General features: G+C 47.6%; 2 protein-coding genes across 2 annotated transcripts; one reads left to right on the plus strand and one right to left on the minus strand.

Moving 5' to 3' along the window:
- Positions 1 to 14,218: 14,218 nt before the first annotated feature.
- Positions 14,219 to 23,918, plus strand: LOC121835690. Its single transcript, XM_042290139.1, is given in 3 exon segments — positions 14,219 to 15,736; positions 15,825 to 19,283; positions 23,862 to 23,918. Coding segments are annotated over 3 exon segments (5,034 nt in total).
- A 513-nt stretch (positions 23,919 to 24,431) lies between these two features.
- LOC121836046 lies at positions 24,432 to 25,651 on the minus strand (the record flags this gene model as incomplete). Its single annotated transcript, XM_042290683.1, has 1 exon — positions 24,432 to 25,651. A coding segment is annotated over one exon (1,023 nt), but the record flags the coding sequence as incomplete, so codon positions are not given.
- Positions 25,652 to 53,120: the final 27,469 nt, after the last annotated feature.

Genomic DNA, 53,120 nt, shown 5'->3' on the forward strand with positions numbered 1-53,120 from the left:
CGTCAATAAACAAAAACAAAGGTTTTGGCAGCAAATCAAAGTTGAGGCTGCTAAATTCCTGTCAAACTAATTTATGGCTTTATTATTCAAATAAACATATAAACAAAAATACTGTATTTCATGAGAAACCACAAGGCAATTATTTCGGGAGAATAATTTTGGCATGCATGTAAATTCCGTAGGAATTATACCCTTTTATAAAATATCAAGAATGCAAACAACACGTAATTTTGAGAGTTTCTTGGTCACTGGCAAAATCCACATGGCATTATGAAGGGCAGTCGCGATGGGAAGGCATTAAGTTCATAACAAAACTGAACTCTCGCCTGCTGGTCTCACTAACATTTCTTCGTGTAACTACATACTGGCCGGCTCCTCGATGCGAAAACCAAACTTGCAAAACTGTTCTTAAAAAAAACGTCTGTATTGGTTCAAAAAACGCCTAAATACATTGTCGTTATAATCTGAATTCTGAAGTCCTCGCCGTGTGTATCAAACCTCAATTTAGCTATTGTGATGCATGGTGCCAAAAAACAACAAAATCCTCTTCGCTACGAAGGCGTACACGGCACACTGTTTTTCCAATGCTTTGATGACTTGTATTCGCATAATAGTTCATAATTATTCATACTTTTCCCTTGGACTATTCTCGCAACAATTTGTTGATGCACTCTTAAATGTGAGCTCATAGGGAATCGAGCTACATGAATTAATCCCTTTATTTTATTTTCTACTGCCTTTTGCAGCGGTCATAAAATATAACCAGTCTCGGTCTAAAGATGTGGACGGGTTTCAAGTCCAAGAAACTTTGATGACAGTAAACTCCGGCTCCGAGAAAAAATCCCAAGAAGTAACTGAAGGTGGGGTATACCGCTGCGCTCAGATGTCCTTACAGGGGCATTGAAAGGTTAAAATAATATTTTTTCTGCAATTCGAAAAGATTAAAAACGATGCATCCACGAACTTCGAAACTTGGAAACTCAGCATTTGCGAAGTAAAAAAAACACGATTTCCCAAAGCCGAATTTGAAGTTCGCGCCCGAACCGCGCTAGTGCCGTGACGTCGAAGATACAGTCGTCCAGCAACTCAAGTTTTTCTTACGCTTCCGAGCCATCCCGACCCGAAGTGTCGCGTTCGCCCACGTCCAGCGATCAAACGCTCTTCTCCGTGCCCGCCGCCTGTTACTGTAAGCAGATGACGCTTCACTTGCGAGTTTGAAGTTATTTTAGGGCCCATTTAGTGATCTCAAATTCTTTCGAGAAGTGTGAGCTCGACGAGGACGCGCAGTTGACTTTCGTCAGCGACGTGAGGGGCCACGTCGCGCCGGTTCTGCGTGAAAGGCTGCCCCGGCGGAGTTACCACCGAAACTACGGTAAAACAGATACCGAACGCAGTTGTTGTGGCCGCTTGACGATTTCCTTTTCGAAGTCTCAGAGGCCACCGGGTACATGAAAAAGAGAACTTGGTCCGGTTCCCCGACTGACCGATCATCCTCAGTGCTATATGTGCCGTGCGCCGTCAGCGCGCGATGTTCTCCGAGGGAGGATAAAAAACCAGGACGCGACGTCACTCCGTACTCAGATTTTTGGTATCTCAAAAAGAAGGGCGTTAACAAACATGTCTTACCAATGTCGTTATTAAATTTTCCAGTAATGTCGCTTACAAAGCTTCTAAATTTTATATTTTTTGGCGTCACAAATAAAAAGATACAGGAAGGTGAGAAAAGGAAGGCAAGGGCGCCAAAATGAAAAGGCGTGCCCGCTTGTGGGGAACTCTTTTTTTTTGCGTTGTGGTATTTCTTTTTTTTTTTTTTGTCTATGTTACCACTTGCATCGTTTTAACCAACAAACAAAAATGCGACGTTTGGGGTGTCAGTGCCCCTCTAAAGGATAACCGCAAAAAAAAATTTTTTTTTTTTTTAACAGGTTTTAATTGGGACAAACATATTTCAAAACAAATCTTCCGCAATATTTACGCCACAGGACGTAATTTAGTCGGAGTCACAACCTCTCCACTTTTGAAACTCCCGCTTTTTCGGCCGGCGCGGAGGAGAAGTATGCCCCGCCCGTCGTTCTTAGATTTGCTTTTGATTGACTTGGCTGCGAAGTTGAACGACGTACGCAGCGTCTCGGCTTCCGGTGCGTCTTGTCGAAGATACGCCGCGGACACGGTGGAAGAAATACATTTAGGTGATGACTCTCTGTCTCGCGCGGCGGCCACATTATGTTCGGCGCACCGAGCGCGCTTCGCTGGCACGGGGATAGATGGCGCCCCCGTATAGAGGGGCTTGTGAAGGCTTGTTTATAGGGCTTGTGAAGGAAACTATGCATTCTTTACTCGGTCCCTGTGTACTGTGTAGTGAAATGATGGATTTATGTTGGCGCACTAGCACTGATTGCATTTTTCCCCGTGCGGTTCCTGCTTTATTTTTTAAACAAGAACATTCCGATGATGACTCAACGTGACAAAAATACTCGTATAAATATAAAACTTCTCAGCATAATCTACTGGGCCTTCAATATTTTGAGCAGTGGTACTCAACCGCTGATGTTTCGCGGACTCCTTGTAGATCGGCGGAGATGATGGAAGACCCCGTTCGTGGTGAGAGGAGAAAAACGTTATAGGTTAAATATAAGAATGATTTAATAAATGGATATAACTAAGGGCTAGTGTGAAGTAGACATCTCTTATTGACATATACACGAGGAAACTCACCCCAAAATTAAAACGTCTATTCTCAATCGTTAAAAAAGACAACTTTTATTGCCGGGAGACACGACTTCGAGGACCCTTAGGATGCCTTCGCGGATACCAAAAGGTCCGCGGACCTCAATTTGAGAACCACTGATTTAGAGTAAACAGCTGGGTCGTGCTCGCGTGTTTTGTCAAACATCATGTTTGGTAACAGTTCCGTAAATTGTTTACACACATCGCGTGGCTTTATATGAGGTAGGGTAATTTTTCCACCCTGCTCCTGCCTTATTGAAAAAAAAAATTCTAATAATGTTACATAGTGGGGCCTAAATAATTCTTTACATGCGCATAACGATGTTAGCATTACAAATGGTTTATACATACAATGTCAGCTTGTACTGTGGAATATACAAACCTTGTGAGCAGAAAAAATTCCTATTTATAATGACATAGTGACTGAAACGATCACAGTGTATGATGACATACTGACTGAAATGATGACAGTGTGACTAAAAGTCAAAAAATAGTAGAGGTTATAAGACATAAATCACTTTTCATCTATGCTCGCACAATATGGTGTCACCCCGTCTTACATGTGAAAAGAGTACCTGACAAATATTTTTGCTTTAAAATGTACATAAAAGCTGAATTCACTGCGTACTACCAAAAAACGCCATCTCCTACATCCTGTGTTTCTCGCTCAAGCCCTTAAACTAAGACGAGCGCTACTTTGCTGATTTCTTTATCTCTTGAGCTTGTTTGTTCCTACTCATCGTAATATGCTTACAGTGTTGTCGCATTCGCATGCTGAAGTAGTAGTGGAGCAACTGGGCGATTGGTTCTTCTTTGTGTTCAGCGCATGGAAACGTTATTGTGCATCTGTCAAGAACACTGTCGATTGTGTCCCAGTAGAGTCTTGTGGCTATTATTTTGCACGAAGAACTGCTCCGCTTTATTCAGTAGCTGGAAAAGGTTCTTCTTGAGGTGTACAGAGCCTCCTCTGTTCTTCACGTTTGTCAGTGCTGCTTCAGAAGAAGTATTCTTGTCGATGCTGAAAGCGGATCGGCATGCAGGGCAGCGTGTAGTTTTTTTTTGTTTTTTTTTCACGCTCAAAAACCCAGTTACATAATATAGCATGCAGCCTTTTCTGTCCAAACATCTTCGCATTATCAGTCTTCGACAGAAATTACACTGTCAAGCTCGGTCTTCACTTGGTCATCGAGATTAGGAAACTAGGTAGTGTTAGGGTCTAGGGGTTTATTCTTCACAAATTCACTGCACCGAGCTATTTTCCAACCGTTTTAGTCCTAACTTCCTTCTTCTCGCTCGTGTCCGGCCTGGCGCACGCTCTGCTGTCCCATCGCATTGTCCCCCGTGAGCAACAATGCCTTGATGTGCCACCCGTTGGGCAGGGCATGAACTCCGTGCCCAGCACGGTGTGTGGCGCGCGAGCGCCTATGTTCTGTGCATAGCTGTCGCACGCATTGCCCGCACCCCTCACAACACCCCCCTCCTTATTTTTTGAATGGGACCCAAGGCTTGTGGAAGAGGGCAAGTTGGTCTGCATTAGCCAAACCGCATGCTCTTCCTGTGGATGTGTTCTTCAGCTTATAGACATTCTGGCCGACTCGAGCTGTAACAGTGAAGGGTCCAGATCGCTTAGGAGCAAGCTTTGCGGCAATTCCCTTGCTAGCATTGCTCAGAGTATGCAACTCTTTTAGGACCAAATCACCCACATCAAAGGGGCCTGGTTGTCGGGTCGAGTTGTATTGTCGTCGCTGAACTTCCTGGGCTTTGTTTTGGTGCGCTCTCGCAAAGGCCAGGGCATCCTGTAGGCGCTGGTCCAGTTCCGCTGCAAAGGCGTGGGGTGCAGAGGACGAGGCCTCTGTGTCCTGGGCAGATGTTGAGTCCCACGGAGTGCGGAGCTCTCGACCATTGCATAAGAAGGCTGGCGTGTAACCTGTCACTACGCTTTCGCTGGTTCTCATGGCAAAAGCTATTTCGGGAAGTCGTTTATCCCAGTCACGATGTGCCGCACAGTAGGCCATTATGGCTTGCTTGACGGTGGCATTGTGGCGTTCTACCAATTGTCCAGATGGTCGCTATGGCGTTGTGTGCCGGTCAACGATACCCCAGTGACGTAAAACACCTTTCCACAGGGCGCTCACGAAGTTTGCCGTTGTCACTCGAGATGCTCTGTGGAACTCCGTGCCGACAAAAAACTTCCACCATTTTGTCTACTTTAGTGCTCGACGTTGGGGCACGGATGGGGAATAACTCTATGTACTTCGTAAATTTGTCGATCACAACTAGAATATGCCTGTTTAGCTTGGCTGTTGCTGGTAGGGGTCCGATCAGGTCAACACTGAGTTGCTGCATGGGCTCTGTAGCCCAAAGTACTGTCCATTAGTCCTTTCGATTTTTGTCGCCGTGGCTTCAGAGTTTGGCATTGGCGGCAGGAGCGAACGTACCGAGAGATATCTGCTCTCATAGCCAACCAAAAACATTGGTCTCTGGTACGTCGCATTGTTTTAAAGAAGCCGGCATGGGCGCTTAGAGGATGGTCGTGAGATAACCTTAAAACCAGATTACGCAAATGCGTAGGAAGCCATGAAACTCTCTTTTCTCCTTTGATGTACATGAGTACCCCGGTGTTGTCGATCTCACTGTCACCAGCAAGGTCTTGCACCTGACGTGCTTCAAAGGCATCAGCCGGTAAACAGTTGTTTTTCAGGTACAAGAGTATGTCACTCAATAACGGGTCTTGCATTTGCTCTGCAACCAAACTGGTGCCGTCACTTAGTTGGGAGATGTCATCCTCCTGTGTCACTGCAGTCTCTTCGAAATGGATCGAATGCTCCGGTTCTTCTGCGTCGATAGGAAAGCAGTCTTTGGCGACACACTGGGAGGACGAACTGGCGGTCACCACTGGAAATCGGCTCAGTGCATCGGCAGGAATATTGGCCTTTCCTCGGCGGTGCTTGATGGTGCATTTAAAACCCTGGAGCCGAAGAACCCATCTTCTCACCCGACTAGATGTCTGCTCAGTGCTGAACATCCATGAAAGTGATGCGTGATCGCAGTAAATCTCGAAGTTGGTGAACTCTATATATGGACGAAACCTATCGAGTGCCCAGACGACTGCTAAGCACTCCCACTCTTGGACTGTGTAGATTTGCTCTGCAGGGGTCAAAGTCCGGCTAATGAATGAGACGGGTCTGAGCTGTCCTTCGGTTTCTTGAAGTAACACAGCGCCAATTCCCACACCACTGGCATCTGTCTCAATTACAAAAGGCTTGTTCAGGTCTGGAAGGGCAACCACTGCATTGGCTGTCAGCTGGGCTCTTAGGCACTCAAAGGCGGCCTGTTGAGGGAGTTTCCAACTCCACCGGACATCCTTTCTCAGCAGCAACGTAAGGGGCTTGGCCGCATCCGAGAATCGAGGAATAAATGTCCGGTAATATCCCACCAGTCCGAGAAAGGCCTGAAGCTGCTTCACTGAAGTTGGTTCTGGGAATGCTGTCACAACTTTTACCTTTTCGGGATCTGGGCGACACTCCCCGGGAGCAATGATGTGGCCTAGAAACTTCAGGGAACGCTTACACAGCTGTACTTTGGTGGGGTTGATTGTGAGGCCTGCATTAGAGATTCGGTTCAGAACCTCTCTCATGTGCTCGATATGTTCATCAAAGGACTCGGAGTAGATGAGGACGTCGTCTAGAAAGGCCAAGCAGTATGTGTGCTTTATCCCTTCCAGCACCTTGTCCATTAAGGCCTGGAATGTGGCCCGACCTCCTGCCACGCCAAAGGGCATACGCTTGAACTGGAACATACCTTTATGGCATATAAATGCCGTTTTGTGGATGTCTTCTTTCGCCACTGGGATTCGAAAGAACGCTTGCGATAAATCCAAGCTAGTGAAGCACCTAGCCTTGCCCAGCTGAGCCAGTACCCAGTCCGTCTGAGGCATGGGATATACTGGGATGTCTGTCCGAGAGTTCAAAGGTCGATAATCAATGGCTAAGCGATACCCTCCGGTTTTTTTGGCCACCAGTACAGGTGCACTGGCCCACGAGCTTTGACATGGTTCTAACAGGCCTTGGCTTAGAAGATCGTCTACACATTGATCGATTATCGCTCTCTTCTGAGCATTCGTCGGCCCCAGTTTACAGCGAACTGGAGAGTTGGTGCCAGTGATTATTTTGTGCTCCGTCAAGGAAGTGCAACCAGGCTCTGCACAAAAAATGTGCTTATAACTATAGAGCAAGCTTGCTATGCGTGGGTCACTTTCAGACATATTCCCAGGTGTGTCTATGACGGAGACTGTAGTCATGTATAAAGTGTTGCTGTCAGGTGGTTCGGCAAACAGGGCCTCCAACGAATAGACGGGTCCGTCGTTTGTCTTGTTCAATAGGTTCTTTCGTGGCACCCTGTCGAATCGAACAACCTCTTGTCGTTCCACTCCTACTGTCCAGCCACCCAAGCCCACATGAACAGAGATGCCCGTAGCCGTCAGAAAGTCCCGGCCCAGTACAACGTCTCGGCACAAACCCGACATGTGCAGGAAGCGCTGTTTGCGGGACCCATCAGACCAGCGTACTCTGCATCTCACAGACGCGGTTGTTTGTGACTATCCTGTGGCCAGCCGAAGGGAATGAGTCGCTTCACGTGTTGAAACCCCTGTTGATTTGGCAGCTTTCATTGCTGTATCTCCCAGCAGACTAATGCTAGACCCAGTATCCAGGAGGGCGTAAAACACCTTGTCACCGATGGTGACTTTGAGCAGTGGCTCCTTCCCTCCGGCGGTTGCTGCCACTTGCAGCGTGGTTTCGCAGAGATTGGCCGGGGCAACCTCTACGATTGTCCGTTTCCCGGATAGTTGGCTTGTATGTGGCCCATCTGGTTACATCTGCAGCACCGGCGCTGGTTACGAGGTCTTCCTGTGGCGCAGTGACGTGCGGCATGCCCGACACCGCCGCAGCACTGGCATCCTTGCCCGGCGGAATGCGGCCACGTGGGTACTGGCTCCACAGGCGGGGGCCACGGAGTTGACCACGGGTTTAATGTCGGGGCTGTCAGTACTGCCTGATCTCGGTATGATCCGAGTGCTGCTGTGGGGTGGAGGGGCCATTCTTGTTGGGCACCCGGTGTTGCGGTTACAGCAGTCTGTGTACAGTGTACTGCTGAAACTTTGGTGGAAGGGTCATGGTGTTCTACGAAAGCCAGGTCCTTGGCAGCCTGATCTCCATTGGTTGGTGGCGGAACGTACCGGAGGCGATGCCAAGCGCGCTCCATGATAGATCCTGCCGCTTTTGCCATTACTTGGAGATTTGCGAAGACCATGTGTTCCGAGAGATCTTGAAACTTCGGATGCATTTGTCTGCGTACTCTTTGCACCTTTTCATAATCGGGCACTGGCTCTCCAATGCGATCATAAAATTCTGCAATCACGTGAATGAAGTGCTTCAGATTTTCTTGCAGGTGTTGGGTTCGCCTCTCAAGCTCTTCTTTCAGTCTGTGTTTGTAGTCCACTGAAGCGAACTCCGACTGGAACTCTTGAACAAAAGACTCCCAGTTGTCGAATCCCCCCATGAATTTCCACCATAACTTGGCAGTTCCTTCGAGTGCAGCGGGCAGCACTTGGCGCAGGCGCTTGTCCTGAGGTACCCCAGTTAACGAACAAAACATCTCCAGCTTCTCCAGGAATTCTTTAGGCGTTTGCGGATCTTCGTAGCCGATGAATTTCGGGAGTGATAAATTTAGGCACTTCCACGGCATGGATTCTTGCTGGGAAGCACGATCTTCTGGAGATGCTACCGGCGTGTTCATGAGCAAGTCCCGTACTTGTACAGCCATCCGTTCGCGGTCCATTGTGGACCCGCTTGTCAGGGCTAGGAGTTCCTGAACAACATTGCCTGGCGTCGTTTGTCCGGAAGGCGCGCTTGCATTTCCGTTGGCTTCCATGTCGACTCGTAATTCCTTAGGACGGGCCCCCACTTGTTAGGGTCTAGGGGTTTATTTTACACAAAATCACTGCACCTAGCTATTTTCCAACCGTTTTAGTCCTAACTTCCTTCTTCTCGCTCGTGTCCCGCCTGGCGCACGCTCTGCTGTCCCATCGTATTGCCCCCGTGAGCAACAATGCCTTGATGTGCCACCCGTTGGGCAGGGCATGAACTCCGTGCCCAGCACGGTCTGTGGCGCGCGAGCGCCCATGTTCTGTGCATAGCCGTCACACGCAGAGCCCGCACCCCTCACAGTAGTAACTTGCGATCGGCCCTCGGGGTTGCACGACGCCACTGCTCCAGGCGAGCGTCATTCGACGGAGCTTTAAACAAGGACGCTCGCTCTGCGCAGTTCCGGTACCCCGAATTGCAGTTGGGAACGAAGCACGTCTTTCCCATCCTTATAGCATAACCTCTTCTTCGTGTTAATGCTCATCTTCGTGCACAATGGTGGCACCGGTGATTGACACAACACCAAAGCAAAACATGAGGCCAGCCACTGACCGCACACCACCACCACACCGCGAAAAAGGCGACCAAGCTACGCCCCTGACTCCGTGGCCGCCGAGGACAGACCTCATACCCACGGTGCTCACACCTCAGCGCCCTCAGCGGCGGCACAGAACGACTGCACTTCGTTTCACCCTATGTTGTACCGCAGCGAAAACTAGAAGCGCGGGCTCATAGCGTTGGCAGCTGCTCTTAAGTCACGAGAGCTTGTGCCGCCGGGATGTGCCCCAGAGCAAGGAGCTCGCGCTTGTAGCCTTTCCTGCGGTACATCATCAGGTGAAACAGAGTATACTTTTTGTTCAAGGCTAGCTAGGGGGACCGGTGGCCGAGTGGTCTAGCGCACACCAGCTCGGAGCACGTGGAGCGAAAGCTCGCGCTGCAGAACCCAGGGATCCTGGGTTCGAGCCCCACCCCTGCCCGTTTCGATCTGGATGAGCATCGTACCGGCGTGCGGTCGTGTATCACTACTGCGTGATGCACGTTAAAGACCCCAGGCTAGCGGCTGTACCGCACTGGCTAAACTTCTCATCTACAGCTGGGAGACTCGTCGCCCCTGTGAGGCAGACCAAGTTCTAGGCTGTATAAACACACTCACAACCCAATTTTTTTCAAGGCTAGCTCCGAACACGATCTGGTCGCTCGCTCCACGCGGGATGAGCGGCCAGAGTCACCACCTAAATGTATTTCTTCCACCCTGGCCGCGGAGGACGGCTGCCAGCAATGAAGACTAAACGAAGACGGCGCACCACCTGACCATCCAGAGCCTTCGGAGCGGTTGGACGACACCCGCTGGTAATTGAACTTCAGCTGTTCTTTGTTAGGCGGGACAAAGGACTGCGTCACTTCTACCTTCTCTCGCGAGACGCCGCATGCTTCGACGAATAGACCGATGCCACCAAGCGAACTGCGCAGGCGCGCGCATTCCGGAAGTGGTGCCGCCGCCATGCTACTTGTAGTCATCCGTCCCCGGCTTCCCGGCTACATACGTCTGCGCGTACGTACATCATCATAGATTATCATTTGCCACGCCCCGGTATCACCTTGATTCTCCTGCATGTTTTTACTTCATAAGATTGTGTTGTTTGTGATGCCTTACTTTCCTCAGAAAGTGCAGAAAAGCAGTTTCAGTCGTCTTATCACTTTAGAATCGCCTTGTCGTCTGCTTCGTCGTCGTCTGCTTCTTCCTCTTCGTGAACGCGTGAGCCCACTGCCGTTCACGCAATAATCCCACTGCGGCCGCGAAAAAAAAAACAACGGCGCTACTACTCGAGCATTCCGACTCCTCGGACGTCTCAATTACCTTGCAAACAAGTGAACATCTAGTGCAATAGCAAAGAACAACAAATTTGAGGGACCATTGGCTAAGTGTAGCACCACGGAACAGCATCAAATGTGATAAAAAACTGAGCTTGGTGGTGCTCAGTCTTGTGCATAACGTTTAATCAGCCATCAACAAGAGGAGTTAAATAGACTTTCTCGGTGAGCGAGAGTTTTCTAAAAGTTGTTTCATTCTGGTAGACAGCCTGTGCGACAGAGCACAGATGAACAGCGAGAGAAGCCTGCACACAAAGAACTGATCTACAGAAAGGCCAGGCCTGACGCGCCGTAATAATTAGCATCTATCAAAAAGAAGCAACCATGCCAGATACCTGAAAGCTTGGGGTGGAGATGATTTTTCGTGCACAGTTTCTATTCAGTTTTATTTTGTTTGCGCAAGATCCGAACGCTAACAGTCGCCCGACGGGGGAAGCTTTTTTCTGCGGTCTCGACTGGTGCTGATGCAGAATCGATCAGTAATACCAGCCTAATAGACCACCACAAAATGAATGAGGTTCGTTTGTTACATTTTTGGCGGCAAGTACGTGTTGCACTTCTAAATTGCATTATGTAATCTTTTCACGTTTGTATGAAAAAAAATGAAGGCTGCTTCCGAAAAGGTTGTTTTATTTCGAGTGGTGCATATCGGGAACCGCTGCTCTTTTTTAGTGATTGTCCTGATCTTTTGAAGCACAGTTGTGCTTGAAACATGTCGCGGCCAATAACAGTTATACCACCAAATACGTAAATAAGAAGTGTATTAAAAACGGCCTCCACAAAGCAGTGCGGAGGTCCTATTTGAGATAGACCAACGAATAGACCGCTACGGAGCAAATGGTCAGAGAGATTTCAGCTTACGGAACACTTCGGCACGCTCTATGTCTCGTGCCCTGTAATCTTACACATTTTAGCTGACGTGCCACAGGTTGGATATAATTTATGAAGCAAATCGCGAAACAAATCGTAAAACGCTCTTTCTCCTGCCGCTCTGTCCGGCTCTGTTGACCTTTCTTTGCCATGCTTCTTTCTTGCGGGAAGACATAATATCCGAGGCCTTTTTGCCTGGTGCTGTTATTATAGCTCCGCGGCATACAACATGTGAAGCCACCGATTGAAAACCATGAGTAAACACACCTGGCTAAAAGTCTCGCGCTAATCCGAAAACTTCCATACGCCGGGCATACAATGCGCATCGACGCGGCCGGAAAACGGGAGAACTACAGGTACCAGGATGCACCGCGGCAGCGGTGGCGTCGCGCAACTCCTGGTGAGATCGGTCTATTGGCCACTTAATGGGTCGGGTCTTACCGAACTGCCTCGATTTGCCAAGACTTAAATAAAGAAGTCAGCGTACTGTTGCTCTTGGCTCTTGCGATATCACACGCAACCAGGTGCCGCTGCGGCCGCTGCCATGTAATGTCGACGGCCCGCAAGTGCGTCTGCTGCCTGGAGGTTCCGGAAATTGCCTCCAAGGCTGTAGCCGCTGCATCACGAATCACGCCGACTTTTTCGATGGCGTCCAAAGCCCAGTCGTGCTCCAGATCGCCTACCGGATGAGGGCGATGGAGCTAAACGACATGGAGCTGGTGTAAAACTTGTTTTATTGACAAAAAAGAAAAAATCGGCGGCTTCATTTAATGAGAGCAATCAGCTGATTCTTGTTTCTTGCTTATCCTTTGGAAACTCGAACTTCTTGGACGATTATATTGATTAGGCCAGTGGGAACTTTGCTCGATGAAAAAGTGTGGCAAGTTTAATTCAGACAAGTAGTTTAAATATTTAGTTATCAACTAAAATAGAATAGCATGCTTCACTCAAGGAATTTCGCTCTCGGGGGTCAGCTGTTTTGTGATACTCTGATTGTGCAGTGTGCTCATTTTGGGCACCTCGCATATTTTGGCCGCCACCGTAACTTGACAGGAAACTTGTTATACCAAACAAAGGTGGCATAGGTATGAAAGGCGGAAATTTCTTTTGGCACCGCAAATCAAAGGGGAAAAATTTGGACGTCGCAGGCTCTAGAGAGAATAGCACTCGTCTTGGGAGGTTGGCACTTTACAGGTAAAAAGAGACTATTACGTTACATATTCAATTCAAAGACCTTACGTAAGATGGTTCGGAAGCCGACAAAAAAAAGTGTCCAGTAACGCAGACTTTGGACGTCTGAACGCTTCTGCGGACAGCTGTTTTGTAATAACCTGGCTGTGCCAGGGTTTTTTACGTAACAGCTGTGTCTAAGTCGCAGACGTTCGGTGCACCCGCTGCGAATCTCGAAGGCCTCCGGAGCGAAAGGACGCGAACGTACGTGGACACGTTTGTCGCAACGCGAATGTTCGATTGCCTCCAGCAAATTGCATTCAGCTTGTGATCCTTCGGGGCGACATGGCTGCTGGTAGACTCGCTATCGCGATGGCGCCGCTTCACAGAATTTCACAGCGCCAAGAAATCGACAATTTCGCGCGCAAGCAAAAACAAAAAAAAAAAAGCACGCTAAGAATGCAAAGAGGAAAACAAAAGTAACAAACCGCGCAATGAAAGCCAAAATTCCGCGTCGCTTCCTGTCACGAAGCTGCTAAACACACACTACTTCATTTAAACAAGTCTCACTCAAGCACCTGGGTCAACACGAAAGAGTGATCACTTAGGCGCAACGACTAGTTGAGGTAGGCGAAACCCCGCGAGACAGGCGGGCGCAGAGACTTCGGCGACCATGAAAAGAATGGCGAAGCATTTGGTTTGTATGGTGTGAGTCCAAATGGAAGTGCCTGTCTAATAACTCTATCCAAATGAATCCAAATGGAATCCAAATTGAAGTGCCCGTCTAATTCTAAAGAATAATAACTCTCATTAGATGGGTTATTTTTAAACGTAAGAATATGCAGCTGAAAACAAAATTACAGCATATCACTAAGGTTTAACAACCAAGATCTAAGATGTCAATCAATCTTCTCTCAATCAATCTTTAGCCAATAAGAAGAGTTGCTATCCCACGTCCCTCTTTGACGTATAGCACCCACTCCGTGACGTATAATGCCAACTTTGTGGCGCGCGATCCAAAGCGGACGAAATATCCGCAAACTAAAATCTGTCTCGCGCAAAAAAATATTGCTGTATTTTTTTATTTGCGCGGGAAAATTGTTTTGTGACATGCTTGTCCCAATTCGGCTGTTTAAAAAAAAAACTTTTATTTTTCTTTGCACTTACTTTTTTTTTTTAATGCTATTACGGTGCTGTCTCGCTGTAAAAGCGCCTAACAGGTTAGGTTCTAGTATCCATTTGGTCCAATGCATCTGGGGCATAAACGTTTTCAATGTATAATACAAAAATAATTTTACCTTCACTAGCAACTCCTCTCACAATATACTAACATTTTAGTGCCATTGCTGAAAAATAACTCTTGATATAAGGAGGGGAGACGACGACGAAGTGATCTGGGCCGGACGCATCTCGCATCAGCTCCGTGAACTTTTCAAGCTTTCAGCGAACCTCTGCAGTATAGTTCCAAACCTTCACCACCAACATGCGGTGGAACGCGAGAGAAACCCCCGGACACCAAATTCTTGGGTGAGCGGGCTGTTTTTTTCTCAAGATTTCACCGTTTTTCTCGACGAAACAAGGCGCCGCCTTGCTCAGCCTCGCGCGCCATCAAAAGACAAATGGAGGGCGGCCGTAGCTGCCGCACCGACGACAAGATGGACACTCGAAGCTTCGAAATACCTCTTTTGACTCCCGGAAACGGAATCGTCGAGGTAGAAGGAGAAGAAATCACTCCGGAGGAGTTTCACTCTGCCGGGGGAGGTTGGATGCCGGTCTTACTCAAGGCCCGAGCAGAAAAGAAAGCGCTAAGCCTAACGGCCGGTTCCCAGCCAAACCGCACTCTTGGTAGGAACAACGGGCGGGACGGCCGAGCTCGAATCAAGAAGGCGCCAAGGCCTCCGAAGCTTCCGGAAGACGATGCGAAAATCGTTTTTCGACTTCGGGGAGGACTAAACGTGCGGAAAGAAGACAGAGTCTTGGTCCAACGCAGCATTCAACGCGCGGCGCAGCTCTCATCGGAGAACGCAGGACACGACGCTTTTCGCTTCAACGAGGAACAAAATACGCTCATCGTGAGCACCCCGGCACTCGAAAACGCCGTCAAATACGGAGGAGTGCACTCTATAAGCTTCAAGGGACAAACCTACGAGGTTGTAGCGTACGCAATACCGCCAGACGACACCATAAAGGGCGTAATTCACGGGATACCGGACGAAGACTCCGAGCAAGACGTTCTAAACAACCTAGTCACGGCGAGGAACCCAAACGTGCTCCACGCCAGACGGATGGGCCGTTCCAAGTCGGCGGTGGTACTTTTCAAGGGCCAGAAAGTGCCGTTCTGGATCATGTACGGCAACGTGGAGTACAAGTGCAACCTGTACAAGAAAAAGATCGAAGTATGCGGTACGTGCGGCGGAGTCGGACATCGGTCCGACGTGTGTCCGCGACCGAAAGAGCAACGGTGCAAGATTTGCAACACTCTAAACCCGACAGACGGCCACGCGTGTTCGCCGTCGTGCGGCATCTGCGGCAAGGCTCACCCCACGGGTGACACACGATGCAAGCAGCGTTTCAAGACGCCGTACATCCTGCAACAGCGGCAGTGGGAGAAGAAGAAGAAACAAGAGGAGAGCAGGTTCAAGGAAGAGGACTTCCCGCCGTTACCCAAAGGACGGTCGCGGAGCCGAGCATCCGTGCGGTCAACCTCGCGGCAGCGGTCCGGCTCGCGGCGGAGATCGAAGTCCAGGAGGAGGTCCAGCTCCCGACAGCGAGTCAGCTGGGCCGGGGTGACCGACCACAAGGCCTCGGAAAAGAAGAGCAAGGAGGCCAAGACGCAGAACGACAAGTTAGACGAGATCCTTGTCATGATGCGACAACTCCAGAAAGAAAACAAGGCTCTACGCGTGATGGTAGAGAAGACCGAGAAGGAGAACGCATGGCTGAGGACACAGCTTCAGCAGAAAAGCAACGAGACGGAGAAGGAACCGGAGAAGGCTTCGCCACCCGCGAAGAGGAAGATGGTCGTAAGACCGGGCCAAGAGACGGTCGCATTGGATAAGGCCGAGGCGCCGCTGCAACAGGAAGTTAACAAGCAGGTGGTCGAGCTGATGTGCAACCCCGAGTGGCTGACGCAGCTGGCTAGGCACATGGAACAACTACGTACGGCACAAGTCGTTAGAAACCAAGATGGTGAACAGTAAAAAGTACATAATTTGGCAGTGGAATTGCCGCGGGTTTGGCAAAAAGAGGGGCAACCTACAGCAATACGTGAATAACAAAGACGAAAAGGAACGACCGGATTTGATTGCCTTACAAGAGTCGAAACAACTGGCCAAACTGTCGGGTTACAAGTCCTACGGCATGGATACCAAGGAAAAGACGCAAGTGGTCACGTTGGTCAAAAGGAACATACCGGTCGTCGTTCATTACACAGGCGTTTCAACAGTAGAACACGTGCTAATCGAGATAATCTCGGGGAAGAAGAAAGACCAGCGCAGCCTCTTCGTGCTGAACATCTACAGCAGCCCGGCGAAACGGCACAGATTCGCTTCCCTCTTCCAAGCGACCCTGAACATCGCCAGACGCCAGACACTGGTCGTGTTTGGGGACTTCAACGCCCAACATCCGGACTGGGGATACAAGATCGAACGACCCAAGGGCCGAAAACTGTGGATCGACTCTCACGAATGCGGACTATCCCTGATCACCGATCCGGATCATCCGACGAGGAGAGGAGCCGCCCGACAACAAGACACTACGCCAGACCTTACGTTTGTGCGCTATGCAAAGGATGCAGAGTGGACAAACACGTGGGAAGACCTGGGTAGCGACCACTATGTGCTAAAGATAACGATCCGCGCGGGCCCTGGAAAGCCGCGGGGCAGAAAGTGCAAGATCACGGAATGGGATAAGTTCCGAGAGCTGATGGGCGAATACGAGACGGAAGACGTCACAAACATTGGCGAGTGGATGGAATGCCTGCTGGCGGCTGCCGAACGGACGACCAAGGTGATTCCGGAAGAAGCGGACGTGGCCGCTGCGGATAGCCGACTCTTACACTTATGGGAGGCTAAGGCTAGTCTGCAGAAGCGGCAGCGTACGCAACGTAACAATCGGAACCTTCGAAGAAAGATCGCTGAACTCAGCAGAACGATCGAGACGTACGCTGACCAGGTTACGCGTCAACAGTGGCAGGATACCTGCGAAGGGTTCGACGGTCAGCCCAATGTACCCAAAACTTGGAACATACTGCGGCACCTACTGGATCCGGACGGTTGTAAGACGGCTCAGCGTAGCAAGATGTGCGAGATCATTCGAAGTCACAAGGGTGACGAGGACGACCTAGTAGAGGAGATCCGTAAGCGATATATTGGTGACAACCCGCCGAGAACACCCACGACATACGGCGGTGCAGACAACGAGGTGCTAGACGCGGACATTTCTGAGTTTGAAGTTGCCGAGACACTGCGCAACTTGAAGACCAAGTCTGCTCCGGGACCGGACGGTGTCACCAACAAGATGCTGCGGAACCTGAGCAACGAAGCCATAACCGGCATCACAAAATACATCAACGAGTGCTGGAGACAAGGCCAGCTACCACGGCAGTGGAAAACGGCCAAAGTGGTCCTGATCCCGAAACCAGGCAAGAAGCCTCAGCTCGACGCTCTGCGCCCAATCTCGCTCACGTCCTGCATGGGCAAGATAATGGAGCACGTCGTTCTACGGAGAATCAACGACTTCATGGAGAGGAACCAATTGTTCCCTCACACCATGGTTGGATTCCGGCCACACCTGTCTACCCAAGACGTGATGCTGAGGCTCAAGCACCAAATCATAGATGGCGAAAAAAGCTCTCATCTCGACACTAGGGTGATCCTGGGCCTCGACCTTACGAAGGCCTTTGACACTATCAGGCATGATGCGGTCCTTGAGAACCTGGAGAAGCTGGGCGTAGGGCGACGCACGTTCAACTACATTCAAGACTTCCTCAGCGATCGGACGGCGCAAATCTCCATCGGTGGCGTCACGTCCGACGACATCAATCTAGGCGGGCGAGGCACACCTCAGGGCTCGGTCCTGTCGCCATATCTATTTAACGTGGCGATGATTGAGTTGCCTGCGAAGCTCAGCAAGATCGAGGGGCTGCACCACAGTATATACGCAGATGACATCACGCTCTGGATGACCGGCGGCTGTGACGGGTTCATCCAAGACACGCTACAAGAAGCGATACGGACGATTGAGGAGTACGTCACTCCGAGGGGCCTAACTTGCTCTCCACAAAAGTCGGAGCTCCTCCTCCTCAAACCTGTTCGGTCCCGCCAGCTGCCGTCGGACATCGCGCTCTACTCGCAAGGACTGCGTGTCCCGTCGGTGAAGAGCATTCGCATCCTGGGTCTGCGGGTCCAGGCGGATGGCAACAACTACGAGATGATCGAATCGCTCAAGGCGTCAACTTACCAGATCACCCGGCTTATTTCACGCATCTCAGGCCGTCACTTCGGAATGAGGGAAGGAAATCTTGTACGCCTCGTCCGCGCTTTCGTCGTGAGCCGGCTGGCATACGTCCTTCCCTTCCTACGGCTCGGGGTGGCGGAGAAAGCCAAACTTGACTGCTTGATTAGGAAGGCCTACAAGCGAGCACTTGGCATCCCGGATTCCACGTCAAACGAAAAGCTGGCGGCGCTGGGCCTACATAACACCGTGGAAGAGATCGTCGAGGCGCAACGGACGTCTCAGCTCGAACGGCTAACAAAGAGCGCTACCGGGCGTCACATTCTCGAAAACCTGGGCATCCGCTACGAAAGACAAACGGGCGAGAAAATAGACGTGCCGAGACGGGTCCGGGAGAAGCTTACCATCCCAAACCTGCCACGTCACATGCACCCCGTGCACCATGTGGAGCGACGAACGGCGAGAGCCAAGGCCCTTCGAAGACTACTAGAGAAGGAAGAGGGCGTCTACTACACGGACGCTGCGAGGTACGACAGGGATGCCATGGCCGCAGCCGTGGTTGACAAGCAAGGGAAGATCGTTGCGAGCTGCAGTGTCCGGACGACAGAACCGGAGGTAGCCGAGGAAGTGGCCATCGCTCTGGCACTCAAGCTGCAAGACGCTAAAATCATTGTCAGCGACTCACAGATGGCGATTCGCCAATACGCCAAGGGACGGATCTCGCCGGTTACGCTTCGAGTACTAGGTGATCCTGAAAAGACTGCGAAGGTGAAGCTGATCTGGACTCCAGCACACTCGTCGCTCCCCGGCAACGAGGAGGCTCACGACGCGGCCCGAGGTCTCACTCTCCGGGCCGGAGCAACGTCGGACCCCTCCATCGAATCGTCGACGGGGGGCGACAGACTGGTTACGTTCCGAGACATCCTCGATCATTACGCCGGCGAAAGGATGCGCTACCCTCCGGCGCATCCCTCGCTGGACAAAAGACAAGCGGTAGCTTGGCGGCGACTACAGACAGGCACCTACCATAGTCCTGCCCAGCTCAGCGGATGGTATCCGGATCGCTACAAGGGAGACTGCCAGCTATGTGGTGCAAGAGCGACTCTTCGCCACATTATTTGGGAATGCAGCCGGCTCGACCGTAAAGCCCAGCCACTACTAAACAAGATCACCAACCAAGAGAGCTGGGAAGCTCTTCTTCTCTGCACCGACCTTGAGGTGCAGGAACAAGTCGTCCGACTGGCCGAGGACGCCGCTGGAGTTTAAGGGATTCTGGCCGTCGCCTAAGGGGTGATTGGGAGGGGACTCCTAGATGGGCCTCTGACCAATCGCTTAGTCTTTCTGGGCGCAATTAAAGGTTGCCTGCTGCTGCTGCTGATATAAGGATACACTACCTGTAGTGATACAATACTTAAAATAAAGCCCCACTAATACAAACTTAATTTCAAACTTCCAAATCACGGTTTTAAGCTCTAGCCTTGAACGCGTTGAGAATGGTGTTCCAGCACTGCAACTCTCGTAGTCTGGTCATTTAATTTCCAGGGGTTAAAATCCAGGCCCCCAATCTTCAACGCCGTCCAAAACGTATATTCTTAACCATAACTAACAAGATTCGTTTTGATGATAATGTAATTAATGCAAAGGTTCAAGCGAGCTGGACAAGAATATTGATAATAATTCCTGGGAAGGGGAACAAAGGAAAGACACAAATCTCCAAACACAGCTAGGTGACTAGTGCGCTACTGCAAAAATCCTCCTGGTACTGGTATCGAACCTGGGGCGTCTTAATTTCCAGTGGAGCGCTCTACCACCCGTACCAGGCGAATTTTTCAGTCGCGTACAAATAACTGAGCTGTGTTTGGACATTTGCCTTCGTCCTTTGTCTCACTTGCGTCCCTTCTCCAGGGATTTAATATCGTTAAGATTCCTTCATACCACAAACATTAAATACTTTTAGCTGGCGAGAAAATACAGATATACTAAAGTGAATTTCGCATTAAAAACGTTCTTGGACTCTCTAATTTTTCTCGAAATCCTACTCAAATAATAAAGATCAATCCAGCAAGATCGAGCTTATTTAGAACAGTTTTGACGGTTTCCAAACTCAGTTCGAATGACAAAACTGTTTCATGGACAGCTTACGTCGTTCGGCCTTCATCTGGTTTTTTATTACAGACACAAGCGAGTATCCTGACGACTACTATGATCCTGCAGTGGCACCAGGGTCCGCGGTCAAAAATACAAATCCTGATATGCTCCAACAAGCCCGAGTTCAGTTAATCCCAAATGAGAAATGCGCAGAGCTGTATTACCGGCGGTCAGTTCATGAAAACCTCGTTTGCGCTATGCACGACTTTGGATCATCTATATGCACGGTGAGGACAAACATTTTTAGTAACATCTTCACCGTTATATTATAATAAGGCAATCTGAAAAAACTAAAAATACAGATTTTCATTCCAAAGGCATTTGAAACATTCTGATTCAAAAACTCTGCAGCCAATCTCAATATCTTACGTGCAATCAGCACGGAATGAAACCCGAACGCCGGAACGCGTGGCCGCTGATACAGGCTGCTCCACTTGGAGGGCCCCTGAGAACTAATGGAAATGCAGCGGGGTGCGAGGGTGCGGGTCCTACTAAGATGAGCTTGACCATCGCGTGGCGCGTCTGGGAGTTCCGCGCTTCGCCGGTGGCGCGCCGTAAGCGCCGTCACATTCGATACAAAAAGCAATGTCACTCGCTTTGTGCATCGGATTCCCAGCGATATCTCTTCAGCGCTGTCATTCATTATCGCTTTGCGTAACGCAAGGGCGAGATTAAAGTTAAAACATTTCGTGCACAGAAGACCCGTAGTGCTCGATGACGTGTCACCGGAAACAACGTGCCACGCGCGGTTTCTGAGAAATAGTGAAACGTCATAAATGCGAAATAAATTTCGTTTATTCGCACACCTATATTCTTTATGAAAAAAAAAATTGCTGCAACAGACCGACCCGCATGCCTCGGTTTTATGAGCAATGTGCATTTTTTCGTGCGAGGTTATCAGTCGATTCTTAAAAGAATCTAGAAGTTCCTCGCTGAGGTTCTCTTCGGTAACCACCGATATGCCAGGCGTATCAATTCCGGAGTGGAATAAATTCATTACCCTGTCTGAGCAGGGCCTATGGCAAACAGCTATAGCCAGGTTAAGCGGCCGCCCGGTGTCAACCGGGCGACAGTGCGGCGACAGTGCGGCGACAGAAGAGCACCCCGTGTGACGGCGGTTACAGCGCGCCACCGGCGAAACGCGAAAGTCACAGACGCCCAGCGCGAGGGTGGACGATATCTTATGGTGAATTCGGGTGGTCGCCTCTCTCCTCTGACCTCGATTCAGCAGAGCGCCCCCTCCTCGCCGCCAGAGCTACTCGGGATCCTTTTCAGCCGATCACAACTGCTGGCTTCAGAGCGCTCCGAGATTCTCAGACCAGTCACGGAATTAACATTTCTTGACATTGGTAGTGCATTAAAAACAACACGATCTTACAGCGTACGGTGGACGATTGAGCAAAATTTACGCTCGCAAAATGATGAAATAACTGTTCATTCATTCATTCATTCATTCATTTATTGATACTGTCAGCCCTTGCACAGGGCTATTACAGGGGTGGAGAAAAAAAAAAGGACAATAACAAACAAACATGTACGCTTACACGCAAGCATACACAAAGGTTACAGACATATTGAGAGGCTTCGTCATTTCGGCAGTTTACGAAACGAATATCACTTCGTAGTTGTGAAACATTTCTTTACACAAGCTGTAGTGGTTTTAGTTTGTAGCACATACAATAATATCACTGACACGGTCCAGAAATTCATTTAGCGACATAGATGACACAGCAGAATCAGGTAATATATTCCAATCTTTAATAGCCCTCGGAAAAAAACTGTACTTAAAGCAATCGTTTTTAACAGATGGATTAGGAATGTACATGCTATGACGATGTCTTGAGGATTCGGTGGAGGAAATTTCAAAGTACTCGGATTTCCTTATTTTTACGCAATTATGAATAATCTGAAAAAGAAACTTTAACCTTTCATACTTCGTTCTTGATTCAAATGTAGGAAGATTGGCAAGTTCACATAGTTTTGTGGGGGAATGAACGTGGCTGTATTTATTAAAAATAAACCTGGATGCGAGTCGCTGGATTTTCTCCAGCTTATTGCAATTTGTGACGGTATATGGGTCCCATACAATTTTAGAATACTCGATGACGGGTCTTACCAGTGTCTTATAAGCTAGACTTTTTATTTCAGGAGTTGCAATAGCGAGGTTTCGTCGAAGGCACCACAGTGCTTTATTAGCTTTGATGCATACGTTATCAATGTGAGTGTTCCATTTTAGATCAGGAGTAAATATTAAGCCTAAGTATTTATGTTCTTTAACTCTCTCCAACTCAGCACCCGCAATGCAATAATTATAAGCCAAAACATTTATTTTTCTCGTAATAGACATGAAGACAGATTTTTCAGGATTTAGCACCATTTGCCAATTTTGACACCACTTTTTAATTTTTTCTAAGTTACAGTTTAATTCGACTTGATCAGCCGATGTTTCAATTTTATTGTAAATCACACAGTCGTCGGCGAATAGTCTGATTGGAACCGAGATGTCATTGCGCAGATCGTTAATGTAAATCAAAAATAAAAGAGGACCCAAGACACTGCCCTGGGGTACGCCTGAAACAACTGGGGACATAGTGGATTTGCTACCCCCAACTTTAACGTACTGTTTCCGTGATGAAAGATAAGAGGAAACCACTTCGTGATGGCTGGATTCTTAGAAACAGCACTGATTTTCAATAGCAATTTGGGGTGAGATACTTTGTCGAACGCCTTTGCGAAATCTAGGAATATTACATCAGTTTGACCACGACAGTTTATCCTTTGAGAGAGATCATGAACAGTTTCTATGAGCTGGGTAGTCGTGGAAAGACCTCTGCGGAAACCATGCTGCGATTTAAATAATATGTCATATTTTTCAAGGTAAGCCAGTAGATGTTTAGATATGATATGTTCAAGGAGCTTTGAGCATGTACTAGTAAGGGAAATGGGGCGAAAGTTACAGACGTCATTAACACTACCGCTCTTGTGGATGGGAATAATTTTTGCTATTTTCCAAGCGCTGGGAAAAGAACCGCTACTCATAGACAATCTAAAGATGATAGTAAGGTATTTAGAAACCCACTCAGCATACCTTTTTAAAAATTCATTCGGAATTTCGTCTGGACCTGGGCTCTTTTTTGAGTCAATGTTAAGTAGAAGGTTAAAAACTCCTTGCTCACTTATATCTAAGTTATTGATGGGAGGATTGTTGGACGAATCACTAAAGCTTGGCAAATTTCCATCATCGTTGGTGAAAACGGATGAAAAAAAAGTGCTAAAATTTTCAACGCTCTGCTTTTCATTTTTTGGGTCAGAGGCACGCTGCTGGAACTTTGCCGAAGGGTTGACGTACCGCCAGAACTTCTCAGGTGCCTCGCTAAGGAATTTTTTAAGTGTTATACTATAAAACCTTTCTTTAGACTCTCTAACTAGACGCCTCAGCTCCCGACTCAATCGCTGAATGCAAGTTTTTTTTTCTACACCTGTACCATGTGAACTCGCTCGTCTCCGCTTCAGTTGTCGTTTTGTGTGGATTATTTCCCTTGTAATCCAAGGATTTTTGTTCGCGATTTTTTTAGGGCGCTTTGGTATAAATCGCTCAATACACCGTAACGTCATGCTTGAAAAATAGTCCCATAACGTGTCTGGGCTAGCATCTGATTGGTAAAGAAACATAAAATCATCAAACGATTGTTCAAGGCAATCAAGTACGCTTACATCATCAGCACTTCTAAAATCCAAAAACATCTTTCTTGAATGACTGTGCGATTTTTCTGGGGTAACATTCAATGAGACGAGTACCAACTTATGATCGGATAGGCCTTCTTCGGTTTCACATTTCGAAAAATATGGTTTTAAACTCTCGGAAACAAAAACTAGATCTAAAATTGTTGACGTTGTTGAACATACTCTAGTGTAATCTGTTACCACCTGGGATAAGTTATAGCAAAATACAAGTTCTAATAATTGATCGCAACTAGCTACTTCCGCCGTTCCAAGAGAATATGATGACCAGTCAATCCCAGGTAAATTAAGATCTCCCAGTAACAAAATGTTGTCTCCGTAACGTAAATTGGAATCCATGTAGCCCCTTAGTTTTAACAGCATTTCAACTGGCGAATTCGGGGCTCTGTACACGCCACCAATATAAACTGTACGGTTATTCAATTTTGTCTTGATCCATAATGCTTCTACATCCCGTACTTCCTCAAGGACTTCAAATTTGATTTTATTTTTAATCATAATAGCAACTCCGCCTCCCTTCCCTCTCTATCTTTTCTTATTATTGAATAATTCGGTGGAGTAACTTCGGAGTTTAAGATATTTTCATGAAGCCATGTCTCGGTAATTACGGCCACTTCAGGATCGTGCTCTAGCATTATGCTTTCGAACGCGTCAACCTTGTTTGCAATACTTCTGGCGTTTATGTTTAATATTTTAAAACATGCTGAATCATTTTGTTTTAGTCACTCGTTATTTGCTTCCGGTGGAACGCGACACTTGTATCTCTCATTGCTGACTTCATTCCAGGCGTACAGAACATTGTTAAGCCACAGCTTATCAAAGACTAGATTGACTTTGGCACCGTTTTTCCTCTCCTCTGCGGTTGAATTCCACAGGTTCTTTCGAAGCTCAACAACCCTCTTGGAATAGTCTTCATTGATGCTAATTTGGGTACCTTTAAGTTTGACACAGTTTTTCATGATAGCCATTTTCTCTTTAAAATCCCCAACTGTAAGTATTACAGGGCGATCTCTACCAGTCATCTTTTTTCCAAGTCGATGTATACGTTGGATAGAGTTCAGTTTTTGACCTAGTATAGCGTCAAACACCTCATTGTTGATTTTCCTCATTAGTACATCCTCGTTTTCAGAAGACTCTTCCTTAATTCCCCTTACGATAACGTTATTTCGTCGTGAACGATTTTCTAAGTCATCAATTTGTTTTACAAGAGTATTTATTTCGACATCGTAGCCACTAACAGAGTTTTCAAGTTTAGCAAGCCTGTTCTCAGTTTCACCTACGCTCTCAAGTTTTTTTTCTATCGCAAGTAGCCTGTTTTGCATTTGTAGCATACTTTCTTCCGAAGAAGTCTGTTTTACCTGTACCTCAGTAATTTTAGCAAGGATCTCCTTTTGTGTCCGAATCATATCATTAAACATTTCTTGCGTAATAGGCCCAGGGTTTTCCTCCACATCTCCAGCTAGTATGAGCAACAGGCCTGCTACAGAGAAACAATCGCGTACACAAGCTGCAATTGTGTGTGGACACGGCAACACAATCAAACAGAGGTAATCGCTGTGAAAAACATGTTTTCTATCACCAACCTGCATGAGTAGTGGTACATTAGGCGACATCATCACGGCTGGGTTGCCGTGTCCACTGACGCCCGCAGCCGCTTGCGTTTCCTTTATAGGCAGTGGTGGCGCTGCTTCTTGAAGTTCTTCTGACGTCATCGTGCCCGTGAAGGGTGCGCTGTAGATGTTGGCCACGTGACGTAAATTGTTTTACGCATCGGCATGTAAAAAAAAAAAGAAAACAGCAGTATGCGACTTGATTTTTGCAGAACGAAACGAAAGCCAACGTTTGGAAAGAGTTGTCAACTCATCGCGTTTTCGTCAGTGAACGCGCTGCGATAGCGGTCATGCGTACAACAGAACAGTCAAATATAAAATGGTTAACAAACCGCATTTTTCTCACGGCGTCACCATGTGACACAAATCACAGTGCATTATATTCGGCTCTCCTTTTATTTTACAACACAAACCTTTGAACGCGCTTTTACCAAACCTGAAAATTTCTTGAAGCGGCCACAAAACCCGGTAAAACAGCGGCGAGCCCTGCGAGCTGTTTCTTCGTCGGTTAGGCTTAGCGAATTCACCGCCGTGAGATGGACGATCTCGTGAAAGCACTGAGAATACTTCACACGTCGACTTTTCCTGTTAAGGTCGCAAAGGAATGTCGTCCCGTCCGTCGTAATCCTCGCACCGTCGAATTCACGGCCACTTTGTAGAACCACACATCAATCGCCGTCATGCCGTACCCCGCACACCACCACTGACTACTGCCGGCCATCGTCAACAAAACCACGTGATCCCCGTCCAAGTACCACGTGACGCCTGCGCCACTCCGCACTCCGACGGCTACAGACGGAGTGCCAGAGCGCGCTCTGAGAGGAAGAGGCGCCCTCGGAATGAACCACCCGATCAGGCCACAGCACTCTCTTTCAACCACCCGATCTCGCGCGCTAAGGAAAGAGCGCTCGAGAGCGCGCGGAAAGAACCACGCGAATTCCCCATTAGTAGGACCCGCACCCTCGCACCCATGCGCATTCTCATTAGTTCTCAGGGGCCCTCCAGGTGGAGCAGCCTGTATCGATGGCCACGCGTTCCGGCGTTCGGGTTTCATTCCGTGCTGATTGTAGGTGTTCGCATGCGCTCAACGGCCCTCAAAACAGCTGGCAGCCCAAGGAAGACGGAGTGCAGCCAGTCCCAGTAATATTACTACTGGATAAACGCAGAATCCAACATTTTCTAGCGGCAGCAATCAAGAACGGTCTCAATTGTCCTCACTGACAGAATCAAAATGAAAGGGCGATTCTTCGGAACGCCCATCTGCCGGCAAACTCCCAATGCCTTCCACCGTGCTTTGGTAGCGCACGCGCCCTGGTGGTGAATGAAACGTCAAAGCGTCGTCAAATGCTGGAAGCTCGCTCTGGAGGCGGGACAACTGAAGCTCTTCCCGCCGTCATTCTGTAGCTTCATCCCTACAACCACTACTTTCCTCGATATATTTATTTTTGAATCATAAATCACATGACTTGTTTCTTTTTTAGTTATGAATTTTTTCGTAGTAATAGTCTTTCTCCGAGGCTATTAGGTATGCCAACAAACTCCAAATGTTATCTTCAGCATTTTGTCCATACTTAGTTCACTCAAGCTGACAGCGCGATAGGAGCTTCGTGCTCACCGGGTCAATCAACCGCCTCCCTTTGTCAACTGACTCCACTCTCTGCGTGCTAGTATGGGCGAGAGAGCGATCGTGTGGAGAAAAATAGGCGCATAACTGGTCCAAAAAGCACGTTGATTCCACCGCAATGTTTGTTTAAGAATGAAGTCGGTGTAGAACAAGCCCCAACAAATAGGAGCCAAGGTGTACTCAAACTTCCTTTATGACCCCCAACAGTAGCACTTCGATGCAGTGTTTTCTGTAGTGAGCTCGGAAGTTGGATGGATAATTTTAGAACTGATTGTTACAACTGCTAGAGATTCAGAGTATCTGACAGGAACGTTTTAGTCAAACGGGACAGACAGCAATAAGCATTTACGTCGGCCTTTTGGTGTTTATAATGGTTCGCCTATACTGTTTTTAGTAATATTGAGAATAGTTACTAAACCAATGCCACCCCTCAAATATTCGTTAATGTCAAACAGATCCTGTTTTGAATTACAACACGAATTAAACGTGCGTCGCCGCGCAGACACGGTGAATTTCAAGTATTTTTCACTGAGAATACATGCATTAGTAAATACAAGCCACAGGTTTCTATGACACAAAAATGGAAGGCGTCAAGCAAAAAACGATGACTGACCCACACTGCGTTATCTCTTAAGCGTGAACGAATGTAAATTAGCTTTCTCGTGGGTTCCCTCTATTTAACCCGTTTAATTTCATCTGACTCGCCTTCTATTTCTTAAACAGGGCGACAGTGGGGGCCCGTTGGTGTACAAGAGAAATGATGGCCGCTGGACCTTGATGGGACTAATAACTGCTACCGCGATGCCATGCAACGTCACCGAACTCCCGATGTACTTCGTTAGAACTAACCCCTTCATGGACGAGTTCATTCTTCCGTGTGTTCAAAATTATAGTAATTGTACATGCAAGGCAGCAAACAATACGGAATCCGGCATTTATAACTAGTATCATTTAGAAAAATCTAAAGGCCGTTCAGATCTGTATATCATTAAAAATAAAAAATACTGCTATCATCCGTGTAACTTCAAACCAAATCACTTGTGTCGCATAGATGTTTAAAGGTCTGCAGCAAAAAAACGAATCTGCTTATTTACATCTACTTACCCTGTATGTCCGCGCTAAAATTCTATTTTAAGCACAGACTCAATTACCATATTAATTAAAATAGCAACAGCAGAAATATGCTTCTTCTGCATGAGGCTTAAAGCCGCAAAGCTAGCCAATGCCGGACATGCCGCAAAGCTAACCGTGATCACGGTCGACCACGACGATGACGGGATTGTGTTGAGTGCTGATGTCGCAGGCATGTAATAAAGCGTGCTGCTTTCATGTTCTTCTTGACTTCCCACGACATGGTGAGAAAAACAGTATGATTTTGAACCCGGCATACCCAAATTCGAACTGGGAAAAATGGAAATCAAACTGGCTAAACTGGTGATAGAGGAAAGCAAGCTGGCCCAATTTGAACATTAACGTGCCAAAACTGGCACCTTAACATTACGAACAGACAGCTGAACTTGCCAAACAGGCTAAACTGAGTGCTAGACAGGTAAAAGTGGTAGCAGAACTGGTCCTGGTATTCGAGCTGTTCAAACTCGTGACTGAACTGGGTACACTGATAATCAAACTGTTCTTCATACTTGTAGCATAGCTTCAAATTGTGGTGAAACTGTTCAAACTGGTAGCTAACTGCTCAAACTAGTCACCGAACTGTTCAAATTGATAATTGAACAACTCTAACAGGCAGTTCAGTTGTTCAAAATGATGAATATATACCGAAAAAAGCTTAGGAATTATGTAATCTTCCTAGCAGCATAGTTTAGTCAATTACTTTGTAAATGTAATTTAATCGTAGTAACAACGTTTGTCGCCTTGTGCCCTAGCATCCCAGACACGTGGTCTAAATAAAGAAAGAACAAACTACCTTTGCCCGGAATAAGGTATTTACCATTAGAACTACTGCTGGAAAAAAGTAATTCATTGCAATTTAGATTCCTTTTAGAAAGTAATGCAATTATTTCACAATTAGTTTCCTTTGAGCTACCCGACATCAATATGTTTTTTTATATAACTGCATTCCACTTTGTTTGCTCTGAAATTCAATTGTGTCCAGTGTTTTCCTTTGGGCAATTGTTTTGCTGATTTTAATTCACATGATATAATGCCAAATTGCAAGTAGAATACAAGCAATTGATCTTGAAACGAAACTGTTTAGGATTGTTAGTGTTTATATCACTAACAAAAACTGGGCCAGTTGAAACAGGATTATTGCCACTGGTTATCCTGGTTGAACTGGACAAACTGAAACTGTGCATACCGATATTACTGAAAAAATATGTATACTGGTAATACTGTACAACTGTGTATACTGGTTCACTCCATGCAGTCAACCAGGTTAACTGGCCATATTGACAACAAAGTTCGTAAGCAGGTGAAATTCACTTTACATCCGCAAAAAATACACAAACTTCAGACCTCCTTACAATAAAAAAAAAAAAAATTTAAAAAACGTTCATGATATTATTTATGTCTCCCAGCCGGTTGGCGAGAACTCCACCTGAGTTCAGTGTTGTTCGAAACACAACACTTCCCTCATTCCGGATGCTCAGCCTTATGGCTGGAAGCCATATCGCTACAGTACCCAGGACTGCCGATTTCTCGAACAAGAGATAGCTGAAGGACTAAAGAAAAAGGCAATTGTCCCTCCTCCTGGCCCTTGGGGACTTCCTGTGGTCATTGTAAAAAGAGAAACCAAGCAGCGATTTCGCATCCTTTCTACTTCGCTTGCTTTCTTGCTTGGTTTCTCCTCGTCCTGCACTTACAGTCCGAAGCCGCCCTTAGTAAGACTTTGTGATAGTCAAAGATGCGAACTGCAAGCAAGTTTCGTCTACCTGCCATGCCATAGTTGTTCCGGCTCTCTTGCGCCAAGGAGTGCTCGAACTGACTCGCAATAATAATAGTCACATGGACTTCACCCAAATGCTCAGAAAGTTACAAGATTGCTATGTGGGCTTCTAATGAGTACCGCGGTATCTATACCCGTTTTGACCTGAAGGAAAAATCAAGTTTTGCGCACTGTTCATACGCGGCGCGAAGTAGTTCTTGGGAGATTTGGTTGTCGGAGCAGAAAGCGATGCTCTTGGCGCTAGGAACGTGTACGTCTTGATAAGGTAACATACATCTATTCTAAAATTCACACATATACATCCTAATTATGCGCATGAAGGGGGAAATTAGTAAGGCTCCGCGAGGAGACGGACTTGTTTTACTACTGTTCTTGAGGTGAAAACGAGTATAGATACGTCAAAACATGTTCGGTAAACAAAAAAAAAAAAAAAAAACGGTAGAACCACATCAAAATCAGTTGGAAAAATGGGCCTGGTATCAACAACGGATACACCGTTCAGTGTCATTGCCCTGGACCACACCATGATGTCAGAGGTCCGCAGTGCTCGGTACATTTTGAATGTTATCAATTTTGCAACTCGGTTCATCACCCCGCAAGCGGTATTGTCAATGTCGACATAATAAGTGGTCGTGCACTTGTACAAAGTCTTCCATCGATACGGAACACCCGACTATTGCCCGACAGATCACGGCAAATAGAGTCACTCGACTTCCGTCGTTTGTAGGCCCTACATGGAGTGAAACTTCATTATTCTGTAGCCTACCGTTCCGCAAACAACACACTTGCGAACACAGCGACGGCACGTTAGTAGCACATTGGTACCTGTCAAGAAGACTATTTCTCTCCAAATAAAACACCAGCCTTCTGTTAATCATTCTTTCTAATGTCTTTGAAAGACAGGTAGTCAGTGCTATAGGCCTGAAGCTGGAGGCGCAGGCAGGATATTTTCCTGGCTTTAAAAGGGGGATAATGACGGCAGCCTTCCAGGACAATGGGAAAAGACCCTCGACCCAAACTCGGTTGAAAAGATACAAGATGAGCTCTAGAGTAGATGGATGAAGGTGCTGAAGCATTTGGTAGTGAATACCGTCCGGTTCAGGGGCAGTCAGTCTGGACGAATCAAGAGCCATCTGCAGTTCGTGCAGCATGAAAAGAGTTATAGGGCTCTTGCAAACCACCGGTCGTAGGCACAATCTTTTTTTCTGCATGTAGCTTATGCCGCCTAAATGATTGCGTATAGTGTTCAGAACTGGAAACAAATTCGAAGTGCTCACCAAGAACGTCAGCTTGTTCATCAAGGCTTGCAGGACATATTCCATTTCGACACAGGAGTGGGACAGAGAAAGCGCCGTAGGAAACCTCAATTTCATGCACGCGGTCCCAAACTTCCTTTATAGACGTACTGCTATTAATTGAAGGGCATATCCTCTAAAGCTTTGCCGCTTGGCTTGCCTTCGAATAAACCTTGCCTGTGCCATTTTTCTTTTAAAACCAATCAGATTACTTGGAGTAGGGTAACGCCTAAAGATACCCCATGCACGATTTTGTTCCTTTTTTTTGCCCGGCGGCAGTCTTTATTCCACCACGCCTTTGGCCTTTTTGGCAGATGCGAGGACGTCATGGGAATGGCGAGCATTGCGGCCTGTAATATGTGTCGAGTGATATGCAGAGTGACATCATCGATGGAAAGATCATCAAGTAATGAACAAGCTAAAACTGAAGAGTCTGTAAATGTTGCCCACTCAGCCCTCTCAAATTTACAACGAGGTGTACGCGTTTGAAGACCAGCAGGAGGACTGTTAAACTCTAAAATAATTGGAAAGTGGTCACTTCCATATGGGTTTGGGATGACCCTACATAAAAAAGTGAGTATAGTGAAGTATGGCAGATAGAAAGGTCGATGGAAGTAAAGGTCCTGGTCGCTGAACTAAAGTGTGTGGCTTCTTTAGTGTTAAGTAAGCACAATCCCTTTGAAAGAAGAAAACGTTCAAGTGCTCCTCTAGCATCCCTCTGCCACTCCCCCACAATGGGTTGTGTGCATTAAAATGCCTAAAATTAAGTATGGAGCCGGGAGCTGACTAACAAGATCCTCTAGCTCTTCGTACTGCAGCTGGTATCCCGGTGATATGTACACTGAACAAACAGTAATCAGCCGGTCTAGCAGTATCCGGGCAGCCACAGCCTCGAGAGTGGTGTATAGGGCCACTTCGGCAGATGGGGTTGTGCGCTGGGCAGCTACAGCAGCACCACCAGACGCCACAGAGGAGTGCAACCTATCTTTTCTAAACACTTGGTAATGGCGCAGTACATTTGACCTAGTTTCTTTAAGATGCGTCTCCTGCAAACAGAAGGCAACAGGGCGGTGTTCGTCTAAAAAAAGTGACATCATCATAATTACAAAAAAGCCCGCGGCAATTTCACTGCATAAATGCAAATTTAGCCATCATTCTAAAACAAAGTTAAAGCTTAGTAAATCAGTACAAGTAGTAAGGTACAAGTAAAAGTAAAATTAAAAATGTCAACTCTGCCGCGCAGGGCAAAACTAATGTACAACATCGCTTTGGAGGGATTACAGGTTTTTTTGCTTTTGTGTTTATTTTTAGAAGTCTGCCACTCCATGTCGTCTTGCTCAGACGCATGAGTGGAGACTTATGTTCCCTCATCCATAGCGTCTGCTTCCTGGAGCGAGGCCTTTGCGGCAGGTTTGGGCAGGCTCAGAGAATGGGGCGCCATGCCCCATGCCCCATCCACGACCAGACCCCGCCAAAGGGGCAGAGGAGGTGCTGGGCGGGGTGTCGCCCGAGTTCACCCGTTCCTGCCCCTTTGGCGCTGCAGGAGCGGCACAAGGGCCATGCCGCTCCTTCGAAGACGCTCTCGCCAGGGAGTGTGGGTGAGAGTGTCGACCCTTCTCCCTGGAAGAAGATCGCGGAGGAGGGACGGTTGCGGCAGCCACCGGCCCATCCTGGGTTTGGGAAACAGCCTGAGAAGATAGAAGCTGTTGCCCTGTTGGAGCACGAGGGGTCGGACTCTGGCTGGGAGGGTCCGTAGACCGCCCAGCCGAGATTGCATGCCCCGGAAGCTGAATTTTCAGCTGGAGCGTGGGGGACTGCCGTGGCTTCCCATAGTCCAGAAAGGACGTCTGGGTTGCCACTGCCACTTTCATTGGTGCAGGTCCCCGCTGCACACCTGCGCATAGCCACCCTTGCGGAAAAACGCAAAGCGACGGCGCGCTTCCGAGTAAGAGAGATTTTCTTTGACCTTCAAGCTTAGCACTTCTTTCTCTTCTTTCCATGTCTTGCATGATCGAGAGTACGCTGGGTGTGGATCACTACAGTTCACTCAATGGGCTTCATTGGAGCAAGAATCTGCAGAATGGTCATTTTTCCCACACTTGGCACAAGTGGCCTTACCATGGCAGTTCTGAGAGCCGTGGCCAAACCGCTGGCATTCAAAACACCTTCGAGGATTAGGCACATAGGGCCTAACCCTGCACTGGAGATAGCCAGCCCCAACAGTCTCGGGAAGTGTGGTGGATTCAAAGGTTAAGACTATGTGTTTAGTTTTCCGCTCTTGACCGTCCCGACGCATGGAGATGCGCCTCACGGCTACAACTCCTTGGTCAGAGAGCCCTTCAAGTAGTATTTCAGTGTCGGAAGTCTCGATCAGGTCATCCTCAGAGATGACGCCCTGAATCGTATTGAGTGTACGATGGGGGGAAACGGTCACTTTGTGGTCAGACACAGAGTTCAACGCAAGGAGTGCTGTACTCTGCTGTCTGGATTCAATTTCCACGAGAAGGTCACCTGAGGGCGTCTTTTTAGCTTTAAAGTTCTTACGGACCACACTTTCTAGCACTTTCGCAACTACACTCTAAGAAAAAGTGAGCACTCCCCCTCGTCATCGTGCGTTTTGACGGCTGTAACTACCCCACAGGCTTACTTAACTACCCACTGGGCTCGAGCCATTGAGAGTTAGCACCCTGTTGGCAGGTGACAAGCATGGGGTAGTCACGTTTTATAAACTCTTGAATTGAACATTCAAGTGCATGCAGTCGTTCAATAGTAAAAGCCACTTCAAAAATCTCAAAACGTACTTGAAACTTGTTTTCTTTGTGCGTTGGTTATCATTTATTCAAATTTGAACCGGTCGAAAGAAGCGTGTGGCTCAGTTCGCCTAAACTGGCAGAAAACAAACAAGTACAGTCAACCTTGGTAGGCACCTGCTAAAACCCGAGGCAGATAAAAAGTATCACGGTTGTCCTTTTTGGTTCCGTCGCGGGTTTTACCATGTACAGCAGTAAACAGCTGGCAGCTGGCGTCGTACTCGAGGAATTTAAACAAATCTCTAGAAAAGCACAGGAAGCTACGCACAGGCGTGAGTTGACTTGAATGTTCGCCGGACGAGATACTCTCGTCGTCTTTTATTGTGTGGTTCAGTAAAGAGCGTGCTCTCAATAAAGGTGTGATCGGTCAGTTCTGCGTGCAGATCAGTTGCAACTGGCCTCCTCGGTTCCGCCGAACTTGCGCGCCTGTCGTACCCAATTTTTTTTGCTTTCAAGTGCGGTGAAGTATGAAGCATTGAACACCACGACTGAGGCCGGACAGGACGAACGTACACAGATATCTGGGATCATGTCCGTGTATTTCACTATTTCTCTGTCTCGAGGTACATGATTCGCCTTCTCTGGTTCATTTGGCACATTTCATCGAGCATACTCGATAAAAAAATGCTTCAAACAAGGCCGGTTCAGACACTAGCGTTTGACAGCGTTGCGTCGAGAACCGAAAGCCACTCACCGGCACGTCTGTGATTCGTATCAAGCGTGGAATCCAATTCAAGGAATCATCTTGGCACGCGATATAAGCAGCAGGGATGTCCTGATTTCTTGCTGCCGCAACGCAGTCAGACGCACGCAGTCAAACACTACTGTCTCAACCAGGATTTAGATAATTTAGCATACGTATTTCACGTTCGTTGCAGGTGAAGGCACGGGTCCGAAAGCAGCAATTCTGCACTGTCCTCTTGGCGCGAGCGCGAGCGCAAGAACGCATATTTAGCGAAAAGAAGAAAACTGAAATAACGCTTCGGGGAGGACCGGCAGACGGGCCTCGCCAAAATCACCTGCGCGTGCTCAGTGTACTCAACTCAACGTCAACTAGTGCTTTTGTGAGAATAGGATTAGATTACGGAAGGTTAATGTTTCAGGTAACGATTTACTGTAAGATCCAGCTCCCATGGCCCTCCTTAACATACTGACACGGGTTTCAGTCATTCTGAATGAGTAAGAGGGAAGCAGCACCTTTTAACTAATAACGTTCCCTGTTGAATGAACCCGGAAACCGGCCAGTCGACTCTTTTTAGTCACATCTAAAGAAGAAGCTGTTCATATTGTTTAACGCTCTTGTCGCGTCCGGCAGCAGAACAACCGTTCAGTATCGTTCGGTTCGTGGTGCATCGGGCTTTTGCGGTGTAAACAGGAAGATCTGAGTTTTGGCACATATGCTGCAAATAAAATGACCACAAATGACTGAGTTGATGCATTGAAAATAAATGTCAAAATAATTTTATTACTTTTTTGAAGTAATTGTTATGTAAATACATTTAGTCTGCGGTAATTTGTGATGAAATTTATTTACATTTTGCAGTTTCAGAAACGTATTTACTAATGTAATTTAATTACTTTTTAAAGTAATTTGGCCATCTCTTATCCCTTTTTTTTTGCTTTTTCGAAGGAAGTCAAGCCTATGAAAACTCAGTTACGCCAGCACATTGCCGCAGGTTCGTAATGCTGAAGATAACAATCGGGGCTAGCCATTTTGAGTCAAATGGTTGCTTGATGATGCCGCAGCGTTGCCCCTTGAGCTGGCACACGGAACTGCACGATCTGTTTTAAACCGCCATATTTGTCCGATGCTATAATCCCCCATAGGTCGCTGTAGACACAAGTATACATAGAGGCGGAAACATGGGCTGTGAACCTCAGAGGAGCAGGTGGTAATATCGACTAGAGCAAATATTCACAGCATGAATGGTATGTTTACTAAGAGAGTAATCCCTTATGGCATTATATTCAATGTCGAGACACGATATTTGCGACAAAAAGGCAGGTTGTTTGTAAATCACTTATTCGTAAGGTTGTCACCGAGAAATGGCGTGCTTTGAGAAAGGCGGGTATAAAAGTAGGAAGAGCAAACGACGCAGCAAGTGATCAGTGTAGCGTGGGTTCGTGTACGTGTTTTCGGGTGCTACGTTTGTTTACGTGATCCCTGTATGTGGTGCGTTCAGCCGATCTATGGCGTGCGTTATGTTCGCGCAATATAAAGTGTAGACGGTGCAATTATATCCGCGCGAGTAATGCAAATAATTTTTGTGGCCTTTGGATTGGGCTATAGCTTGCACCTCCTAGCTTCTTCTGCTAAGGGGGAACTAGATATTTTACACCAGTTAGCATTCCCCTCTAAGCCAATGTAGTGGTTTCTGCATGGTCTTGCTGGTGAGACTAGTTACCTTCATTAAATTTTTAAGTATTAACTGTTAAGAACACACCAGTTACACGCTGTAGTTGGAAGGAAGTTAGTAACATATCCGACAAGAGTAACTAACCAAAGGTTAGTAAATAGTACGACCTTTTTTCTAAGAGTACCCTCTACTTAATCTGACCAAATCTATACTAAAAAGCATCAGTATTTTGAGGACGTTGGGTAGTACGCAACACTCGTCAAGGCGGTACCGGGAATGAACAGATTCCCCAAACACATATTTCTGAATTTCTGATGAGTACAATACAGCTGTACGAGAAATAAAGTAATTTCTGCCGTGTCGCGTTTTATCCATTCGACAAGTCTAAGGGGTTAGGTTTTAATATACTGATATGGGTAAGGACTATTATTAAGGGTTAACGCTAGATAGTTAAGAGCAAATCTAACGGCTCAAATGTCACCTACAGTCGAATCGAATGATTATTGCGTAACCTTCAATATATATTCAATAAGCTCACTGCAGATGTGTACGGACAGAGGTATGGCAACAGAAAGCCATGAGCCTTACTGACTAGCAAACCATATTCTCCACGGGATCGAGGAAAGTTTTAGTCCTAACACCACGAAAGTGACTTCTAGACCAGGGGACCTATGTTGGACAAATGTTTCGTTTCTCCTAAAAGAAACGGAAGTGACGACATCGCGTCTGATTGGTTGAGGCTCGAATGACGAAAGTTCCCTACGAAAATGTGGGCGGAGACGGCGAACCGCCCCCACCGGAAGTGACAACACTTTGACGTATCGTTTCCTCGGCGTTTCGTCTGAAAAGGGAACGAGTCTGTCGATGGTCTCTTCGCGGTAGCGAAATTGGAAACACGGCGTCTCGGAGGCAGAGCGACAGTCTTTCTATTGTTCAACTTTTTTTTCCCCTCCGGAAAGGCTCTACCGGCAGCACCGGGACACCGCGATGCCTTTGAACTACCGGAGGAAGCTTTTCGGAGGCAGTACCGTCTCACCAAGAATGCGGTCCGTTGATTGTGCGACGAACTGCGCCAGGAGCCAGAGCTGAGGCTGCGAGGTTCGTGGACGGTGATGTCTGTGGAACAGCAAGTGTTGTGCGCACTTCGCTTTTAGCCACAGGGAGCAAACTGTGCGGGGAGCTTTTAGGGCATGGTGGCGAGCGACGAGCACATAACGAGGAATAAGGCTACAGTCGGCATTGTTGTGCGGGCTGTGTCCCTCGCTATTGTGCAGCCTCTGGGGATCCGGCGCGGCTGGATCGACCTTTGCCAGACAGCCGGCAAGAGGGAAGACGTCGAGAGGGGCCTCCAACGGCTCGGCAGGATACCCGGCGTCATCGATTGCGTCGACGGGACGATGATCGCCATCGTCGGTCCGTCGCAGAACGACCCCACCGTCACGAAGGCGGCGTATTGGTGCCGCAAACAATTCTACGCTCTGAACGCGATGGAGGTACGTATGATCACATATATACTACGTCTCACCTTAGCATGAACTAACTAAGAAGACTGCAAGCGCGAACGGCTTGACTGGAGCACTCGCTGCACGAGCGCTCGTGCAGCCGCCGAAACTTTATCCAAAGCAGCTAGCTCGCTCTTTTAGTTATAGGTCAATGCCCGTTCTGAATGGGTTTGAAAAAGGGCGTAACGCTAATACGGTGTGGATATGCCATTTTAGAAAGTTATGAATTGTTAGTACTCGTTCATCCTCCGCACAAGCATTTGTTCGACGAAGGAAGGGAGGGTTTGTTAGCTGAAAAGCTTTCGATCTCTGTTTGTTTTCATGTCGTGTTAGGCTTTTAAACATTAGTCCCTGCCCTGCATGATAAAGTGTAAACTCTCCTTTGAAGAAAAAAACAAATTTGCCTAAACTATTACGTGGATCAAAGGCAGTGGCTATTTATCATATAATTTTAATCTTTGTAACACAGGCAGCGCTCTGTCTGTGTCCTCCTTCATCCAATATTCCGTCGTTTTTTTGCGCTGTCTTAATATTTTAAGTTTGTAAACCACATAATTTATGGTGGTGTGTCGTTCAACATGTAAATAGTGTTTGACAGGGCCCCATGACAATAAGTGTAATCAACTGTTTGTGGATTCAGTTGAACTAATGTCTACATATGTCTCACTATTGCAGGTGTGTAACGCCGACTGCCGGGTGATGAGCATCGACCCACGGTATCCTGCGTCGGTGCACAACTCCTTCGCGTGGCGCTACTCGTGGCTCCGGAGCAACTTCGAGCAAGGCCGGCTCATAGACGATGGCAGGCTCCTGCTCGGTAAGCATACTCCATTTGTTGGTTCTGTACATGATGGCTCTGCAGCACTTATAAGCTACAATATCACACATATTGTTCCGAACATAGATAACTGGCATGCGCTCTGGCCATACCTGTGACACGTCTCCTTGGAAACACTCCGACGCAGCTGTCAACTACAGGGGGGAAAGGTTGCAAACAGCAGTTTTACCTGCGTAGTTGTGAGCAATTTTAAAGGGATACTACAACGAAATTTCGGTGCTTATTTTTTGGTCTATACGTGTTCAAAAGAGCAGTATCACATCGAACTCATCAATATCTTGTTAAAAAAGGCACTAAAAGGCATTTAAATAAATTAGGCAATTAGCAAAGAGCATTTTCTAGATGTCGCTAAAGCTGTAATGCCCTTCTAGGAACCTTGACAGGTAGGGATGATAACTGTCTTACCTAGAACTATACATGCTTTGAACCTGACGCCATCCCGACAGCTCTACGGCCAGCAGAAGAGAAAAGGGGAGGGAGGAATTCCACACTCGACTGGACTCTCTTTTGTGTGTCCCAAGATGACAGAAGATTAACCCGTCACTCAAAATTCACACAAAAGCAGCTTTGGGGTTAGTTGCGGTGGCCCGATCGCTGGCGTGCTTCGACCGCTTTGGTTGCTGGAACAGCTAGGGCATCCTGACGACGTCTGCCTCGCCGCAGCTTTGCTCATCCCGAGATAAACTACATCACAATTGCACTGGATGCGACGTGCTCTCAGCTGGCTGCTCTCCGAGCGCTTGCCAGTGTGGGCTGTTTATAACGAAAAATACAGCCATCAAGCTCAAAATACAAATGTGCAATTGTCATTTACGGGTATTATGGATCATATTCAGCCTATTTCTGAACACAACGGGTATATTTCAACTGTCGTTGAAGTATTCTTTAAAAAAAAAGAAGCATTAATATCATACATTTCCTTCTCCGACTCTGCAGGTGACAGCGGCTATGCCTTGGAACCTTGGCTCATCACCCCTGTCCCTGGATTCCATGCGACCTCCACCGCTTGCGGCCGGTTTAATAAGGCACATTCTTCGATAAGGTCCATTGTGTAGCGCTGCATTGGGCTGTTGAAAAGCAGATTCCAGTGTCTGCAAAGACACCATACTCTGTATTATCATCCAACAACAGCCACCGTCATTATATTGTCTTGTGCAGCGCTCCACAATATGGGCCTTTCATCGAGGGAGGCCGAACCGGACCCTCACGAGCTAGGGTTGGAGTCTGGGCCGAGCTCGGAGGGGTCAGTGGCGGATGACGAGAGGCTAGCTCCTGCCCACCCTCGGGTCAGCCTCTCGGGCAGGGGGAGGGCTCTGAGGCAGCGCCTTGTTGCCCAGCTCCGAACCCACCACAGCCGTTCCTCCCCGGAGCCCCACGCAAGCCACGATGGCAGTCGCGCCCACCAGGGACACCACCAGTGCGAAGGAGTCCGTCGCCACAATGGAGGTCCCGCCCATCAGGGACACCATCGGCGACAGGGAGCCCCTCATCGTCCTCGCCACGGTGGCACTCCCGCACACCAGGGACACCACCGGCGACAACGCACCCCTCGTCGTCCCCACCTTGACTGACGCCCTCGCCACCAGAGAAGCCCCCCGTGGCAGTATGCGCCTCACGTGTTGCTCCACAATCAAGGCCGTCCATAAGCTCCACAGTGTCAACTCCAATGCCTTGCGCAGTTCGTGGCACAACCGCCGTGTTACCTTTACGGACATGTAGTACCGCCTCCGAAATGCTATTCGGTGCATCACGGTGATGTTGATAGAGCTTTTTTTAATTTGCAAGCAGGGTGCATAAAATGCCTGGAACAATAACAGAATGTTTTGCGGGTTATTTAGTTAGCCAACAGGGCATCTGGCTCGCCCTTGCAGGAAACGGATAACTCAATGAGGCTACTGGTGAGACCCGTTTTGCTTCTTTTACTGCAATATATTGTTCGTATCGGGTTTGGACATCGATTCATTTTCTCTACACTTCCATTGCCCAGTTCCATTTTGCAATCTATTATGGTTACCACAGGGCCAGGTCTATTACTCGATAATCGCATATTGGATTTGTGTCAGTTTGAATGTATAAAGAAGACAACAAGCAGTGTCTTTTAAAGTGCTTTCTTTTTTTTACAACAATGCCGTAACATGAAAAATAAACATGTTTGAAAGCACAGGCTGAAATACTTTCTTTAAAATAGACCATGGACTATTAAACACCGTATAAATTCTTTGTCATTATCCAGGATACATCACAGACATTATTTCACACTACACTTCACTTAATTCAGCACACTGCCATTTCGTGTGTGTTTTGTCACACATGGAAGCATGACAGATTCCATACTAGAGGCATGTTGAGATCAACAATGATATAAGAAAACAAACAAACGAAAAACACAGGGGGACAGACGAAGGAAACAGGACAAAATGCACTCTTAACTGAAGTTTATTGAAAATTTAACTTCAGTTGAGAGTGCACCTTGTCCTGTTTCCCTTCGGCTGCGTCCCTGTGGTTTTTTCGGCGCTTTTTCTGTTTGCAATGAACGAACTGGCCCAAATCCCCACTTTATTTCGATAAAAGAAAAATGGCAAACCCGGAGGCCAGTTTCAGGCGGGTGGCAAGTTGTGGCTAGAGTGCAGACCTCTTGGTTTCAAATAAAAAAAAAACCGGGAGCGCCCAGGGCCGAGTCCTCGCCCACCAGCGCCAAAATACGTGAGTATGATGACGCCAGCGAGCGCACCCGGGCGCCTCCGCCCCCTGTTTGCCTGCTGGTAAATGAAGTAATTCAATAGCCTGGTCCACACTATGAGTAAACTACGCAAATTACCTCGCCTGTTTCGCCAGCTCCGTAGCCCGCGCCCGCGCCTTCGACACCCGCATGGCCCAGTAGCGTTTCCAACCTTCCGGCTCCTTCCTTGGAGGCTTCCTTGGAGGCCTGAGGAAGTTGAGCCGGGAGGTTAGCTCGTTCCAGAGACGACCTTTGTCGTCTCTGGACAGCGCCGGGCTCAGCTTAGTTGCGCCGCGTACCAGAGAGGCCAAATCCTCCTGTTTCTTGAGCAGTCATTAGCGCCAGTAATTTGAACTAGGCGCTCATCCGCGTTCCGCATGTTGTTCTAGCCTTTTATGCGAGTTTACTCTATCTAATATTTTCTGGAACGGCTACTAAATCATTTGTTTAATTCAACAGAACACGTGTATTTTTTTTAGTTTGACAAGTTTCCTAATATAGAGCCGATGTGAAGGTCGCCGCCGCAAGGGATTGGCTGCCATCGCTTGACTAAAAGGAGAAAATGCTCCTCCGGTTGCCAGAGAAACGGACGCTTGCATAGGGACTAGGTTCTAGATAGGTACCGCCGAGAAAGCGTAGGTACGGCAGGGGGACAGCGTAGCTACTTCCGCTCTTCGGTGGTTGGCTCTTGACGCCTCTCAAGTGAGTGACAGACGCCAATCTTGCAATGTCGTCACGGCGTCAAAGAGGGCGGTTTCGCGGTGCGCGCCGTTGCTTGGTTACGCTCCTCCTGCCGGTACGTCACTTCTGTTTCTAGTTTCTCGAAAGTCCAACATAGGTCCCCAGGACATGAATAAGCGAAACAACCAACAATCGTTTGTATTAAAGTAATGTATATTACTTGTTATCACGTGCACCAAGAATATCAAGCCTAAATTTTTTTGCGTAAACTAATAGTCTGCACTTTCGTGCAAAACCCTATTCCAGGCTCAATGTGAAAATTATGTATTTAAATTGGTATAAAAAATCCCGGCGCTCTTCAGTTAAGATATATGCTGATGAGGCTTAAGACACAGGGATATTTACAGCGCGTTCAGCGTTCTATCAAAATATATATTTATTTCAAGTCTAAGTAACTTCAGAGGGTGGCAAAGGGAAACTAGATATCCCTAGGCACGTCAATTTGTATCGGACCCTCTGAGGGGGATTGTTTTATTGGTAAAAAGACAGGGAAGTTCATGATACTTTTTAATCACTGACTGTCCTTTTCAAAATGCAGTTCTTTTGCAGAAGTTGTCTCTCACACTCTTATTACCATGTAGTGCTTTATTTTTATACCATCGTTTCCTCAACATAGAATGTTGTAAAGATCAATATAACTTTCTAATGTGCAAGACACGTTTTAAAGGAGCAGTCGATTAAAGCAGAAATATATATTTGATTGGACTTGAGTCGCGACTCGCTTTTTGAACCAGTTAAACTCGATACACATGTCTCGAGAAGCAACAAATGCACCATCGTAAGGAATACTAACGTTAGTTGTGACTGAGTAAAGGTGTATTAGATTTTATAATTAAATGATAACAGAGATATTATCAATTTCTACACACGTGTTGTGTGAGACTTAGCGCAAAGTTAAGCGTTGAAAATTCATGTGTTCGTTAATGTTTCTGTCTAAATTTGTAACTTCTTATCCCTTCGCTCATTAAATATGATTTTTTCACTTACCAAGTTGTGTATATGAATCGTATACAAGATGATAAAGGGTAAATTTATTGTTCTCGATATCGGCATGTACCTTCCAGGCTACTCTACTCTTTCAGGTTGGGGAGAAAAAGTCAAGTGCTTCGTAAACATTTCAAAAACACAAGAGGACAGCTACAAAAAGGGGACAACCACAAGACGCCTCAATGAAGACGTCTTGTGTTTATCCCCTCTTTGTAGCCTCCGTCTTGGGTTTCAGAAATGTTCAAATTTAGTCAGCTCGCCTGCCTTATTACATTATTTTCATGTGCTACGTGTCCGCGTTAAATGAGCTCATGTTGATGCTGGCAGCGTAGGATCTGCCTTCTTTCCTCCGCAGATACAAACCGCACGTATAATGACATTTGAACTATTAAGTGGTTTTCACGCCGCGCAGACTTGTTTTTAGCGTCGGGTATTACCGCCCACTTCCAAACTAACTGGAAGATACTCTTTGAAATGTCTCGGGATAATTTGACCATACATTAAAGGTTTCGGCATTGAGATGTAAGAGGGTTTTAGTAATTCTTCTATTATTCTGTTGAGCTTAAAGCTGAGGTAATCTCATGACCTATTGAGGATAACCGTCTGGGTTATCCCCAATAGGGCCAGGCGCTCTTGGGTGAAGATATATGCTGATGAGGCTCAATTTCAAACACAGGGATATTTACAGCGCGTTCAATGTTCTATCAAAAACATATGTTTAAGTCTAAGTAATTCCAGAGGGTGGCGAAAGGCAACTAGATATCCCTAGGCACGTCAATTTGTATCGGAGCCTCTGAGGGGGATTGTTTTATAGGTAAAAAGACAGGGAAGTTCATGATCGTTTTTAATCACTAACTGTCCTTTTCGAAATGCAGTTGTCTTGCAGGAGTTTTCTCACACACGCTTATAAACTTGTACCGCTTTATTTTTCTACGAGCATTTCTCAACATATATTGTGGTAGAGATCAATATCACTCAGCTAAGTTGCAAGACAACTTTTGACGAGACAATGAATAGAAACAAAGATATATATTTGATCAAGCTTTAATCGCGACTCACATTTTGAACAAGTTAAAGTCAATAGACGCCCCGCGACAAGCAACGAAGGCACCAACATGAGAAATACTAAGCTTAGTTGTAACTGAGTGACTGCGCATCACATTATGTGATCAAGAAATAAAAGACATATGCGCGATCTCTACGCGCATGCTGAGAGAGACTTAGCGGAAAGGTAAGACTAGAGTCAGAAATACATGTCTTGTCGCCAATGTTTTCTGCTTGATTAGTAAACTTATATCACTTGGCTAATTAATGGCGTTTTGCTCACTTACCGTATAGCAAGGCAATAGTGTATACGAATATAAGGAAGAGTGAATTCATTGCTCTCAATATCGGCAAAGACCTTCGTGGCTGTTTTTTTATTCCAACCTGGGGAAAAACAGAAGTGCTGCGTGTCCGTGTTAAATGCGCTCATATGTGACTTAAATGCCCTTATGCTGATGCGAGATCTTCCTCCGTTCATCCTCAGATACAAAGCGCTCGTGTGATGACATTTGAACTATGAAGTTGTTTTGATGCAGCGCAAATGCGTTTTCAGATTCTGATATCACCGCCCACTTCTGAACAACTGAAAGTCACCTTTGAAAATGTATTGTGTTATTGTAATTCCCACATCAAACGTTTCGGCATTGAGATGTCAGAGGGGTTTAGAAATTCTATTACTATTGTTTTCAACGCCAAACAACAACCGGAACGGTCTGTTTGGGAGGGATTTCATACTTGGGCGCCATTTATCCCCGTGCGAGTGAAGGGCTCTGTGCGCCGAACATAATGTGGTCGCCGCGTCGGGCAGAGAGACATCACCTAAATGTATCTTACACCGTGCGTCCGGGTTTTTCGGTTGCTTAAAGGAAGAAGGAGTCGTAAAAACTATATTATACAATATATTTGAGTACTTATGAAAAACCACTGCTAAAACTCCCCGACATATTTTGAAAAGCTACCACACCAAACTTGTCAATGCACTAAGTTGTAGCCTTTCGAAATAAATCGGGGATTTCTAGAAGTGGCTCTTTAGAATTCCTCAGTTTGTTATTTTTCGAGACTTTTATTCACTATGATGGCAAGCATTAATTGCAAAAACAGGGCATATGTATCGGGTAGTGCATCGCGCCACTCCTCAGCGATATATTTTAGCACAACTTGATGGCAATCTTAACAGCCGGTTTTAAGGGTCCAAAGTAAAGGAAGTTTTAGATACCTAGATGATTTCATAGTTTTTACTGCTTCCAATACCAACGCTTTTGAAGCAGGGGCTGCGAAAACCATGACCACTTTTAAGTAATGCCTCTGCACGCTCGACGCCACGCATGAGATGCCCGTAGACAATACAATATATGTTTTCTTTACCTCAGGTTTTTATTTCTCGACGATCACATCCGCGTGCACATAAGCCGCTGCTTCCTCTTCATTCAGCCAACTCTAAGCTGATCAAAATAAGCATTGTTAGCCGCTGTCTTTACAATGCATTCGAACATTTCACTGAACATTTGACCTCTGCTGGTTTAGAGCAGCACGCAATGCTGCTGGCCGCAGCTGGGTACTCCAAGCACATTCTTGTTGCTGTTGCTGCAGTCCTTCTAGAAAATCACTGTCTCAAAGGAAAACAGTAGAAGCCAGAAGGCGATACAGAAACAAAACGTTGTTGTTATATCGTATATTCACCAAGTGTCGCACAATTCGATGAAAATAGTTTTACAGTAAAGTGTAAAGGTAGTGTTTTCCGCGCCAATGCGCTCATCAAATTGTGCAGACTAATAGACCACTAGAGCGACAAACACCGGTTCTCGTCCGACGACACCACAAAGTTCCATGTCGCCGAGGCTGTCCCACTGCAACGACCAACACCCGCGACATTCGCCGACAAGCGCCGACAAACGATCGACGACGGACGAGTTCTTGTCTGTCGTTGGACTTGAAGCGCTGCAAGCAGTCCCACTGAGGAACATCTCTTGGAGGCAAACTTATCCTCCTAGCCCGTTTATGCCTTCTGTTGCCTCCCTTCCCACCCTTCTACCCTTCCTCCCGGAACAAGAAGCCCTTGGCGGCCACAACTCATTCCCGGCCCCGCGACCACTACGATTGCACGTAGTGGTCGCGGGCGCGGCTTGCTGGCTGGCGCCGGGCGATCGTGTTGCGAAAGGGAATTCGCTGTGGCTGGTTTTGCTCGCGAAAGCGTGGTGCGCGAGGGGGTGCTTCAAGACGCCGAAGTCTACGCCCCTGCATGACGATGGATACACCCATATGCGACGACTGACCAAAGTAAGACCGCTCACCACGAAGTAGGACACGACGTTTGGCGGCAAGCCATTCCGGCAGACGAGAGACTTGTCGTCACGTTCTGTGATAATCGGGATGCCGTATTGTCCACCAAAAAGCGCCTGACCTCGATCATTCGAATATGAAGTTATAAACATCCTCAAAATCAGCGTGAAATTCCGTGGCGCTCACCTAAAATGCCCCGAACGGCCCAAAAAAGGAACGATTCGGGTATTTCTAGTTCGGAAAAAGTTTGGTGTCGATTGTCACGACTGTTTACGGAAAGTCGCCAACGGGAAATGAAGAGAAGCGGAAGCTTTAATCAGGAAATAAAGTAATCGTCTCCCCTTTCACCGTGGTTGTCGGCGCGTTTTGTGCCCAAAGAGCAAAACACGAAAGCCGCGTCGCCAGACTCTGTTTGTCTGTGTATTTTGAAGTGTTTTCTTGACAACTCCAGTCCCACTAAGAAACAAGTTTCCTTGTCCCTGTGTTCTGCGTCGTGTCCGCAAGGTGGGACGGCGGACTCCGACAAACGGGCTGTCTGTTGGTGTCGTCTGTCGCTCGTTGTCGTGTGTCGCTGTCGTTTGTTGCTGTCTGTCGCTCTAGTGGGACGCGGCTATAACAAAGCAAGACGTGCCTGCCAAACACGGATGCAAAAAGAAGCACTGAACAAAATTTGTAGACTGCCACACATTTCATGGTATATCGCAATCTGCTGTCTTGTGGCGTGCGGTACGTCGGGCAGACGGGGCGATGCCTAAATCATGGGCTTCGCGAGCACTGTAACAATGTGCAAAAACACAACGATGGGTTTCTGGACATGCACTGCAGGGCATGCGGTTATGCTCAGAGAGGGCAACTGAACCCGCGAAGCCATTCAGTCGTCTGTTAGCAAGGCAAAATCTTTTGTGAATCTTTATTGTGGGATTTTGTCATCACTTTATGGCACAGCTACGATAGAAAAAGTTTTCGTGATTAGATATTGACAAGATCAGTGCTTACAAAAAATATCTACTTTTTTATCGGATAATTTCTAATCTCACGTCGAGCCCCTCTGTATCTGTTCGTAACAACGGCCCTAGAACGGTTTGATTGGAGCGTAGCGCCATGTTGTGACGTCATCACTCATGGTGTCGATTAGGCCGACTTAGACCGAATTAGATTTCCTGTGTCGGCTCCCTGCGAGAGCCAGAGTTGCGCGTCTGCCTTTCACGTTTCGCCGCGCCGCTATTCGCCGAGATCCGATCACGTGAGGAGCCGGATCAAATGCCATGCAGGAAAGTAGACGTTGCACGCGCCTCGGCGTATATTCCCCTGCTTTTGAGCGTGCGCGTGCCTCGAACGCGCGACGCCTCTATTCGCCGAATTTAGCCACGTGAGGAGCAGGATCAACAGGCCGTGCAGGAAACTCGGCGCTACGGGAATGAACGCGCAACTCTGACCCCTGTAGGGGGGCCTATAGACCTATTCATTTTAGTAGTCGCCTCATCGGCGGATAGAGGGCGCTCACGCACTCGGCGCTATTAGGTTGCTTCAATTTGGTTGGTTTCGGTTTCAGCGTGAACGATATTTGGCTTGTTGTACACAACCAATGAAATAGTGGTATTAAGCCACTTTCAGGACTACAAGGTGTAACCCTAAATTGCGGCCTTTTTTTACCTTCTCTTTTGATGCATCTGATTATGGTCAGTCGCGAAAAGCCTGACTAATGTACAGGGCAGATTACCATCGTCTACGGCCGTACCCGAAGACATCAGTGCCCAGAAAAACAAAGTAATGAAGAGACTAACGCGTGAATGTAAAGAAGCATATCGACAGCTTGATTAGCAGTGTACTGAATCGGCTAGAACAGATGAGCTCACGAGTTAACTACTCTCTGCTTGCTTTTCGTGGGCACCCAAACTTTAGTGAACTTCGCAAACTAAAAACGTATCGTGTAAGGAAGCAGATAAATGATATAAACATGTAGTATCGTATCGGCCACTTTTTTTATTTCAGTACTCGAGCATGTTTTGACAGGGCGAGTAGGAAATTTCTTAAATTATCAACCCTGCTAAAGTACTCATAAGCAGCATTTAGTGATATTAGCCCTAGGAAATAAATTATTTTTATATGAACTTTTGCTTATTCAAGATATAGTTTAAGTGACAGGCCCGTCAAATTAAGTCTGGCATTTGTGTTCCGTAAAATTAGACGAATAAGATTGAAAGGGGCGCAGGAGGAGAAATACCTCAGAACGTTTGGCTGAATTCTAGCGCTAGACACTATTTCACTGACCTGTGACAAACAACATTTAGTTGTTTGAAGAAGTTCGGTTTGTAAATGTCGGCGTCGCCAGCCACCAAATGTAAGCCCCTATTCCCCATCGACAATCATGGACAATCCAATTGCCCATGACAATCCAAATGTCATGCAGACGGCTGTTTTTTTTTTTGTTCTTTTTTTTTCTTTTTTTTGGAGGGGGGGGTGGAACGGGGCGTCAAATACTGCTGACTTCAGATACTGCAAAAGTTAAAACAGCGCAAGGAAAAACAAAGTGTTGTTATTATTGCGCATGCGCCGAACCCAAACCGCGTTCTGGATTTGGAAATAGAACAATATGTTATTTCTTTGTGCATGCTGCTCTAAAACTTCTAAAACTTGGTACTGTTAAGTGCCTCTGGCAGTTTCTTACGCGGGAAGAACTAAACATTGTGTAAAAATAAAGTGGCTGATGAAATGGCAGCAAGCAATTTATGCAATACCCTAAACTTCAGAGGTAAACCGAGCAACTAAATTTTTTACGCTGCGAGCAAAAAAATTAAAACCTCAAACACATGTAGGCGTGATATTATGAACAACCGAATCGCCTGATGTTGACGTACTTCTAGCCCCAGAAAAAATACAAGCGAAGCGTTCGTTGTCTATCTCCTCCGCGTTTTTTCTCACATAATCATAGGGAACTGTTTTCGTTATATTATGAATACAAAGAACGATGTTTTCAGGAAATACGGATAGTCTCCTTGTGCTGACTCTTCTTGACGCCGCAATTTGCGGCAATTGCGCAAATTTGCGGCAGTTGCGCAATGTGCGCAATAATTGCCGCAATGTGCGGCAATTATTGCGGATTTATTCGAAGTACTTCCAAAATTATGGTACCAGCGAACTCTTCAAGAGAAGCAGAATCGAGGGATACCTCATTTATTCCTGTGAGTAGATTTTCAAAGCCAAATTTTTCTTCTTGAAGTCGCACCACTGGGAAGAAAAGCTAAGCCTCGTGAAAAGAACAGACGTCAACACCTGTGTGGCCGAGAGCAGCTAACGTTGAACCTAGCATTAGGTCTGACCGGGAGAATACCCGTTAAGCGCGCCGCGTATAAACAAAGATGACGCAAATTGCGGCGGAAAGGATATCTAATGAAATCGACGTGCGGGACGAAAAAGACACAGACGCGGAGGAGGTGACCGCGGAGTTCGATGAGGACAGCGGCAGGACCCTGGACCAAAATGGTCCGTAGGTTACAATCCTCAACGACCGCAGGAACGTTGAAAAAGAAGAATTAAGAGAGCCGACGCGGCGGGATCAATGGGGCAAGCTACCAACAACCAACGATCGAGGGGAGGTGCTGGAGCTTCCCAGAGATGAAGAAGGCTTCCACCACTCCCGGAGGACGATTACAAGGTCGTCTTCAGGCCGAGGGCAGGGATGAAGGTGGCATCGTGGACGGACCGAGCCATATCGCAAGGCCTGGCGATGGCAAGCGTAATACAAACCAAGGAGTTCTACGCACACGTGACAATTCAGACGCAGTGGGCACAAAATCTAATCGTGGCAAGCACGGCGAGCGAAGACTTTGCATTCAAACTCCATGAGGTTACAAAGGTCCAGCTGGGGACTGTAACCTACGACCTTCTACCATACCTCAAACCAATACCCGGAACAATGAGAGGAGTGGTACACAGAATCGAGGCAGAGACGTCTGAACGGGAGCTGATGGAACTACTGTCCGCGAAACGACACAACATAATGCACGCAAGAATTCTAGGAAAGTCCAACTCGGCGCTGCTAACCTTTCAGGGGCCCCACGTGCCCTTCTATGTGAAGGTGGGCAGTGCATACACACGGTGCCGACCGCACAGGAGGTCTGTGCAGTACTGCAAGGCCTGCGGCGAAGTAGGCCACCGACAGGACGTCTGCCCACACCCGGACACAAACCAGTGTCCAAGATGCGGGGAAAAGGTGAACCCAGAGGGCCATGAATGTCAACCCAGATGCGAGATATGTGACCAGCCACATGAGACGGCGAGAGAGGAGTGTAAAAGAAGGCTTAAGCCGGGGCCCCCACCTCTACACGTGAGAAAGAAGAACGCCAGTGAAAACCAACAAGTGACGTGGAACGCCGACACCAGGCAAAAGGCGCAGCATGCGCAGCAGGAAGCATCAACGCTGGAAAGCGGACGAGGCAGCCGGCCTCGATGGGTTGACCACACAGATAGAAAAAAAGACGATTTCCCACAACTGGAGAGCAGGCGAGGGGACAAATGCGATAAGAACTGTGAGAAAAGGATTGAGGAACTCAAAAGACAGAATGGGGAATTACTTAGGCGGTTGGAGGTGAATGAGAGAAGAGCTCAGGCGAGAGAGCAGGAATTAGAGAGGGAGCTGCAGCAACTGATAGATCAGATGCCCGGACAGTCGGTCCAAAGCCGACCAATGCAGCAGACACGGCAGGGTGCTCGAGTAGAGGTTGTGCACACTTCGGAGGAGACGATCTTCGCGGAGTCTGGCGGTAGTGATTCGGCGCCACCGCCACTGAAGCGGAGGGCGCGCGTCACGGCGCGAGGCAGAAGAGAGGCACGCAAGGGTGAACCCGTTAACGGGGACGAAGAGAGCTTCGTGACGAAAAGCATGTTAGAGAGCGCGATCACGGGATGCATGGAGAGGATGCTGACCATGTTGCAGAGCCGCTGCTCGAGACTGACACAAGGCACGTCGAACCCGTTCGACGCCTGGCCGCACTACACCAGAGTCACGGGGAACATCACACGACCAGATACTGAGGCTATGATCAACGAAGATGGATCGGAGCCGTAGGAAGTACGTCATCTGGCAGTGGAACTGCCGCGGTTTCCGTAGGAAGAGGGGGAATCTGCAGCAGTACGTTAGCACCAAAGAAAAAGAGAGCACACCCGACGTTATCGCCGTCCAGGAGACGTGGGGCATGGCCAAGCTCTCCGGCCACAGGGCATACGGTAAGGATGCCAAGCAGAAGACGCGGGTCACGACGTTAGTCAGAAGGAACCTACCCGTCATCGAGCACGACACTGGGATCTCGACGGTGGAACACGTGTTGATCGAGATCATATCCAACACGAAGAGGGACGGGCGCAGCGTCTTTGTGCTCAACGTCTACAGCAGCCCCGCCGAGCGTCACAGGTTCGCCGCACTCTTCCGGGCGACCCTGGAGATCGCAAAGCAACAGGCCCTCGGGGTGGTCGGCGACTTCAACGCGCCGCACCCGGGCTGGGGGTATTTGACGGAGACCGTGAAAGGCAGGAACCTCTGGCATGTCGCTCATGACGGAGGACTGACTCTGATTACTGACCCGGATCAACCCACTAGGAGGGGAGATGCAAGGCACACGGACACCACGCCGGACCTAGCATTCGTCCGGAACGTGAAAGGAGCGGAGTGGATCAACACCTGGGAAGATCTGGGCAGCGACCATTTCGTGGTGGCGGCGACGGTCACAGCCGGCCCGGGGAAACCGAAGGGCAGAAGGATAAGGATTACAGATTGGAACGCCTTGAGAGGATGTTTAGAAGAGTTTGAGGAAGATGACATTGAGAACATCGAGGAGTGGACGGAAGAGCTCAGGGCCTGCGCCGAGCACGCGACCAAGACCGTTCCAGAGGAGGCGAACATGCTGACTGCAGACAGTAAGCTCCTGCACATGTGGGAGGCCAAGTCCAGCATGCAGAGGAGGTTGAGGGTCCAGAGACACAACCGCAACCTTCGGCGTAAGATCGCCAAGTTAAGTAAGGAGATTGAAGCACATGCCAGCAAGATCACGCGACAGCAGTGGCAAGATTCCTGCGACGGCTTCGACCACTAGCTTGGCGCTACGAAGACCTGGAACATCCTTCGGCACCTGCTCGATCCAGACGGCACCAAGAGGGCAAAGAAGAACAAGATGAGCGAGATCCTGCGTCGCCATGAGGGGAGCGAGAACGACCTCATGAAGGAGATCTGCAAAAGGTACCTAGGGGACAGCCCACCCCGAGCTCCTACGGAGTACGACGGCGAGAGGAACGAGGCGTTGGGCATCACCGAAGTGAAAGTGAGGGAGGTCCTGCTCAGACTTAAGACCAAGTCGGCCCCGGGTCCCAACGGAGTGACGAACAAGATGCTACGCAATCTGGGGGACGGAGCCGTTACCGGCATAATGCGATACATGAACGCGTGCTGGAAGCTGGGCTTTATCCCCCAGCAGTGGAAGACCGCCAAGGTGGTAATGATCCCCAAGCC

The sequence above is a fragment of the Ixodes scapularis genome, unplaced genomic scaffold, assembly GCF_016920785.2.
Source record: "Ixodes scapularis isolate PalLabHiFi unplaced genomic scaffold, ASM1692078v2 PGA_scaffold1__304_contigs__length_218370807, whole genome shotgun sequence".
Classification (NCBI taxonomy): domain Eukaryota; kingdom Metazoa; phylum Arthropoda; class Arachnida; order Ixodida; family Ixodidae; genus Ixodes; species Ixodes scapularis.